Source organism: Citrus clementina, unplaced genomic scaffold (genome assembly GCF_000493195.1).
Source record: "Citrus clementina cultivar Clemenules unplaced genomic scaffold, Citrus_clementina_v1.0 scaffold_3, whole genome shotgun sequence".
Lineage (NCBI taxonomy): Eukaryota > Viridiplantae > Streptophyta > Magnoliopsida > Sapindales > Rutaceae > Citrus > Citrus x clementina.
The window spans coordinates 37476006-37548094 of record NW_006262339.1 but is presented as its reverse complement, the minus strand read 5'-3'; the positions used below and the strand labels follow the sequence as shown (position 1 = coordinate 37548094).

The 72089-nt window shown below is 34.6% G+C and overlaps 3 protein-coding genes across 7 annotated transcripts; 1 reads left to right on the top strand and 2 right to left on the bottom strand.

Moving 5' to 3' along the window:
- Window positions 1–39045: 39045 nt before the first annotated feature.
- Window positions 39046–43386, bottom strand: LOC18047974. Its single transcript, XM_006442867.2, has 4 exons — window positions 43224–43386; window positions 42028–42843; window positions 40424–40613; window positions 39046–39581 (listed from the first exon to the last, which is right to left on the bottom strand). The coding sequence occupies exons 2-4, from the start codon at window positions 42771–42773 to the stop codon at window positions 39363–39365; spliced, it is 1155 nt and encodes a 384-aa protein (XP_006442930.1). The 5' UTR covers window positions 42774–42843; window positions 43224–43386; the 3' UTR covers window positions 39046–39362.
- A 1922-nt stretch (window positions 43387–45308) lies between these two features.
- On the top strand, window positions 45309–50830 carry LOC18047973 (uncharacterized GPI-anchored protein At1g61900). Of its 2 annotated transcripts, none has more exons than XM_006442866.2 (8): window positions 45309–45513; window positions 46540–46662; window positions 46803–47657; window positions 48578–48823; window positions 48939–48953; window positions 49828–49968; window positions 50088–50135; window positions 50625–50830. In XM_006442866.2, the coding sequence occupies exons 2-8, from the start codon at window positions 46629–46631 to the stop codon at window positions 50696–50698; spliced, it is 1413 nt and encodes a 470-aa protein (XP_006442929.1). In that variant the 5' UTR covers window positions 45309–45513; window positions 46540–46628; the 3' UTR covers window positions 50699–50830. The 2 variants fall into 2 exon arrangements, with proteins under 2 accessions (XP_006442929.1, XP_024044474.1); XM_024188706.1 differs by lacking the exon at window positions 45309–45513 and adding an exon at window positions 45805–46050.
- Window positions 50831–56049: 5219 nt separating this feature from the next.
- Window positions 56050–58437, bottom strand: LOC18047972 (probable E3 ubiquitin-protein ligase RNF217). 4 transcript variants are annotated; one of them, XM_024189105.1, is made up of 5 exons: window positions 57987–58437; window positions 57602–57890; window positions 57357–57499; window positions 56925–56975; window positions 56050–56211 (listed from the first exon to the last, which is right to left on the bottom strand). In XM_024189105.1, the coding sequence occupies exons 1-5, from the start codon at window positions 58225–58227 to the stop codon at window positions 56123–56125; spliced, it is 813 nt and encodes a 270-aa protein (XP_024044873.1). In that variant the 5' UTR covers window positions 58228–58437; the 3' UTR covers window positions 56050–56122. The 4 variants fall into 4 exon arrangements, 3 of the variants coding, with proteins under 3 accessions (XP_024044873.1, XP_024044872.1, XP_006442926.1); XM_024189104.1 differs by having other exon boundaries at window positions 57602–58437; XR_002906556.1 differs by having other exon boundaries at window positions 56198–56211; window positions 56925–57178; window positions 57326–57499; window positions 57602–58437.
- Window positions 58438–72089: the final 13652 nt, after the last annotated feature.

The following is a 72089-nucleotide window of genomic DNA, read 5'->3' as shown; positions in this document are numbered from 1 at the left end:
ACAATATTGATGGTTTATTGACTGAATATATGTGTTGCTGCATGTTTACTGTAGCAGTTTGTTTTGATAGTATTTATTTTATTCATTATTTCGGTTGATCACCCATTTAATGATACTAGCTAATGAAGAGCCGCAAAAGGGCCTATCTTAGTGGAACAGATCATAACAATACTTGATCTTAAATTGAGTTTCCCGGATTGAGTTTTACTTGAGTTCCAAAAGGGCCATGCTTGATTTAAGATTAGTGATGAACTAGACATAAGGATTCACCTTGTAGGGTAAATAGAACCTAAGCGTGTAATGTTATATCTTATGTTGGCATAGCAACTGATCACTGTTAGGTTGCATATGCTTGATTTAAGATTAGTGATGAACTAGACATAAGGATTCACCTTGTAGGGTAAATAGAACCTAAGCGTGTAATATTTTATCTTATGTTGGCATAGCAACTGATCACTGTTAGGTTGCATATAGATATAAGATATCCAACATGCGACGGCTGAGGATATATAAGGATTCTGTCTAGTGCTGTAGCAGATATTGCAGCCACCGAGCCAACCGTTAGAAAATAGTCAAGACCATTAGGAGAGTTTATTCACTCAACTACTCTATATTCCCATTAATTTTATCCTTGAACTTGACGTGATAATTTACTTTGTTGCATTTTATTTATTGCATTTTTATTTTAATTAGTACATTAGTTTCATTAATTGTTTATTTTATTTTAGCACAAAATCTGCACTGGTAAGATTGTTGTAGCAAATCTGATAACATCAATCCATGTGGAGACGATCTTGAATACTCATCACTTTATTACTTGTTGTGTACACTTGCACATTGACACCAATAGCATTAGTATTTATAAACTAATACACGGTATTCCAGAAGTATTTAGGAGTGCTATAATTGATGAGGTTACAAGTGCTAGTGAGTTTCTTACCGAAATTCAAAAACGTTTTACAAAAAACAATAAGGCTGAAACAAGTACGCATTTAACAAGCTTGATTTCAATGAAGTATCAAGGCAAGGGAAACGTTCGGGAGTATATCATAGAGATGTCTCTTCTTGCTTCTAAGCTTAAGGCATTAGGCTCGACCTATCTGATGATTTGGTTGTGCATTTGGTCTTTATCTCTGTCTCAGCACAATTTAATCAGTTCAAAGCCAGTTACAACTGTCAGAAAGAGAAGTGGAATCTCAATGAACTGATTTCCTTTTGTGTGCAAGAATAAGAGAGACTGAAACAAGAGAAATCTGAATATGCACATATGGTAAGCACTTCTAAAGATAAGGGCACAAGAAAGAAAAAGGGTGAAGCTGCTGTTTCTAAGGGTCCAGAGCCAAAGAAACCAAAGGCCGAGCATGGCTGTTTCTTCTACGGCAAGCCTGGACATGTGAAGAAGGAATGTAAAAAATATCACGTATGGCGCGTAAAGAAAGGTATATTTCTTACTTTGGTTTGTTCTGAAACTAATTTAGCTTCAATACTAAGAAACACATGATTGATAGATTCGGGTGCTACTATTCACATTTGTGTTTCACTGCAGGGTTGCCTGAGCCACCAGCCGCCAAGTAATACAGAAAGATGCATTTATGTAGGAGGTGGCAAGACAGTAGAAGTTGAAGCAATTTGGCATTTTAGATTACTTATGAAAACTGGTTGTTATTTGGATTTGTTAGATACTTTTGTTGTTCCGTCTTTTAGACGGAATTTAATTTCAGTTTCTGTTTTGGATAAATCTGGTTATTCTTGTTTATTTGTAAACAGACAATTTAGTTTATCTATCAATTCTAATGTTATTGGAACCGGTTTTCTTAATGCTTATGATAATCTATATTTGCTAGAAATGTTTCAAGTTATAATGAAAACCTGCATTTTAGAATTGAACGATTAGTGTCTGATGAGATTTTAGGATTTCTTGATTTTACATACCTTGATGTTTGTATTGAGTGTATCAAGGGAAAACAAACTAAAAGTAAGAAATTAGGAGCCTACAGAACTTCAGCCGTCTTAGAATTAATTCATACAGACATCTGTGGACCATTCCCTACAGCTACTTGGAATGATCAACAATATTTCATTACATTCGTAGACGGCTATTCAAGATATGGCTATATATTTCTGATTCATGAAAAATCACAGTCTTTGGATGTGTTCAAAACGTTTAAAGCCGAAGTTGAGTTACAACTCAACAAAAGGATTAAAAATGTCAGATCTGACCGTGGTGGTGAATATTACGGTAGATATGATGGATCAGGTGAACAACGTCCAGGACCGTTTGCTAAATACCTAGAGGAATGTGGAATTGTCCCTCAATATACTATGCCAGGATCGCCTAGCATGAATAGTGTATCTGAGAGACGAAACCGCACTCTTAAGGATATTGTAAGGAGTATGATAAGTCATTTTACTTTACCAGAATCACTCTAGGGTGAAGCACTAAAAACAACAGCTTATATTCTAAATCGAGTGTCAACTAAAGCGGCTGCTAAAACACCTTATGAGCTTTGGACGGGTCGAAAACCAAGTCTAAATCATTTACATATTTGGGGATGTCTAGCTGAAGCGAGGCCTTATAGACCTCATGAAAGGAAATTAGATTCCAAAACTGTAAGCAGCTACTTTGTTGGCTATGCAAAGCGATCAAAGGGTTTTAAGTTTTATGATCCCAGTATAAGGTCAATTTTTGAGACAGAAACTGCTACATTCTTTGAGGATGTTGAGTTTGGGGGGAGAAATCTAATAAGAAACATTGTCTTTGAAGAGGAAGAGGGATCCACTGTTGCTTTTGACAATGTACAAGTTTTAATACCTGTTATTGATCATGAAGTAAATTCAGATCCTCAACCATCTGACAATGTTGTTCAACCCCAGAATCAACATGAGATGATTGTTCTTGAGGAACAAACTCAACAACCTCAAGAGCCTGTGTAATTAAGACGATCCACAAGAGAAAAGAGAAATGCTATTTCAGATGACTATATAGTATTTCATTAGGAACATGAGGATGAAACTGGAATGATGGAAGATGACCCAATCAACTTTCATTAAGCCATGCAAAGCTCCAATTCTCATAAATGGATCGAAGCCATGAATAAAGAGTACAAGTCAATGCAAGACAATAAAGTTTGGGAACTCATCTCATTATCTTCCGGTGCGAAGCCCATTGGTTGTAAATGGATATTTAAAACCAAAAGGGATTCGAATGGTAATGTGGAAAGGTATAAAGCACGTCTTGTAGCTAAAGGCTTTACTCAAAAGGAAGGAACTGACTATAAAGAGATTTTCTCTCCGGTTTCTACGAAAGACTTTTTTAGGACAATTATGACACTTGTTGCACATTTTGATCTTGAGTTACATTAGATGGATGTTAAGACTGCTTTCCTTAATGGTGACATTGAGGAAACAATTTATATGATACAACCAGAAAACTTTGTGTTAGGAGACCCAAAGAAAATGGTTTGTAAGCTAACCAAATCCATCTATGGGCTCAAATAAGCTTCTCGTCAGTGGTACTTTAAATTTCATCAAATAATTATCTCATATGGTTTTGAGGCAAATATTATTGATGAATGCGTGTATCACAAGTTCAGTGGGAGTAAACATATATTCCTAATTTTATATGTTGATGACATATTGCTTGCCACAAATGATATAGGCATACTGCACGACACCAAGAGTTTTCTATCAAAACATTTTGAGATGAAAGATCTTGGTGATGCCTCATTTGCTTTAGGAATCGAGATACATCGGGATCGTTCTCGGGGTATTCTGGGATTGTCACATAGGAACTATATCGATAAAGTTTTGAAGAGGTTTGGCATGCAAAACAGTAAACCAGGTGACACCCCTATCGCCAAAGGAGATAAATTCAGCCTTAGTCAATGCCCTAAGACCAATCTTGAAACCCAGGAAATGGAGAAGATTCCTTATTCTTCAGCTATAGGGAGTCTTATGTATGCTCAAGTATGTACGCGTCTAGATATTGCGTTCATAGTTGGCATGTTGGGCAGATATTTGAGCAATCCTGGGATGGATCATTGGAAAGCAGTGAAACGGGTTATAAGGTACTTACAGAGAACAAATGAGTACATGCTCACATATAGAAGGTCGGATCAGTTAGAGATCATTAGGTATTCCGACTCTGATTTTACTGGATGCCAAGACAGCAGAAAATCCACATCAGGCTATATTTACCTATTGGCTGGTGGAGCAATTTCTTGGAGATCTGCCAAGCAGACACTTGTAGCTTCATCGACTATGGCAGTAGAGTTTGTAGCATGTTATGAGGCATCCAATCAAAGAATATGGCTGCGTAATTTTGTCACTAGGCTGCGCATTCTAGAGGGTGTAGAAAGACTGCTCAAGATATTTTGTGACAATAAGTCAGCAGTTTTATATTCCAACAACAACAGAGGCTCTACAAAGTCAAAACACATTGACATCAAGTTCCTTGTTGTGAAGGAAAGAGTGCAGAGTGGACAAACCATTTTCTTTGGGTCTCCCAACACTGCTCGTATGGGTGTGATTTTACTTGAGGATATTCAGATTTAATGGGAGTTTGTATAATTACTAAGTGTGACTTTTAGATTTTGATTATATTATTCGGATTATTTTTTGCAGAAATAAAGTATTTCAGTTTCTTACACTCTGTTAGACTAACTTAAGTTTAGATCTCAATAAAGTAAATTAGGACCAGTTGGGAATAGACATGTTTAGATCACATTGCATGTAATTTCCATGCTATGCATCCACAATTGATCTATGTCATGTAACTATATTGATATATGTGACCATGGATGGTTGAGTTACGATTAATGTAACAAAGGCCGCTATAATCCTATACCGATGTGGTTATTGAACTAGATTGTTCAGATATACTCTAAGGACATAATAGCAATTTTATGAGCTCATTAAGTTAAACACATTTCAGTTTTCATTTGTGGCCCAGTGGGAGATTGTTAGATCAATTTTATATTAATCTAATATATTTGGGGCCACACATGAAATAAATAAAATGTGTGTGCTATTATTTAATAAGCCAAGAATTAAGTGATCTATTTGAAGTTAATTAAATGGCTAAGGGTATAATTGTTGTAGATTAAATGCATAGATACCAGAATTTAATCATCACTTTAATGAGGGGCTGAAGTGATAATTATTATCATAAATAACGTAACTGTTGGGTTTTCTAAAAGAAAACCAATAGTCACGATATTTATATAAAAGGGGTTATGGTCCCTAATCTCTCATTATCCTCTGTAATTCTCTAATCCCCTCAAAGAGAATTCTAAACTCAAGAGAAAAGAGAAGATTTGAAGTCCATCTCCTACACTCAAGAACCACTACGAATCACCATGGATTTAGGTACGCTTCCGTTTTCGTATTTCTCAGTAATTTAATCTGGATGTTATGAAGATTTAGGGGATAACATGAAATTCTTAAAACGAAAAATAAAAACGAGTTAATGTAAAAAAAAAACTCTAAATAAACTTTGTCTCAAACTCACTACTCGAACATGTCTGGACTCACTACTCGAACATGTCTGATAGAATAAGGGAAATTTTTTTCTTATTTGAAGATTTCTTGTATGAGATTGTTCATATAGATTGTAGATAAAATTGAATTGCTAATAGTACACTTTTAACTCTATCATCTGTCGGTTCAAGAAAATAAACACTTACCCCTCTTTTCTGTAAATGTTAATTAATTAGTATTTTTTTATGTGTACTTTTTATTTGGCCCCATATATTTATTGCTTTTATGTTATAGGAAAATCCAATTAATTTATGATTTCTCTATTATGGTTCTTATTAACATTGTTGGTCCTCAAACTAGGGGATAAATCGGATTTCACTCTAAACCTCAGATATATCATATATCCCTGGAAATTTCTCTTATAAGTAATAATTGTGACAACTTTGTAAGTTAAGTTGAATATTTAAACACTATTAGAATAGTAAGTATTGAATTCCAGTCCAACGTTTAAATCACCGGACTCAACTACCTTGCAACAGTTACAAGGTACCACTTGATTTTTTTTTTTGTGGTTGCAATTATTGGTCATTTGATTCAATGAAAAGGTAGATTTAAGGGTAGAGATTCATTTATTTGAATATTAACATTATGCTCCCTGCCATTTATCAAAAACACAAAAGAACTAAAGAATTAAAACTTTTAGCACATACGTCCAAATTGTTTAAAATTTTATGTTGTTTAATTAGTAGCGAGTCTTAAAAAATAAATTTTATTTTAATATTATATATTTTATTTAAAAATTAATTTTTCATATCATTTATTTATTAAAAAAATATTATTTAATATTATTTATTCTCATTTCATTTAATATTATTTAGTTACAGGCTTATTGTTGTATTTAAACTTTCAAAAAACTAAAAAATTTTAAATAAAATAAAATAATCACTAGCGAGCATTAAAAAATAAATATAATTTTTAATATTAATTATTTTTATTTTATTTAATATTATTTATAGTATTTTTTATTTAATGTTATTTAGTTATAGACTTATTATTATATTTATTCTTTAAAAATATAATTTTTAATTAATATTATTTATTTTATTCAAAAGGATAAATTTTTAATATTATTTATTTTATTAAAAATAAATATTTTTAATATTATTTATTTGATTTTATTTAACATTATATAGTCATAGACTTATTATTATATTTATTCTTTCATGAAACTAAATAATTTTTAATAAAATGAAATAATCAGTAACGAGTCTCAAAAAATTAATAGTATTTTTAATAATATTTATTTTATTTTATTTAATATTATTTAGTCATAGCTTGTTATTATATTTATTTTCAAAATTAAATAATATTAAATAAAATAGAATAAGCAATTGTGAGTCCTAAAAAATAAATATTATTTTTAATATTATTTATTTTATTTAAAAGAATAAATTTTTAATATTTTTATTTTATTAAAAATATTATTTAATATTATCTAGTCATAGGCTTATTGTTATATTTATTCTTTTAAAAAGTTAAATAATATTAAATGAAATAAAATTGTATTTTAGCATATCACCAGCCAAAGCACATAAACTTATAAATAAATTATAAATAAAAAAGTAAATAATATTAAATAAAATAAAATTACATTTGAAAAAGTCACTTGCTAAAATATATAATGTTATAAATAAACGATAAATAAAAAAAAAGATAAGGGGTTAAAAATAATTTGACATCACAAAAAGACAAAAATAAATGGTACCACTACAACTGTTGAAAGGTCGCTGGAACCTAAATCACCCGCTTCATAATGCAGTGAATTAAAATCCCTGGATAATAGCTGTGGCCATATATCAAATGTGAATGTACTTCACACGTCATGTCACTCACTTCTCATAAAATTTCATGGTCAATCCTTGTGCATTAATTTTTTTAATTGATGTTGGAAAATTATGGCCGTGCTGCGAAGGTTTCTTCTTGGCAGATTCGTTGAAGCTGAAAAGCTGATTTGACAAAGGAAATTATTTGCTTATTTTTAGTTGGAGTTTGCACGCAAACGGCAAGTTGGAAATTAGATATCTTTTTATTTTTATTTTTTTCAATATGTCGTTGATACGGTCTTCCAAACTAATTATAGATTTTTTTTTTAAATTCCTTTCATTAATTTTAATTGCTTTATCTCTTTAGTCACTGTCAAAGTGTATTTTAATCCAGTAAAATTAGTTGTTGTGTTTATATTATTTTAGGATTCATGGAGTCTAATTGTACTCCTAATCTTTGCTGGGTCCAAGCTCTGCATAAGCTTATATTTAAATTAGCACCAGCATCAATATAGGGAAGTCTTGAGTATGAGTTATGCTATGCTTATTCATAATAGAGTTCATCTATATTAGAACTGATCTGACATTAATATATATAATTTCACCGTTTAGATGAGAAATAATAAAATTTAATAAATAACTATCACTTGTGCCTATAAATGAAGATGGAAATTAAAATTTCCAAGTAATCAATAAATATAGTATTATTGCTTGAATGAAAGAGTAATACCATCATTTCTTAGTTAAGATAGTTTATATCTCAACTGATGTGACACTATTAGAATTTCACCATCTAGGAAAATGGTTATATAGACCAATAAGGGACACCAAGGCCCCCATTTGCCTATGATACTCGTTGACTCTATTAACTAAAAAAATTGATTCTAATATTTTATAATAAATAGAAATATAATATTAAAATAAATGTAAAAATATATACATTTTAAAATGATTTCATAATTTAAAAAATATTTTTTTAATTGAAATCCACCAATATGGTGAGGGGTTGGGCCGAACCACTACCTATAGAATAAATCAACTAATGAATGAACATAAGGAGGGGGACGTAAACCAAAACCTCCTAATAGAAACAAATGTTTTAGCTATTAATATACAAATAGTCGAAGTCAAGGTGATTAATGTTGAATATATGGAGCCTCGAAGGTGTCTAAATGAAGAATGCCAAATAAGCCAGCTGGAAGTTTCCTAGGATTGAAAATTTGCTGACAAGTTTGATGAGTACAAGCCCAGTCGCCCATAAAGTCAGCAGCAGATGTAGCTTTAAAACAAAAGTGCCTAATAGGAGGTCGATGACAATTACAACGAAGGGCTCAAGCACGCCTATCGGTGCATCATGGCTGTTCTTGAAAGGCAACACCCCGACTTGAAAATGGATGAGGTTGCTACCGGTATGACTGAATACATGAACGAGGAGGCGGCCAAAGAAGGTGGGGAGGACAAAGGGCCAAACGCAACTGAGGAGGCGACTTCTCCTCCTCCTCCTGCCCTTATTGATGTTGCCGAAGCAAGCACTCCCCCGGGCGCAACTGGCGAGACTCCTCATGCTCCCCTACTTGACAATCCAGCAAAAGCAGCTCTTCTCACAAATCCTCCATCCTCGTGAATGCACCACAAGTTTCTTTTGTGAACATTGTATGCCAAGCTTTGTGATTGCTAGCCATTGTCACTAGACTATTAACGAATAAACTTAGTTTGTTTACTTTACAATGTTTTTCATTATTTACTACTATTAGAGAACTTCAATCTCATGTCCTATATCAAGCATGATCAATAGTTTTGTCAGGGGAATACTTATTTGGCTTCGAAATTTGTTTTTTAATATCTGATCGCCAGTTCGCCGTCGCATGGTTGAGCATATTTTGGTAATCTGGGCTTCTGGTCTCACCCTCGAGCAGACTTCGAGACTCTGAAGCCTTCTTTGCCTTAGAAAATTTTTCGGCGTTTTGATTGTCTGCTCACCGTCGCATGGTCGAGCAGATTTCGGTAATCTTGGCTTCTGGTCTCACCATCGAGCATGCTTTGAGACTTTGAAGCCTTCGTTGCCTTAGGAAAATTTTCAGGTTTTTGGTCGTCTACTCGTCGTCGTGTGGTCAAGCAGATTTCAGTAATCTCGGCTTCTGGTCTGGCCATCAAGCAACTTTGAGACTTTGAAGCCTTTTTTGCCTTAGCCAATTTTTTGAATATTTCGTCATCTGCTCGTCGTCGCATAGTTGAGCAGATTTCGGCAATCTTGGCTTCTAGTCTCGCTATCGAGCAGGCTATGAGACTTTGAAGCCTTTGTTGCCTTAAGAAATTTTTTGGGTTTTTGCTTGTCTGTTCGCCGTAGCGTGGTCAAGCAGATTTCGACAATCTAGGCTTCTGGTCTGGCCATCAAGCAGGCTTTGAGACTTTGAAGCATTTTTTGCCTTAGATAATTTTTTGAATATTTTGTCGTATACTTGTTGTCGCGTGGTCGAGCAGATTTCGGCAATCTTGGCTTTTGGTCTCGCTATTGAGCAGGCTTTGAGACTTTGAAGCCCTTGTTGCATTAGGAATTTTTTTGGGTTTTTGCTTGTCTGCTCGTCGTCGCGTGGTCGAGCAGATTTCACTAATCTCGGCTTCTGGTCTGGCCATCAAGCAGGCTTTGAGACTTTGAATCCTTTTTTGCCTTAGACAATTTTTTGAATATTTTGTTGTTTTCTCGCCGTCGCGTGGTCGAGCAGATTTCGGCAATCTTGGCTTCTGGCTCACCCTCAAGCAGGCTTTGAGACTTTGAAGCTTTTTTTTTTCTTGAGATAATTTTTTGAATATTTCATCTTCTGCTTGTTGTTGCGTGGTCGAGCAGATTCTGGCAAACTTGGCTTCTGGTCTCGCCCTCTAGCAGGATTTAACACTTTGAAGCTTTTTTTACCTTAGAAAATTTTTCGTAAACTTTCTAGATGAACTTCCTCAAACCTTCATTAAGCATAATGTCTTAAATACAAAAATCAAATCCAAATACAAGAGCAAAACAAATATAAGATATTACTAGCTTGATTCATTATAAAGAGACCTTATTGAAAATATTTTTTGAGATGCTCGGCATTCTATGGCCTTTTCACCTCGTGAGCATCCGCACGGCAAGCCGATAGGCACCTGGTCCAGCAACTCGCAGGACTCTGTATGGCCTCTCCCAATTGGGACCAAGCACACCTTGAGCTGGATTTCTGGTGTTTTGGTTGACCTTTCTGAGTACCCAATTGCCTACCCTCAATTGCCTCACGCGTACTTTTTTATTGTAACAGCGAGCTACTTTCTGTTGGTAGGCGGCTACCTTTTTTATGCTAGCTCTCTCTTTTCGGCTAGAGAGTCCAAGTTCAAACACATCTGCTCGTTGTTTTCACTCTCTTCAAAGTGCTCAGTTCGGCATGTGGTTACCTCTATTTCTGCGGGCACGACTGCTTCTTGCCCAAAGGCTAGAGCAAATAGGGTTTCTTCGGTGGCAGTTTTTTGAGAAGTCCTGTACGCCCATAGTGAAATACAAGTGTGCAACCCAAGAGGGGGGGTGAATTGGATTTTTTAAAAATTATCCTAACAAATCCACACAACAAGCAATCTAATGTCTTAACAATAATTGAAAGCAATAAGTTCAATAATGGTACAATAATTAAAGAGTAAGGGAGAAGAGAAACAAACACACGAATTTTTACGTGATTCGGCAATCCCCGCCTACGTCCACGCCTCCAAGCGATCCAAGCTCGAAGATTTCACTATCCAAGCCTTTCCAAGGCTTCAACGATTACAATTGACTTTGAGGTGTCAATAAACCTTTATAACAAAGAGATTATCTCCCAATCTGTTCACTCAAGTGTCTCACACACTCAAACTCTTACAAATGAATTGAAGAAATGAAAGATACAATGAAACTCACTCAATGAGTAGATATTCAAAGATGAAGAACAATGAATGATTCAATGAATTGTGTTTTACAAGTTGAAGGCTCAAGATATCACGTGTGCTTTTTGTTCTTGCTTGTTGGAGAGCTTCAAAATGAGTTGGATTTGAGTTCTTATAGCTTGAGCTCGAAAACTAGCCGTTACTCACATTCTGGGCTATCCGATTTGCCGTTTTATGGAATCCGGTAAGCCGGATTTATGTTACCGTTAAGGCAAAATTCAAAATTTTGCCTAACCGGTTTGCCGGATTCATGAATTCGGTAAGCCGTTTTCGTTCTGGATGCTTACTGCCCCGAATCCGGATTTTTGATTTTCTGAATCCGGTAAGCCGCTTGCTACAGTAACCTACTACAGTGAAAATTTTCAATATTTTCAATTTGACCCCAAAACTTTATAAAACTATAGTATGGCCCAAAACGTTATAAACGTTTGCAAATAGGTCCAATTTCAGAATTTTAGATAATGCTTTCTCAATCCCACAACTTTCTGAAATTATGACTTCGCCCAAACTTTGTAAAATTACAAAATGACCTAAAAACATTTAAATAGTTTCAAATAGGTACAAATCCGAAATTTAAAATACTATCAAAGATTTTTAAAATTACTTTCATTTTAGTTCAAAAAGCTTTAATTCCATAACATCATTTTCTCATTATAAAAGCACAATTCATAAATCTTTACTCAATAAATACATGTGGTTTGTTATCATCAAAATCAATATTTATAGCCATATAGGCTAACAATCTCCCCCTTTTTGTGATGACAAAGCACATTCAAAACTCTAATCTTGTTATGAAAAAGCTCCCCCTTAATCAATGCAAGTTAAAAAAATGATTTGAAAATTGTTTAACAAAAAACTCCCCCTGCATACATGCTCCCCCTAGATACATGCATATTTTCATAACACTTATTAAATCATTCTCCCCCTTCATCATCAAAAAGAATAAAAGAATAAAAACTCCCCCTATTAATCATCAAAATAGCAACATAAGCTCATTAGTAAAAACAAAAATATCCATAAGCATAAGAAAATCCATATAATCCATAATAATCACTCAAAAAACAAATCCATAACATCCAACCTAAATAGTCACAACAAATCCATATAATCCAAAACAAATACATAAACCGAAAAGCATAATAACCATTTATAGAGTCGAAAATAAAAGAACACACAATGCAGTAAATGAAATGTAGGTGTGTCCAAGTACAAGCACAAGATACTACTCAGGTGGTGAGGATGGAGGTGAAGGGGGTGGAAGCGGATATGGAATGCCGAAGTGCTCAAAGAGGAGGCGCTGTCCATGAATGAGTTGCAGCTGCTCCTGCTGAAACTCGGTCTGCCGCACCAAAAGTGTCCGAACCTCATCCATAAGCTGCTGAAGAGTGACATCTCCAGAGGTAGGAGGCCGTGGAGGTGATGAAGCGGATGCAGATGCACTAGGAGCCGAAGCAACCGTAGAAGAAACTCGACGTTTACACTGCCCTCGAAATGAGAGTGAGAATACTGGAAGCTGATCAGCTGGAATCACAGCATTAAGTGGCCGATCATCACTTGGGGCTAAAAAGGTAAACTTGTTATCGCTGTATTTGACCCAAGTACCATCATTCCACTCAAAGCCTAACCCAACAATAACCTCATCCCCAATACCCTTGGACGGCCTACAAGAAGGTTCTAGAATTGGCACTTCAAAGAATTTAAGAATTCGGGTAATGAAGTGACCATAAGGAAGAGAGCGGGTAATCAAGGCAGGAATACTCAACATGGTGCGAACGATGGAATAGCCCAAGTCAACCGGGCGACCTCTAAGAATACAGTCAATCATGGCGACATCCATGTGAGACACCTCATCCAAATGTCCTGATCTAGGAAGTACAATGGACTGGATGATACGAAGCAAAAGACGAGTTTGAAGACAAAGACACTGAGTACGGAAATGAATGGTACAGTCTTCAATAGAAAGATCATTACGCCGACAAATATTACGACCAGCATCAACATGAACATAATCATCAATTTCAGGAGGTTTCCTAAGAGAAAAAATGTCCAAGCCATCATCGGAAGATCCTAGGATGTTGTCCAAGTCCGAATCATCAAACTCAATCAAAACTCCTCCAACTGTAGTGATTACTCGATTCTCTTTCTCCGCGGAACAATCCATATTCGAGTAAAATACTTTTACCAAGTCGGGATACACATTCTCCTCAATCAACAATGCATCAATCCAACCAACATCTTCCAACAATTGAAATAAAGTTCTATGACTAATCTGGAGAGAATGTAAAACATCCGGTAAAACAAAGAAAGTGTTGAGTACCTCACGAGTCCGAAAGTTTTGATGGAACCTTTTGATCAAGTGTTGCTTGTTCTGAAAATGAATGGACTCAAAGGTAGATTGATTGGAGGTTCCCCTTGCTTCCCGTGGTCGTGTGGATGTTTGAACCGGTTCCTTGCCTTTTCTACGAACCGGCCGAGAGCTTGACATATTGATTTTGATAGATTTGAAGATAAAATCACCAAAGAGAGTGAAGATGATGAAGATTGGAAGTGATTTGGTGAAACAAATTGGATCAAAAACGACTTGAGAGTGGGAAATCTAGAGAGAGAAAATTCGGCTCAAAACCTAGGTTGAAATCCGGATCTAGAGTTTTGGATTTTGAAAATGAAGTTTAAAGATGGTTTTGAGTGAATAAAGTGATGAGGAATGATTTTCTTGACTCAATTTGATGTGAAAATGGAAGAAAAGAATGGATTTTTGAGTGAAATCAAGAGCGGAGAAAACGAGTTTTAGAGAGAGACAAGAAACGGTTTGCCGAATGGAGGAGGAAGAAGATGAACAACAACATAACCACGAATCCAGCTTGCCGGATTTAATAACCGGCTTGCCGGTTAATGGGCAGCAAGTCACAATTTCACAAACGGCTTGCCGGTTCGCTTGGGAAACAAAAAATCTGGAAATCCGGTTCTTAGTCAGAGAGTTGAAAGTCGAAAACGGCTTGCCGGTTTTGGAGAACCGGTTTGCCGGATGTGAACCCGAGAGCCATAATGCGAAAACGGCTTGTCGGTTTTGGAGAACCGGTAGGCCGGTTGTGAGGCAGAGATGAAGCTAAGCAAAACCGGTTTACCGGATTGAAAATCCGGTTATCCGGAATGTGTTCCGAGAGAAATCAATAAGAAATAATGTTTGTCCGGATGAATAGAAAGGGAATGTTTGCTAGCTCCTATGCTTGTACTACTCACACCATTTTATTTATGGCCTTAAAATTTGATTAATTTTAAATCATTTTGAGATTTAAAACTTTTCAAAAAGCCATTTAATGCATGAAACACAAAATTGTAAAAACATAAATTCACAAGCATATCAAGTTATCTAACTCATGTAGCATAAAACCATATGATAACAAGCATATCAAGCCATGTAGTAAAACATGAATTAAGATTAAACATTCATCATTCCAAGCTCATGCCTTATCTTTATAAAATGCTCTTCACTAAGAGGTTTTGTAAAGATATCCGCAAGTTGATTTTCAGTAGAAACAAATTTAATTACAACATCCCCTTTTTGAACATGATCTCTAAGGAAATGATGTCTAATTTCTATATGCTTAGTCCTAGAATGTTGAATGGGATTCTTGGAAAGATTTATAGCACTAGTATTGTCACATAAGATAGGAATTTGATCAAGTATAATGCCATAGTCTCTAAGGGTTTGTTTCATCCAAAGAATTTGTGCACAACAACTACCTGCGGCAATATATTCTGCCTCGGTGGTTGAAAGCGCAACCGAGTTTTGTTTCTTACTAAACCAAGAGACAAGAGAATGGCCTAGGAAGTGACATGTTCCACTAGTACTTTTTCTATCAACCTTATACCCAGCAAAATCGGCATCCGAATAACAAGTTAAATCAATATGAGTTCCTCTAGGATACCAAAGGCCAAGATTAATAGTGCCAATTAAATATCGAAAAATGCGTTTGACAGCAAGCATGTGAGACTCTTTAGGGCAAGATTGAAATCTAGCACACAAGCAAACACTAAACATAATATCATGCCTACTAGCAGTCAAGTAGAGTAAGGATCCGATCATACCTCGATAAGTCTTTATATCAACTTCCTTACCTTTCTCATCTTTGTCCAGCTTGATGGTAGTACTTATAGGAGTGCTTTTTGCCGTTCCATTATCATAGCCAAATCTTTTGAGTAGATCTTTCACGTACTTGGCTTGGTTTATGAAAATTCCTTCCTCGTTTTGTTTGATTTGAAGGCCAAGGAAGTACTTCAACTCTCCCATCATACTCATCTCAAACTCTTGGCTCATACATGATGAAAAATCTTTACACAACAACTCATTAGTAGAACCAAAAATAATATCATCAACATATATTTGAACAATAAGTATGTCTTGGTTCTTATGCTTAATAAAAAGAGTTGTGTCCGCTTTTCCCATTGAAAAATCGTTATCCAACTAGAAATGTTTAAGCCTATCATACCAAGCTCTAGGTGCTTGTTTTAAACCATACAAAACCTTGGATAACTTGTACACATGATCTGGAAATTTTTCATTTTCAAAACCAAGAGGTTGTTTCACATAAACTTCCTCCATAATGTATCCATTTAAGAAAGCACTCTTGACATCCATTTGATACAAAATAAAATCCTTGTGACATGCATATGCTAACAACATCCTAATGGATTCTAGCCTTGCTACAGGTGCAAAAGTTTCATCAAAATCAATTCCTTCTTCTTGGTTGTAACCTTGAGCCACTAATCTAGCTTTGTTTCTTACAACCACACCGGATTCATCCATTTTGTTTCTAAATACCCATTTAGTACCTATAATGGATTGATGTTCCGGATTGGGAACTAACTCCCACACATTGTTTCTCTCAAATTGATTCAACTCCTCTTGCATTGCCATAATCCAAGATTCATCATTTTCCGCATCCGCAAAGGATTTTGGTTCAATTTGAGAAATGAATGCAGCATGCTCACATGTGTTCCTAAGAGATGATCTAGTGGTAACACCTCGAGAGGGATCTCCTAAAATTACATCCTTAGGGTGAGAGGATACATACCTCCACTCCTTGGGGAGTGTTTGTGAAGTACCTTCATTTTGCTCTGTATTTGGTTCTTCATGATGTTCCTCTTGAATTCCAGGTGGTGCGTCTTCTTGGTTGTCATTTGATGCTTCTTCTTGTTGTTCTTCTTCTGCATTATCATCAACAATGATTTTCTCCGTAGAGGAGGGGTTAGTCTCATCAAATGTAACATGCATAGATTCTTCCACAACTAAAGTTCTTTTATTATAAACTCTATAAGCTTTGCTTGAATTTGAATAACCAAGAAAGATACCAACATCAGATTTTGGATCAAATTTACCAAGATTATCTTTTGTATTCAAAACAAAACATTTGCATCCAAAAACTTTAAAATAGCCAATGTTGGGTTTTCTATCTTTCCAAAGCTCATATGGAGTTTTATTAAGATTATGTCTAATCAACACCCGATTTAAAACATAACAAGCGGTGTTGACGGCTTCGGCCCAAAAATACTTAGGCAAAGAATTTTCATTCAACATGGTCCTAGCCATTTCTTGAATAGACTTATTCTTTCTCTCTACTACTCCATTTTGTTGTGGAGTCCTAGGTGATGAAAATTGATGTTCAATGCCAAAGTCATTACAAAAATTTTCAAATGCATGATTTTCAAATTCTCCACCATGATCACTTCTAATACAAGTAATAGAATAACCTTTTTCATTTTGAACCTTTTTAAAGAAAATTCGAAATGCATCAATGGCATCATCCTTATTAGCTAAGAACAATACCCATGTGTATCTAGAATAATCATCCACAATTACAAATGCATAATATTTGCCACTTAAACTAGCATATCTAGAAGGTCCAAACAAATCTATATGAAGTAATTGAAGTGGTTTTGAAGTAGAGACATGATTCTTGCTTTTGAAAGAAGTTTTGATTTGTTTTCCAAATTGGCATGCTTCACAAATTCTATCTTTTTGAAAACTGATTTTTGGAAGACCTTTAACTAAATCATTTTTCATGATTTTTGAAATCAAATCCATGCTTGCATGACCTAATCTTCTATGCCATAACCAACCATCATCATGCAATGCGGAGAGACATTTTTCATGTATAGATGCACAATCTATATTAATGGTATAGACATTAATACATCTATTTCCTACAAACAAGACTTTCCCATCACATGCATTTTCAATAACACATTTTGATTCATCAAAGATAACTCTATATCCTTTATCACATAATTGACTAATACTAAGCAAATTGTGTTTCAAGTTTTCAACCAAACACACATTCTCAATGAGAGTAGAGGATACATTACCGACATTTCCAATCCCAATGATTTTTCCTTTTGAATTATCTCCAAATGATACATCTCCACCATTTTCGATCTTGGTAAAGCTTGAAAACCAAGAATAATTCCCTGTCATGTGTCTTGAACAACCGCTGTCCAAGTACCACTTATTCTTCTTCTTCTTTGAGCCCTGTAGAAAAAAATATCAAGTTTTAGGTACCCAAAAGTTTTTTGGGTCCTTGAGAGTTAGCAATGGTTCCTTTCGGAACCCAAACACATTTCATACCATAATATGCATTTCTCTTCACTGCACATCTATTTTTCATATGGCCATCTTGATTGCAATAATGACATACAATTTTATTGTTAATTGATGTATTCTTCACAAAATAACTCTTGTAAAATTTTTGTTTCAAATTCGGTTTATAACCTATGCCACTTTTGTCAAATACACATTTTTGTGAGTTTAGCAAATTGTCCAACATCTTTTGCCCATTTGTGAATTTTAGCACAATTTCATTTAGTTCATTACTCTTCTTTCTAAGCATTTCATTCTCATTTTTCAAGTCATTCATGTGTGACTCTAAGTGCTCATGTGAAGTGCTAGAGTTCTCAAATAATGCAATACTATCATGTAATGTTTTGTTTTCTAATTCTAGGCATGTGATCTTTGCACTAAATGATTCATTTTCATTCTTAAGCTCCATCATCTTCTTTTTAAGACATATATTCTTTTTACCAATCTTCATTAACTCATCATGCAAATCATTAAAAGCATCATGCAATTCATCATAAGTAGGAAGATCATTTACCTCATCAAGTTCATCACATGATTCTTCCCCAACAGCCATGAGAGCTAAGTTTGTCATTTCTTGTTGCTCATCATCGTCACTTGTTTCCTCATCACTATCATCCCATGTGGCCACCATAGCCTTCTTCTTGAATTTGTTGAGAAGATGACATTCCTGTCGTATGTGTCCGGGCTTCTTGCATTCATAACAAGTGATTGGCTCCTTCTTCTCCTTCTTATTCTTGTAGCCTCTGAACTTTCTCTGCTCATTATTCTTCTTGTAAAATTTTCTGAATCTTCTAGCTAACATAGCCAACTCCTCATCATCCATTTCGCTTTCCTCATCACTCTCACGTTTTGAAGCCTTGAGAGCAATGTTCTTCTTCTTTTCCTCATGCCCTTTTTCAGCTGCCAAATCTTCTTCATACGAAATAAGAGAGCCAATTAAATCATCAATAGGTAACACATTTAAATCTTTGGCTTCCTCAATGGCAGTCCTTTTTGGTCTCCATTCCTTAGGTAGAGACCTAATGATTTTCTTGACTTTTTCGCTATTTGAAAAAGTCTTTCCTAGGGCTCCTAGAGTGTTCACTATGTCCGTGAATCTAGTATACATAGAGTACACATTTTCATTTTGTTCCATTTGAAACAATTCATATTGTTGAGTGTACCTACTTATTTTAGATTCTTTCACTTGGTTCGTGCCTTCATAGACAACCTCAAGTTTGTGTCAAATCTCATTAGCACTTTCGCAACTAGACACTCTATGAAACTCTTTCTTATCTAGTGCACAAAACAAGGCATTCATGGCCTTGGAATTTAGAGAAGCTTTTCTCTTTTCGAATTCATTCCAATCCCGTGAAGGTTTTGGAATATCTTCTCCGACTTCATTTTTAGTCAAGGGCATAAAAGGACCATCATTAATGATTTCCCAAATCTCATAATCTAAAGCTTGCAAGTAAATTTTCATCCTAGTTTTCCAATATGGGTAATCGTTTCCATCAAAGTAAGGTGGTCTAGTGGTGGACTGCCCTTCCCTAAATGTGGAATCATTTTGAGTTGCCATTGATCTTTAGCTCTAGATGGTTAAATCTAAATAAGAGCACCTCGCTCTGATACCAAATGAAATACAAGTGTGCAACCCAAGAGGGGGGGTGAATTGGATTTTTAAAAAATTATCCTAACAAATCCACACAACAAGCAATCTAATGTCTTAATAATAATTGAAAGCAATAAGTTCAATAATGGTACAATAATTAAAGAGTAAGGGAGAAGAGAAACAAACACACGAATTTTTACGTGGTTCGGCAATCCCCGCCTACGTCCACGCCTCCAAGCGATCCAAGCTCGAGGATTTCACTATCCAAGCCTTTCTAAGGCTTCAACGATTACAATTGACTTTGAGGTGTCAATAAACCTTTACAACAAAGAGATTATCTCCCAATCTGTTCACTCAAGTGTCTCACACACTCAAACTCTTACAAATGAATTGAAGAAATGAAAGATACAATGAAACTCACTCAATGAGTAGATATTCAAAGATGAAGAACAATGAATGATTCAATGAATTGTGTTTTACAAGTTGAAGGCTCAAGATATCACGTGTGTTTTTTGTTCTTGCTTGTTGGAGAGCTTCAAAATGAGTTGGATTTGAGTTCTTATAGTTTGAGCTCGAAAACTAGCCGTTACTCACATTCTGGGCTATCCGGTTTGCCATTTTATGGAATTCGGTAAGCCGGATTTATGTTACCGTTAAGGCAAAATTCAAAATTTTGCCTAACCAGTTTGCCGGATTCATGAATCCAGTAAGTCATTTTCGTTCTGGATGCTTACTGCCCCGAATCCGGATTTCTGATTTTCTGAATCCGGTAAGCCGCTTGCTACAGTAACCTGCTACAGTGAAAATTTTCAATATTTTCAAATTGACCCCAAAACTTTAAAAAACTGTAGTATGGCACAAAACATTATAAACGTTTGCAAATAGGTCCAATTTCAGAATTTTAGATAATGCTTTCTCAATCCCACAACTTTCTGAAATTATGACTTCGCCCAAACTTTGTAAAATTACAAAATGACCTAAAAACATTTAAATAGTTTCAAATAGGTACAAATCCGAAATTTAAAATACTATCAAAGATTTTTAAAATTACTTTCATTTTAGTTCAAAAAGCTTTAATTCCATAACATCATTTTCTCATTATAAAAGCACAATTCATAAATCTTTACTCAATAAATACATGTGGTTTGTTATCATCAAAATCAATATTTATAGCCATATAGGCTAACACATAGCACTTCTGGTAGCTCATCAACCCATACACTATTTTTCTCTCCCAGTCTGATCTTCAGAAGCTTCTTTATAACTTTGTTGGCCGCTTCCACTTGCCCATTGGCCTGAGGGTGTGCAGACGAGCAAAATTTTAGTTCTATTCCGAGGTTCTGACAAACCTCCCTGAAGTTATGATTGTCAAATTATTTATCATTGTCTGCTATCAAGGCGTATGGAATTCCACAACGGTAAACCAAATTCATCCACACAAAGTCAGTTATCATTTTCTTCGTAATCCTGCTAAAACTTCCACTTTGACCCACTTCATGAAATAGTCTATGGCCATAATAGCATGTGTGGCAGCTCCCCGTCCTTTCGGCAAGGGCCCGATCAGGTTGATTCCCCATTGAGCAAATGGCCATGGTGAAGTCATAGTAGTGAGTTTTTCAGGTTACTGAGTCAGGAAGTTGGCGAAGCTTTGGCAGCTTTTGCAACTTTTGGTTTTCTCTTGGGCATCTTAGTGCATCGTCGGCCAGAAGTACCCTTGCCTTAAAGCCTTGTAGGCAAGAGATCTAGCTCCAGAGTAATTTCCACAAACCACTTCATGAACTTCCTTTAGTACGTAGTCTGCGTCGTCTTCATCTAGACACCGCAGGAATGGCAGGGTGTACTCTCGTCAGTATAGCACCCTATCAATTAGTGTGTACCTAGATGCCTGGTACTTGATTTTTCGTGATCACATCTTGTCTGCTGGTAACACTCCATCCCGTATGTACTAGACTATTGGGTCCATCTACGAGCCTTTCTTATCTATTCGCATCACATTTAGATTCTGCTCGATGCTGGGGAAGTACTCGACTTCCATGGGGACCGACTTTGGTATTTTTTGGTCCGTTTTAGCAGCTATTCTGGCCAAGATATGTGCGTGGTAATTTTTGCTCCTTGGTATCTACACTATGTCCACCGACTTGAACTTCTCGATTATTTGTCTGACCTTTCTTAGGTACTGTTCCATTTTATCGTCTTTAGGCAAGAACTTTTCACTGATATGATCGGCGACTAGCTGTGAGTTTGTCTGGATTTTCACCTTATTTGTCCGTACTGCCTGAGCCATCAGCCCTGCAATTAAAGCTTCATATTCGGCTTGATTATTTGTGGTCTTGAACTCCAATCTAACAGCGTATGAGATTTCTTCCCCGTCTGGACTCTCCAAGACCACCCTCGCTCCAGCACCCTGCTCGCCTGATGATCTATCCACTGTCACCTTCCAAACTTGACCATCGTTGCTGCTTGTAGCAATATCAGTGTGGCTGGGTCCACTTTGGGTTCCGTAAATTCTACCACGAAATCTGCCATTGCTTGGGCTTTGATCGCTGCTCGAGGTTTGTAGGTTATATCGAACTCGCTCAGCTCTATTGCCTATTTCACTAGCCAACCCAAGGTTTCTGGTTTGTACAATGTTTGTCGTAACGGTTGATCTGTCACTACAACAACTGGAAATGCCTGGAAATATGGCCTCAGTTTTCGAGCAGCCACAACTAAGGCGAGTGCCCATTTCTCCAGCGTCGGGTACCTAGTCTCGGCATCGAGCATGGCCTTATTGGTGTAGTACACTGGGTGTTGGACTCTGTTGTAATGAATTCAAATGCTATTGGTGGCAATATACAAGTGTACACAACAAGTAATATAATGATGAATATTCAAGATCGTCTCCACAAGGATTGATGTTATCAGACTTGTTACAACAATCTTAACAGTGCAGATTTTGTTCTAAATTAAAATAAAACAATTAATGAAACTAATATACTAATTAAAATAAAAATGTAATAAATAAAATGCAAGAAAGTAAATTATCATGTCAAACTCAAAGATAAAACCAATGGGAATATAGAGTAGTTGCGTGAATAAATTCTCTTAATAGTTTTGACTTTTTTTCTAATGTTTGGCTCGGTTGGTATAACATCTGCTACAACAGTGGACTGAATCCTTATGTATCATCAGTTGTCGCATGTTAGATATCCTATATCTATATGCAACCTAACAGTGATCAGTTGTGATGCCAACATCAGATATAACATTACACGCTTAGGTTCTACTTACCCTACAAGGTGAATCTCTATGTCTAGTTCATCATTAATTTTAGATTAAGCATGGCCCTTTTGGAATCAAGTAAAACTCAATCTAGGAAACTCAATCTAAAACTAAGTATTGTTTTGATAAGTTCCACTAAGATAGGCCATTTTGTGGCTCTTTCTTAGATAGTATCATTAAATGGGTGATCAGCCGAAATAATGAATAGAAATAAATACTATCAAAACAAAATGCTATAACAAACATGCAACAACACATATATTCAGTCAGTAAACTATCAAGATTGTTTATCAATCAACCACAAATAAAGTTAGTTCATGGTTTGCAAAAGAAAAATAAAGAACAAAGTTTCAGCCATCAAACACATCCTCGTGACTAAAAGTAAACAAGAAAACAAGAGAAGAATAAGAATGGTTGAGTTCTCAATTGATTTCTAAAAATTCTCCTTTGATGCCGCCTTAAATTTTCCTCTTGAATTCTGTTTTGCTCTTGTTTCTTTTCGAATTTTGTTCTTGGTTGACGGCCCCTATTTTCTTTTGCGTGTGTGCTTCTTTTATAGATAAAAAATAGGGTAAACAGAAGTCTAGGTGCCTATCTTCCAGATTAGGAAACTGCTGATCTCAATAGTCTGAGTATCTCGCACAAAATTTTCTTTGTCGTTGTTCCCGGATTACTACAACATTGGTTGTTATAGCAACAAATGCTACAGTAATGACTACAACAACTGTACTGTTCCAGATTTGTTTCAATTCTTCTGTCGCCAAGTTCTTTTCCATCTTTTGTAAGACTATTGCAGCAGCAGGAGCAACGTTCCTTCTTTGAAATTTGAGCTTCCAATTACATACAACTATGCACACAATCTAAGCACACAAAATTATTCTAAAATAACGCAATTTATTAAAAATAAACTAAAATAGATATTAATGCAAAATAAAACTAAAATGTAATAAAAACATGTCATTTACTTTCTAAGTAATAATAATTTAAGTCTAAAAGTACTATGATTACTTTCATTTCATAGAGTTATCATACTCATTCTTCTTCTCGTACCAAAATTGAGCTCGTTACGTGATCTGATATAGTTATCACACATCCCCCTCTCGTGGTATGGACAATAAGGGTGCTTGGTGTATGTACTATTTCAACTTCTGAAAGGCCTTCTCGCACTCGGGGGTCCATTATATTTTTCTTCCCTTCCGCATCTCTGAGAATAAAGCGTAGCATTTATCTGTTGCCTTGGATATGAATCGGGTCAGCGCTGCCAACTTCCCTGTGAGGCTTTTAATCTCTTTTAGGTTACGAGGAGATTTCATTCCCACAATCGCTTGAATCTTTTCTAGATCCACCTTAATTATCTGATGACTAACCATGAATCCAAGGAATTTTTCCGAACTAACGCTAAAAACACACTTCTCCAGGTTGAGCTTCATCTTATATTTCCTCAAAAGCCCGAATGTCTCCTCGAGGTGCTTGGTGTGCTCAACTGGGTTTTTTTGACTTGGTTATCATATCGTCAACATAAACCTCCATCATGGGCCCAATTAACGGCTTAAAAATCTTGTTCACCAACCTCTGATACGTCGCACCTGTATTTTTAAGGCCGAAAACTGTTACCCTGTAACAGAAAAAACCCTAGTTAGTGATAAACGTCGTGTTCTCTTCGTTCTGCTCGTACATTAGAATTTGGTTGAATCACGAGAATGTGTCCAAGAAGCTGAGTAGATTATACCCGGCTGTTAAGTCAACTAACTGATCGATTTTAGGCAATGGAAAGATGTCCTTTAGACATGCATTGTTGAGGTCAGTAAACTCAACGCACATTCTCTATTTACCGTTAGCGTTCCTTACTAGGACGATATTTGATATCCATTTGGGGTAACTCACTTCCCTAATGAACCCCGCCTTCAAGAGTTTCTCCACCTCGTTGTTTATGGCCTCATATCTCTTTTGGTTGAAGCATCTCTTCTTTTGCCTTGCAGGTCAGGCACCATTCTTTATCGCCAGCCTATGGCAGGCTATCTCGGGATCGATTCCTGCCATTTCATCATGCATCCAAGCGAACACATCGGAGTGAGTTTGCAAGCAATGCACTAGCTCTCGCTTCAGCTCTTTTTTCAACTTCAATCCAATCTTGATTGTTCCCCCCGAGCCGCCTTGTTCTAGGTTGCCTGTTTCCAGCTCCTCAACTAGCTTCTGTCTTCCCCTCCTAAGTTTTGCTCGGGCATCAAGTGAGGTAATTTGCATTGCCTCCTTTTCTATTGTAGAATAACAGCCTCGAACGATTCTCTGGTCGCCCCGTACCACCCCAACTACCCCATTCACCCGGTACTTAAGGGCCAAGTAATGATTGGATATTACCGCCTTACTCACTTTTAAAAAAGATCGACCTAAAATCATCTGGTATGAGCTCTCTTCATCGACTACGACGAAATCTATAATCATCATGTTTTCAAATGGTGCAAAGACTATTGTGATTGGCAACTTGACCACACAAAGGGGAGCTAGCATTCCTCCACTGAATCGCTTTTAAGGATGTGTTAGTATGCTCCATCCTCAGATCTGCTATTCCAATTTCATCCAGAGTTGACTTGAACAGGACGTCGACTGAACTTTCTGTATCCACAAAGATTCGGTCAAATTTCTTGCTGGCGATAGTGGCCTTAATGATGAGGGCATGTGTTGAGTGTTAGAAAATGCATATTTATAAAGGAGAAAACCGTCATTTTACATTTCAAGTCTTACTAACAACCCTTACTTTTATGTATTTAACCTTCTTGTGATGTAATTACGTGTGTGTTATTTTAATTAAGTATTTTATGTATTTTAGGGGTATTATAGTCATTTCACAATAAAGGAGAGATCAGACGGCAAAACGGACATCACTTTTGAACTCAGGACGGTCGAAAACCTTAGGAGGAGCATAAAAGGAAAAATGGCACTATTCACATGTACGGTATTATTCACGTATACGGTACTGTCTACGTTACTGTTCACGACACTGTTCACATAGACGGATCGATGACGTGGCATTGACCGATGATGTGGCATTGACTGATGAGATGTCACGATCCTGTTGGACTAAAATTCTTATGTACTGTTGATGGTGACGTGGCAGCATATCAGTGGACGAAAAATCTCGCGTACGGTGCATGCATCACACAGGATTATTTTCAACCAAACTGCGTTACTATTCATCCGGGTCAAACCGTGTTACTGTTCATCCGCGTGGTCAAACCGTGGACTGTTGACGATGACGTGGCGCAATCCTGAGCGTCCAAACTGTTTTTAATCCGATGGCCATGATTTACTCCATGTATCTATAAAAAGGGGGCCTCCCCCCCCTAATTTGATAGCTCTGAATCCATTTTTGGGATCCATTTTCTGTAATTCCTTCTCCATCTTGTATTTTCTTTGTATTTTAATAAATTCCCATTTTGCCCCTTGTTCAATTATGAGTAGCTAATTTCCTTTCAAGCTTGGGTTGAAGGTGAAGTCTCAACATGTGTCATGGGCTTTATTTGGTAAATTTATTTTCTTTTCCCCTCTAGTTTTTGTGGATGATTTGACTTATCGTCGACAAATAATACTGATCTTGTCTAGATACCGCCTTGGTTACACTGGCTCTCTAGTATAAGGTTATTATTATTTGGCACGATAAGCCCTTAGCACCATATTGATTAGAGCGTGGTTCGTGAGGTGTGGATTCCCCCCTCATGATTTAATTGACATTAATACGGATTATTTAGCCCATGATGCATGTTGATACGGATCCAGATACCCAAGTACGTCAATTTAATCGATTTTCTCTACAATTTATTCTCGCCATTGCAATTCCAATTTTAGCATATTTATTATCGTCATTTCAATTCCAATTTTAGCATATTTTAAATCACTTCCACCACAATTCCAACCACCCATTTACAGAATTAATTCTACACACAATTAAAAATCCACCTCCTCGTGGGATCGACACTCGTCACCATTGATCTATACTACAATAGATTCGTGCACTTGCGAGTACATTAAAATTTGCACAACAGCATCTTCATGTGGATACAACACTCATTCTTCATCTTCATCTGTCCTTATGATGGGTACTTGCCTTGTGTTTGCTCGTTTGGCCGTCGGGGTATTGAAGAATACTTCTTTACTAGTCACAGCATACCTTGTATACTTCTTCATTCATCTGTTAGAATCCCCAACTATCGTTGGGCCTCTGACTATAACTCTAACAATGGGCTGCTCGTGACCCACATTTCTAGCATTCTAGTCTGCTCCACATGGTAATTCTGCAATCGGGAGGGCTCCTTCAATGAACTCATCCAAATAACGATTCCTCACTAAGTTTTCCACCTGATTTTTGAGATCTTGGCATTAGGCCGTGGTGTGACTACGGGTGCCATGAAACTCGCAGAATCAGCCCATATCTCGCCTGCTGGGTGCTTTTACTATTGGGATGGGGGATACAACAGACCACGATTCTTTATCGTGTGATACAATTCGTCCAAGGATACCTTCAAATGAGTATACCGCTCATAGCTCTAGCTCTGGTCAATCATACGCATTGCTCTTTCTTTGGGGATATTATTTTGCACAGGAGCGGAGATTGATGGATCTGGCCTGCCGGCTTTCATATTCTGCGAGTGATGTGTCACGGGGCATGGTGATAAGTAGGGGTGGGCAAACTGTTCAATTTTTTCCGAACCGAACTAAAAAAATTTGGTTCGGTTCTGTTCTATGAGCAAAACCTGAATGGTTTTAAAACTAAGGAACCGATTGGTTTTTGTTTGGTTCGGTTTTACGAACCAAAAAACTGATTGGTTTGGTTTGATTTAATTATAAATAATTTATTTAATTGAAAATATATAAACAAAAAACAAATCTCTCAAATCCCTAACTTTCAATTTGCAACCCATCGCCTCCCTCTCCTCTCCCACTCCTCTCCCACGCCTCCCTCCGTCGCCTCCTGCCGCGTGTTTCTCCCTCTCCACACGGTGCAGAACTTCAACTCAGCCCCTCTCGGCTTCTTCCTCGTGAGCGTCTCTCCCTTGCGTCAACTCACCCCTCTCTTCCTCGCGTGCACAGCGCCTAACACAGCCCCTCTCTTCCTTGCGTGCACGGCTTCCTAGCACAGACCCTTAGCAGCGACACAGCCCCTCCCCTCAAGCAAGGTGATGTCATCATTAGCCCCTCACACGTGGTCATCTTTGGTGCTGCAGCCTAGAGGTGTTTTTTTTATTTTAATTTATGCCATGGCCCGTACAAAGTGTGTATACTCTTTAGTTTCTGCTAGTGTGATTGTGTTAGGGATTGATTATTTGATTTTGTGGATTGCTGATGTATATAATATACTTGTTGGTGGAGTTAAAAATGGTGGGCAGATATAGTGGTTGTGGAGGCTTGTGAGTTGTGGCAATGAAATGGTTGTAATGTTGTATTGTATATTGCGGCCGAGAATTGAAAAATTGAAAATAGACAAATGTATAATGCTTCTATCAATGAAAAATTGAAAATAATATTTGTTATTTAACTTATTTGGCATAATGATTAATGACTTAATTAGCTTCGTGAGGTTGCAATTTGATATTGGCAATTTAGCATGGACATTTTAAATTAAATTAATAATTATTGGAAGCAAATTATGATATGTTGGCCTAATTTGTTAAATTAAAATATGATTTGTTAGCTAGTAGTTAATTTAAATTTAATTGATCTTTTTGGCATGGATGTTTTAAATTAAATCAACAATTATTGGAAGTAAATTATGATACGTTGGTTTAATTTGTTAAATTAAATTAAATTAAATTATGATATGTTAGCTAGTAGTTAAATTAAATTTAATTGATCTTTTTGGCACGGACATTTTAAATTAAATTAACAATTATTAGAATTGAATTGTGATATGTTGGCTTAATTTGTTAAATTAAATTAAAATTAAATTAAATTATGATATATTGGCTGGTTGTTAAATTAAATTTAATTGATCTTTTTGGGGTGGACATTTTAAATTAAATTAACAATTATTGGAAGTGAATTGTGATATGTTGGCTTAATTTGTTAAATTAAATTAAAATTAAATTATGATATGTTGGCTGGTAGTTAAATTAAATTTAATTGATCTTTTTGGCATTGACATTTTAAATTAAATTAACAACTATTGGAAGTAAATTAACAATTATGATATGTTGGCCTAATTTATTAAATTAAATTATGATTTGTTGGCTAGTAGCTAATTTAAATTTAATTGATCTTTTTGGCGTGGATGTTTTAAATTTAAATCAACAATTATTGGAAGTAAATTACGATACGTTGGCTTAATTTGTTGAATTAAATTAAATAATGATATGTTATCTAGTAGTTAAGTTAAATTTAATTGACCTTTTTCATTTCAATAACTTGTTAATAAAACAATATTACTTATTTATTTTTATTTTAGTCATTGTAGATGTCTAATTATTCAAGAGTTCAAGACAACCTCAATTGTGTAGCCGATGATCTTGAGCGTGAAGTTGAAGTTGATGATAGTGAAAATGATTCGCCAACAATTGTCACCAGCGGAAACAAGAGGAAAAAGTCGTCGTCATCCAAACCGCCACTACCAAGGAAAAAAATGCTCCAAGATCAACAGTGTGGCAACATTTCACTAGACTTCCAAATAATGATAAGAAGTGCAAATGCAACTACTACGGTAATGAATTTGAATGTAGCTTAGTAGGGTACGGGACTAACACTTTGAGAACTCGTTGCCAACAAAGGTGTCAAAAGTACAAGGACCTTCAGAAAGACTAAACGACTTTAACTCAAGATGTCGGTAGTGATGAAATTGTAGCAAGAGGTTTTAGTCAGGATGCTTGCAGACGAGCAACTGTGAAGATGATTGTTCTTAATGAATTGCCTTTTTCTATTGTGGAGAATCCTAGTTTTAAGCATTTTTACAGCGTGGCGGCTCCTAGATATCTTCTTCCATCACGAAGAACCATTACTAGGGATAATCTTGATATGTATGTCGAGAAAAAGGTTAAGTTGAAGAGCTTATTGGTTGGGAATAAGCAGAGAGTATCTTTGACCACTAATATTTGGACTTCCATTATGACAGTTAGCTATATGGTCATCACAACTCACTTTATTGACAAGGATTAAATTTTACATTAAAAGATTATTAGCTTCAACACAGTTAATGATCATTCAACGGAGACAATTGGTAAGCAAATTGAAAAATGTTTGATTGACTGTGACATAAAGCGAGTGTGTGTTGCAACGGTTGACATGCAAGTCCAAATGAGGGTGCTCTTAGGTACTTAATTGATCAACTAAAGACTTAGAGGGATAATGCCTTAGTGTTGAATGGGGATTATTTGCATGTTCGTTCTTGTGTGCACATATTGAATTTGATTGTTACTGAAGGGTTGAAGGAATTGGAGCCGAGTATAGTTAGTGTTCATAATGATGTGAAGTATGTGAGGTCTTCCACCGCCAAGATGCAAGCATTTCAAATTCGTGTGCAACAAGAGAAGATTAATTCCCGAGGAAGTGTGATTTTGTATTGTCCTACTCGGTGAAATTCTACATATTCCATGTTGAGTACAACATTTAAATTTAAGCCGACATTTGATCGGATGGCACTTGAAGATAAGCTTTATGATGCTTATTTCAATGAAAAAGAGGGGCGGGAAGAAGAAAATGGAGGGGCCACCGCATTACAGTGATTGGGAGAGTGCTCATCGCATAGTTACATTTCTGAAGACTTTTTATGATGCGACTTTGCAATTTTCTTTTTCTTTGAAGGTAATGTCACATCTTTATTATGCTTTTGAATTTTGATATATGATATGGAATTTATTTTAGCTTTATTAACATTATTTTTTTTCTTTTAGGTGACATCGAACACTTGTTACAATTTGATATGTCAAATTGAACAATCTTTGGAATTGTTATCTGCTAGTAATGATAGCCTTTTGAGTTTGATGGCTATTAAAATGAACGAGAAATTTGATAAGTATTGGGAGGGCTGTTTTAAGATAAATAAAATGTTGATTGTTGCTTCTGTACTTGATCCATGGGGAAAAATTAAATTCACAACGCATTCCTTTGAGAAATTATATGGCAATGATAGTGCCAAATGTGTTGAGATGAAGGAAATGGTGAAAGATTTGTTGACTAAGCTTTATGAGTTTTACAATGCACAATATAAACTGGGTGGTAGTGGGAGTGCAAGTAGAAGTGCAAGTGGAAGCCAAACTTTAGCTATTGGAAGTGGAACTAGTTCGAATTTTTAGGATTTGGGTGGTGATGATAATGTTATGATTAAGGACCCTTTCCCAGAATTTAGTAAGGCGGTATGCAGTTAGTGAAGGTAGCCCGGAATTGTCAAATGAGTTAGATATTTACTTGATAGAGAAGATGAAAAAAATTACAAAAGGAAATTTGGGCACTAAATTTGATATTTTGTTATGGTGGAGGGTGAATAGTGCCAATTATCCAATTTTGTGACGTATAACAAGGGATGTTCTTACTATTCTAGTGTCTACTGTTGCCTTCGAGTTCGCCTTTAGTACTGGAAGTCGTATTCTAGATGAATATCAAAGTTCTTTGACTCCGGACATGGTTGAGGCACTGGTATTATTACAGAATTGGTTGCGGTCTTCTCTTTTTGGGGATTCAACAGCGGACTTAAATAAGTTAGTTGAAGACAACGAGTTTATGGATCAACTTGCAAAAGGTATATTTTGTTTAATTTTAATTTAAGTTTACTTTTAAAGAATTATGACCTTATGCAATTTGTTTAATTTTAATTTATTTTTTAAGTAATATGAACCTTATTCAATTTGTTAATTTTTTTTTAATGTAGAACTTCGTAAATCAACAACGGCCAACCAACTTGGAAGATCAACATAAATAATTTTTAGGTAATAAATTGATATGCATTTATTTGTTATTACATATCACTTCATTTTAGTTAATTTAATTATTCGCTTTTGCTCACTTTAAATTTTGATTTAGGTGATATGAATGGTGGATGTAGTTGTGGCTTGTTTGTTGTGGTGGATGCAGCTGTGGCTTGTATGTTATGGTGGAAGTAGCTATGACTCTTGTTATGGTGGAGTTTTATCGAATATTGATGCACTATTATGGACTTATTTTTTTTTTTGGTTGCCATGGACTTATAATTTGTAGTAAACTTTTAAGTTTAAGCGTGTTTATTAATTGTGAATATTTTGTATTGGAAATTTTATTATTTTGCTTTTGATCTAACGGTTTTATACTTGTTTATTCATATATAGTATTATTAATATTATGTGTGTACAGGGTAGTTTGGTATTTGGTAGTTAATAGGAGTGCAAACTGCAAAATTAAGTAAAATTAGGTGGAAAGTATAAAATCTGATAATATTAGGGTAAATCTGTAAAATCAAGAAAATGAAAAATCTTAACCGAACAGTTCGATTCCAATCTTAAGAACCGATCGATTTTGGTTCGGTTCGGGACTTGAACCTAACCGAACCGACTATTGCCCACCCCTAGTGATAAGGATGATTGTACATCTGGTCAGCCCCCCCCCCCATGAGTCTTTAGTCGGAGAACGAGGAGGCTGCATTCTGCTTCATTAAAATTGGGGTGGCCTCTGATGAGGTTGGTAAGAGGTGATTTGGTTTCCTGCACCGATACCCTGAGCATGGTGATTGATAACTCTATGAAATAAAAGTTTTAGTACATTTTAATGATAATTTGCATTAACATTTAATTATGTGGGCAATTATAATAGACAACATCAGAGCAACCCATACTCAAACACCTATAATCCAGGATGGAGGCAACACCCAAATTTCTCATGGAGCAACCAGCATCAATCTGCTGCCGCATCCACTGGACAGAATAGAGTTGCACAACCACCAGGATTTCAACAGCAAAATCAAGGACAAAGTACCACCAACAATGATCAAATTAGTTCTCTTGAAGCTTTGCTTAAGGAGTACATCATGAAAAATAAAGCAATTTTCCAAAGCCAAGCTGGAACTTTGAGGAATCTAGAAAATCAGATTGGACAACTTGCTACAGCATTAAGTAACAAACCTCAGAGCAGTCTACCTAGCAATACAGAATATCCAAGAAGGGAAGGCAAATAACATTGCAAGGTGATGGAGCTGAGAAAAATGATGGAGCCTAACTCAACCCAAGAAAAAACTCAAGTTGAAAGAGAGCCACAACAACTCATTTTCTAACATACTAGTGAAAGTAGTCATGCTGCAGCAACTGCAGAAAAAAGTAATTCAGAGCTTATCGAAGAAGAAGCTGCAACACTAATAATAACACACCAGACTAGATCATAAGAACAGCAACCTGCACCATCTGCTACAACACAGCAGTTTTAATACCCACCACCTTTCTCACAAAGATTTCAGAAACAAAAACAAGATAAGCAATTCTACAAAATTCTGGAAGTGCTAAAATAATTGCATATTAACATCCCTTTTGTGGAAACATTGGAACAAATGTCCAATTATGTGAAGTTTTTTAAAGATATTTTAGCAAGGAAAAGAAGGCTTGAAGAGTTTAAAAATGTCGTTCTAACACAAGAATGCAGCCACATGCTTAAAAATAAGATTCCCCAAAAATTTGAGGATCTAAGGAGCTTTACAATTCCATGTTATATTGGAACTAAATATAATGGTAGAGCACTTTGTGATCTGGGGGCAAGCATCAATCTCATTCCTTTATCAGTGTTCAAGCAATTGGGAGTAAGAGAATGCAGACCAACAATAGTGACTTTACAATGTTGTAGCAACTGAACTAAATTTTGCAAGAGATAGTCAAGTTCCATTAAGAAAGTTTAGTCACTCAACTACTTCATTCCTATTGATTATATCCTTGTATTTGACTTGAAAGTTTACTTTTCTGCATATTTACTTATTGCATTTTTTTAGGTAGTTTATTAGTTTAATTGTTCAATCTACTTTCCATTCAGGTAAAATTGTTAAGGTTGCTATAGCAATTTCCGTAACATCAACTCCCGTGGAGACAATCTTGAATATTCATCATTATATTACTTGTTGTCTACACTTACACATTGTCACCCATAACAATTAAATTTAAACTCAACATTGATCCTTTTACTTAACTAGCCTGCTTCCTTCTGGAACTTTCTTTTCCTTCTTTCTTAGTCCTTCCAACTGCTCGCTCTTAATGCTCGCCGCTTTTTCTTCCTCAATTTCTATGTCCCTCTTGGCCTACTCGTAGGCTACGGAATATAATTGTACTGTATAACTTCTCAAGTTGTACCACAAGCGCTCTATTCTCACTTATTCCTTCAGCCTCCTTAAAGCTTGAGGATGGTGGAAAGCTCCAAGGTCAAGGACAACGTGATGGTACCTTTTAACGAACGCCCGGAGAGTCTTGTTTTCTCCTAACTTCATACTCATTAGCTCCATCATGTCATCTTCTGGTGCCATTGCTCCCCTAAACTGCTCTACAAACTTCTGGCACATCTGCTCGAATGCCCTAATGCTTCCTCGAGGCAGCCTCCGGTACCACTCACGTGCTCGTCCCTCTAAAGTTAACGGAAACACCTTGCATCTTTAGGCTTGGAACAACCAATGTACTCCGGTTATGTCATTGAAGCGATCTATGTGCACCAAGGGATCGGTTCGTCCAGCATATTTGAGGTTGGGGAAACGGAAGTCCAACAGCACTCATGATCTTTGGTGAGAAGGGGGATTCGTTATCTAACATTATTCTCCAACCTGGCGCTCTATTACGCCCCTGCATATCGTCTATGATTTGTGCTAATCTTCACACTTCTCCCTCCAACTTCATGGCTCGACCAAGATCACATGCAACAACATGATCTCGCTCTTGCTCGACATCATGTAAGTGCTTTCAGAGCTCCCTTTCTTCGGCGTTTGCCGCTCTGTCATTATTACCCGTATTTTACTTGTCCTGAGGTTGATCTTCTACTTCATGACTTTCCCCCTTAAGGATTGGTCACCGGCACCATCATCAGACCTCCCGGTAGTTCAACCTCTCATCGGGGCGATCGCTTCATCATGGCTCCTCCTGTTAACAAGCCTTAGTGTAATTTCGTCGCTTCTCATTCCTCCTACGTGAATTCCTCTCTGCTCATTTCTTAGCTCGTGCAAGATGGTTGTTAAAGTCTCTATTTGTTTCTCCATTTGTTCTATCTGTTCATGCATTGCCCTCTCTCGTGCTTCATTCGCTATCTCCCTTAGTGTCACAGACTCACTTAGCCCCGGCTCCCCCGCGTGAGCACTACTCCCCCTACGTCCATAATCACCTCATTTCTCCTTCTTTTTCTTCTTTCCATTGACGGCAGCTTTTTGTTCAGCTCCACACAGACGGCCCTAAAATATTGATACAAAATTTTGGGTCTGCTCCATCGTGACCAGAATCTCTCCTCAACACTTGAATTTGTAGTTAGTCGTGGATAACTTCACGCTACTCCTTTTTAACGAGAAAGACTTTAAGGCTCGCTGCTTCTCCTCTGTGAAATCCTGCACGCACAAAAATAAGTCAGAGAACGCTGGGAGTTTTACCGGCGTAAACCCTTCGACCCTCAAGTTAGCAATACGGGTTTACTTTGGAAAAACTTTGCCACTGGTCTCGTGTCTTTTTTACTGTAATATTTGTCCCTTAAATTCCCGATAATTCTCCTTACCAAGAACCTAGAGAAAGGATTAAAATGAATTTTCTTCGTAATCCGTTTAATCTATAAAAAATCCAATCCTTTTACCTTTTTTGGAGGCCCCTTTTATAGCCCTCCTGAGAATTTGGTCTCCACGACCCACGTTCACCACTTTACCTAGTCCCCGGTTGTGGATGCTCGAACGTTGTGATTGTGGCTGAGTGGACCTCATGCCTGGACTCTTGGAAAGTAGCACAAGTTCTGACAACTGCCATTGACTGGGTCTTCCGGCCTTGGCCCCAGCAGAAGATATCCTCGGTGTCCAGCAGAAAACTCCTGCTCATACCTTGGCCCCAGCAAAGGATCTCCTCAGTGTCAAACAGAAGACTCCTGCTCGTGGACACTATATTGCTCCTCGCTGGCGAGAAGGAAATCCTTGTTTGAGTACAGTTGGCCACGTCATTATATACCCCAAACATTATGCAAGCATAATATATTCATTCTAACTCCAAGTTACGTGTAAGTGACTGCCAATAAAAGTTTCTAAAGAAAAAAAAAAGACCTAATGCAATTTACAAAATCTGGTAATTTTTACAATGCATTAATTATTGTCAAATTAGCTAAACTGAAAATTTTCCAAGTCCAAATAGAAAAGAATAATAATAATAACAAGGGTTCCAAAATATAGATACTAGCAAGAAGCATAAGAGGAAAGTAATTCTACCATTAGAGGTTGAAAGGATTTGGTCGTATATCTATTACTCTCTCGGGCCATTTTACAGTTCTATTTCCTTTCTTGTTTCACTAGTTGTGCATTTACTTTCCGTATTAGGGAATCAGAATCCGAAATCAAATTCATTGACGGCGTTTACTTCACAAAACGGAGGAAGAAATTAGAATAAAAATCATAGGACCCACCCGAATTTTGAAATGGGGAATGGGAGATTGATTCCCAATCAATCTCTCATTTCCATAACTAACCATTTTGTCCCCTATAAAATTAAAAATACCCATTTTGTTCTCACTTAAAAATTATTATGATTAATTAATATAATTATAATTAATTAATTAATATAATTATATTAATTAATTTATATATTTTAAATTTTTTTATTATTACTACTATGATGATGATCATCATCATCATCATCATCATTATTATTGTTAATGATAATGATGATGATGATGATGATGATGATGATGATGATAGTAATTAATATGTTATTATAATTGATTAATATAATTATTCTAATTATTAATATATTTTTAATTTTTTATTACTATTGTTATTAGTGGTAAAAATAATAATTATTAATTAATATACTAATGTCAATTATTACTATTATTATTAAATAATTAATTATTCTAATTATTCTAATTAATTAATATATTAATATATTACTAATAATAATTATTAGTAATAATTATTTTTTAATAAATAATTACAATAATTAAAATACAAAATAATAATTATTGACAATATTTCATTAAACACATTTTAATAATTTGTTATAATTTAATTCATTCTGATTTTGATTTCAAGACAAAGATAACACATTAATGGCAATCCAATTCACTCCAATTCCTATTCCTCCAGTTCAAATAAATAATTTATTTTTCTCCATTCCATTTTCTTGAAGAGTTGGACGTAATTGTGAGTGATCATCTTGTAATATCTCTAGTCTTTCTTTGATGTCGAAAATGGCATACCAATCAATCTCTCCGGTAGGTGTCTTCCGTTTTGCGTTACGTTTCCAGGTACCGGTCGAGCGATGGCTAAAACAGATCGACGCTCTTGGCAGAGATTGCCCACTTGCATGCAACTGTGTACTGTGTAATTGCGATTTTTATACTCTTCTTCCGTAGTTTCTATCATTATTTCAGTCATGATGATGATTAAAAGAGAACCAACAAACAAGAAACCTAAAAACAAAAAAAAACAAAAAAAAAACTAAGAAACAAAATAGCACTATAATATCTTTTAATTTTTCCCTTGATAAGCAAGGAATCCTATTTGCATAAGGTGTAATGAAAACGCGGGAAACTAACGGGTATATATATATATATATATATATTCTTTATATTTGTTTGGGAAGGAAATATGAGGCCAATGATGAAGCGCCACGTGTCGATATTTAAGATATTAATTTGTTTCGGGTACCTCGGATACCCTAGATATCCCGGCTACCCTAAGCACTCCGGGGGTACCTCGGATACACTATGAAAGGATACAAAAGTCTTCGTAAATATGTGAAGGGATATGTGGGCCCCGAGTCTCAAAAAGATCAGTTTGATATGTGTCAAAAAATAAGGAAATATCGTGCCACAAAAGAGGAGACAGCCGCCTGTCACGCCAGCGAATCCGCCAAAAGTGTGATATTGTGACAGCTGGGACCACCAGCTTTTCCTGCTGCGCCTGGAAAATTACAACGGAATTGCAGAGGTACGCGGGACCACTCCACTACGCCCAGCACGTGAATACGCCACAAACTTGTTCTCCACACATATTTTTGAAACGCCTAAGCCTCCATACGCATGAAAGTAAGAATATTCCTGACATGACAGCAGGGAACGCCACTAAAATAGCGCCAGGTGGCACGGCGACCGGGGTACACCATATAAATACTCAGGTTTGATTTTTATCAAGTAAGTAAACACACTCACCACAAAAAACTAAGGTTTCTTCAACCTCAAAATCTCCATTACCGAGAGCTTGCAAGCTCTCTAACATGAGATAACCCAACTCTGACTTGAGCGTCGGAGTGTGGTCGTCGGCCACCCCCGGCTCCACCTTTGACCTCTTTTTGGTTGTTTCGCAGGTTTAAGGCGAGTTTCACCAGCCCTCCACACCTGAAGTCAGATTCCCTCCATAACCACCGTCATCTCAATTCTCCTTCACTCCACAAAAAGCCTAAACAACCCGCACGTGCCGAACAAGCGAGGTACCCCGCTCCCCGACAAAAATATAAATTTATTGATCTTGGGTTGGTTTTGTGGTTTTTTATTCATTGACCCAAAATCAGCCGCAAACAATATTCTTTGTACTTTCTCTAACAACAGTCAACATAAATTCTTATGTCGACCACTCGATTGTAACGGCTCTAAGAATATGTAAAATCCACCAAGATAATATTTTATTTATTTAATTAATTAAATTATATTTCTTATCATGATATCTTACCAAACATAACGTGAAAATTATTGACTCTCTTCAGTAACTTTACATTTTATAAGGTTATTTAATTATTAATCTTGAATTAAATTACATTTCTTCTAATTTTATCTCATAAAATATACTGATAAAAATTATTGAGTTTCTTCAATGACTTCCTATTTTATATAAGTTAGTGAATATTTATTTCTATCAAAGTATTTTATATAAACTAGTGAGTACCCATTTCTATCAAAATATTCAAATGAAAAGTCAAACAACCAATAAAGCATGGAAGATATTCTAGTGAGCATCACTAACCACTATATGGTGAATGTCTTGAAAATGTGATGAAATTTTATAAATCCCTATAAATAGCGTTAAAGCTGTGAATTAATCAGATAACACCACATGACATTGTGGCTTATCATAAGTTGAGCGCTGTCGCCCGCTAGATCATTATTAAGCATAATCATAAATAAACTTACTTTGTGTATTCAAGATACAAAATACTGTAATTTATTTATCCACGTAAATAGAATAATTATTGAATTAAATTTGTTCTCTAACTGGATCATTGAAATCCCTTATAAAGAGAATTATTCTTCCAGAATAGGTAAAAACTAAGCATGATACAAAATTGCAAATTCAATGCAACAAGGAAATAAGGACAGAGCAGGCACGGTAACAAAAAGGCTCATTTACCCAAGATTCAGACTAATTCAATGGGCTTGTGGCCTTGCATTAACTCGAGCAGAAAATGGAAATGAACTACAATGTTGTTTCTGGAAGATGACTGCATGAAGAGCTACAACAAAGTTTCGGTTTTTGATTCTTCCTTCAAATGCATCAAGGGAATATCTTGCGTCGATGACGAGGTGTCTCTCGTTTCACGTACATTTTTTCCATTTCATCCAATTGCCGGCTGGAACCATCTGGCATGCTAACAAACTTCCAGCCGCCACCCTTTCCACGCTTGCCTCGTGATCCGAGTTTCTCCACTGTGAACTTCCAACCGTCATTAGGACGACGCCTACTATACCTGTGGCATTGCACCTTACCTGCCATCTGTGGAAAGAAAACCACATCATTGATATGATACAACAGAGGGACAAAATATGCATTTATACGAAACTGAACAGTTGATCAGCTCCATATTGAGCCGAGAAAAGATAAAGAAGATAACAGTCCCATGCATAGCCAACAATTAAAAAACTTCAATTCCAATTTCTAGTTTTGAGAAGTCATTTATGATGCTTGCCAAACTCCTTTCTTGCACTAGAAACAATTCCCCCAATCATCCTGAATAAACCATTTCCCTTCAGCCTTCTCAAATTATTCTGAATTTGTTTATATCCACCACCTAATTTTCAGTTCCTAGTCACCGGATATCTGATTATTTGAGTCACTTGATGAATCAGAGGCAGGGCAGAAGAATATTTTCAAGCAAATCAGCAAAAGAATGAAAACTATCAGTCTCAACCAGTTCAACATGAGATGTAACACTAAAATTTAGTCATATAATTTGTTGACATATCCATCTGCAAATCACCCATAAATAATAGAATAAACAGGGAACCATTTCACTCCAGTCTCATCTCGTCCATCCAATTCCTATACATTTTCTGCCCATAAAAACTCTTTCTTGAATACAAAGTAAAATTCACCCAAAAGTACATGCAAACATGTGTGAGAGAACACCAACAAGATAGCCCTGACAAAAGCAGTAACCGCAACAATAACCACAGGAAGGATACTAAAAAATATAAATCCCAACACAAATGATTAATGTAAAAATATCCTAACAAAAAATTAGTATTATAGATTATTGGAATCAAAAGAAAACATCATCAATGCTAATTATCACTTCCCCTTTCAGAAACCAAAGGCAGAGAGGACTTAATACTTACTTTCATTTTGTTGAAATTCATCCTCTGAACAAATTCTTGATAAAGCATTTCATCCTCTTTCTTTGAGATCTCGTAATGAACTTCATCCAGATCTTTGATAGTACCATCCCAACCTTCAGGCATAACTTTGAAGTCAGGTTTGTATGGAAGGGATGCCACGTGAAATTCTCGGTCATGGGAATTAAAGAATCTGCATAAAAAAAGATTTTAAGATACCATAGGAAATATAAGGTTGATCTTTAGAGACAAGTAAGCTAATGCCAGTTTCTCAGTGTTGGGTTAAAATTTAATCCAGAAAGATCTCCTTTACATTTTACAATTGCAACACCTAAACATAAGTTTATGCATCTACGTCTGCTTTTTTGTAAACACGTATGTACAAGAAATGCAATCACATACACAGATGTAGGTCAGCGCATCAATAACTTTATGTACTATTTATGTAAACATATGAATACAAGAGCACATCCACATAAACAGATGTTTGCCATAGTGTACAGGCACAATGGCAGTTTGATACTTTAAGATTGGCATTTCCATGCAAAAAATATGCAAAAACTCTATACTACAATTTTTTGCATGTCACCTATAACATAGACACCAAAACCCTATCACCATATGAACACAATATTCAACAAGTTCTCAGAAATCAAAATGAATTTTAAGCAACTACCACCAACACAACTTACAACATATTGATCACTCAGTACCTATATTTTCTATTATCTTGATCACTGGCACTCCCCATTCACCCTTCACAAACCACTAAGCCAAGGTTATAAATCCATTTAGTTAGGCACTATATAATCTTAACATTGAACATGGATCATCACCACACTCTGTTTTAGAAAAGGCAGGCAATATATGAAATACATACATACAAATAATATAAGAGATTGAACTTAAAGTGGGATTATGATGAACTTGATATGAACTTAACGTGGGCTTATGATTGAAATATATATATATATATATATATCAAACAGAAGTTCTACAACATTAAGCAGACATTCATGACCAGTAGCAAGAATTAATATAAGATCTTCTACCACTTGTCCTGTCACAGGAGATATTATAGGAGTCCCATTTCAGTTTGAAATGACAGATGAAACAGCTATATACCTATTATGAGAGTTGTCTTTTGTCCATGGAACAGGAAAAAAATAAAAATAAAAATTCCCCATTTAGAAGAGATAACCCATAAAAAAAAAAGAGAATAAAAAACAATTTATATTGTGGACCCTTATAAAAGCTAGCCAGGACAATCATGATTCAAATACATAACAGAAATCATCATGAACTACATTCACAAACATAAAACTCACACATAACAGTACAATTTTCCATATATACATGGGTTGGTTCCTCTATCCGAATGGGAAATGTCAGTAGAATTATAGTAGAAGAAACTACTTCTGAAACAAATGTGATCCAATATTAATAGTAAATTCCTAGCCGTGATCCAACAAGCAATAGCTCAAGAAACATGCTCTGCTCAATGTATGTGTAGGATAATCACATACCAAAATAAGTTTCAAGACCATAGTAGAATAATATAACACTTAGCTATTAAAAATAAACAAAGATCAGTTGTAAAATCTCACTCTGGACAGGTATCAAGAAGGAGCTCAACAGAGTCATCCAATGGATGGCCAAGCTTTTTCTCCTCTTCCTCCTCAAGCTCCTTAAGCCACAGAATTGCATGCACCCTCTGCCTCATAATCCTATAATCTTTAGCAAGCCTCTCCACTGTATAAACCTCAGGATTCTGCTTGCGAAGACGATACATCTCCGCCTTCTCTGAGTCCTTGAGATAAGATCCTCGTGCACCAGGCTCCCGTACTTGCTTCAACAACGTGCATATTTCACGCATCCTATCACCCCATCCATCGACAAAAGCCTTGCTCTTACGGTTTTCCATCTCCAGTTCCTTTATCTTATCTTCAATTTCCTGCATATTAGCCACTAACGAAGCTTTATAATATGTATCTTCTCCACTATCACTAGAAGCAGTTCGATGTCCCACAGCCTCTCCATCAAAATGCTCCTTGGTCATTCCAGTTGACCACAATGAACTTGAGTCCCAACCCAAATCATCAGAATCATTACGGACAAACGATCCACCCCAGTCATTACTCCCTTCAGTTCTAGCACCATTGCCACCACCAGATTTCGCTGAAAATGCTCGGGAGCCAGTAAGCCAGTTAATCTCTAATCCAGTCTTTGATGCAATTATCGTGTCATTTCCAAAGGAGGGTCTGGTTTTTTCCTTTAAAACTCTTGTTGCACTAGTGGCAGTACTAAGGGAAGTAGATGACAGGCGAGATAATATACGGCTAAGATTTTGCATATTTGCAGTACTATCCACAGATGCAAAAACAATCTCTTTCTACAATACCACAGTACAAGCACAAAAATTCCTGAAACCAAAATAATTTCACTTTTAGCAACTAGAACTCATGTCTCATGTCACTCCTTAAATCAATCTATTCATTCAACCGGGTTTCATTAATTTTCTCGGAAACAAACAGAACAAAAAATATGTGCCCGAAGATACATAAAATTTGTATGTCTCTTGTTAGCACTGATGGCTTAAAAAACCCAAACTGAAATAAATAGAAATAATTAAAAAAGCCCCAACAATCCTCTAATCAAAGGAAACAACCCATTACTTGAAGCTAATTTTAAAACACAATATATATAGATTCGATTCTGGGGTCTAATTAAATGAAAGAGAAATCACAAGAAATATGAAAATGTTTTCATTTGTATAAAATAATGAACTCAAAATCTCACAAACCTTAACAAAGCGTGGTTCACTTCATTCGGTTCAGCTGAAAACAGCCACTCGAATCATTTCATAGGGATTCTAAATCAAGGAAGAAGAGCTTTGGGTTATGAAAAGAGAGCAGGGTTTCGGAGTTTAGGCCAAAACCCCAGACCGAAACCCAACTACTGAAGCGACGTCGTTTTCGCAGGCCAAAAGCAACTTCTTTTTTTTTTTTTTTTTTTTCACTGGGTGAATAACCAGCGGTAAATGCAATGATGTCTCGTAATTTTACCCGAAAATATAGATAAAGCCACTAGTTTTAACTTTGAACAGATGAGTTTTAGTAAATTTTGAGAGAGATCTACAATAATTCCTAAAATTATGAAGAATAAGAATGAAAATTTATAAAATGTAGTTCAAAGTTTTCGATATACAAATTTTTTAAATTATGGAGTTATTTAGATAACTTTCAAAGTGCAAAGTACAAGAAATAGTTCAAGTGCAAACCTAATTTTTTTTTTTTAAATGGAATCTAAGTCAAAATTTTTGTTGACTCTTACTCTTTGATTATTTACCTACCGAAAAGTATTTTTGACTCTTAAAAAAAGTAAATATTCATACATATATCTTTGAAAAAAGTTTACAATAAAGTCAAAAAGAAAAAAAATGGATTAAGGGCCCGTTTGGGATTGCGGTTGAAATTCAATAAGCTGCTTATTTCATAATTTTTTATGAAAATAGTATTTGGTAAATTTTGTAAAAGCGGCTTATTTCATAATTTTCTCCATTTTGTCAGCAGCTTTTAAAAACAGGTAGGAAGTTGCTTTTCATAAGCAGCTTATTTAATAAGCTACCATACCTTTTTAAAATTCCTATTATAACCCTATATTTTAATAAAAATATAATTATATCTCATTTATCCATAAACCTTAATATATAAATCATACCTTTATCTTTATCATATTTTATGTAACAGATTATAAAGTTCTTTAGATTTTTTTAATTGAGTTTTTAATGTAATTTTACATATTTTAGAAAAAAGATATGTCTAAACAATTTTATTAAACATACTCTAAAAATAAAAAGTAATATAAACGTATGTCTATTTTGGTCATTATATAATAAAATAGCACTTTCGTAATAAATTTTACCAAACACATATACTTTACTTTTCAAACTCACAACAATTGCAACAACACAGTTTACCAAACGCTAAGCTATTTTTTTAATCAGCAGCTTATTTTATCTGCACAGCACAAGCAGCTTATTTCATCAGCCTCCGCAATCCCAAATTGGCCCTCAGTATGAAACTTGTGAAATTGTGAATGAAGAATAATAATGATGATAACACATGTTTATAAATGTAAATAGACAAAAAAAAAAATATTTTTTTTCTTTAAGTTAAGAATTATAGGTAGATTAATCTCATAAGTCATAACACACTTAAATGACACATATTGTACCTTAAGTCCTTCTTACAAAATTTCATGTACCACATTCTAATTTGATCTATTATCTTTGTAATTTTGTAACTTTTTAAATTTCACTTTCTGAAATTTTTTGTATTAAGGGTGCGTTTGGGATTGAAGTTGGGCAGCTGTAGCTTAAAAGCTACAGCACTAAAGTGTTTGGTAAACACTAACTGTTGTAGTTTTTAAGATATGTTGATATGATTTTTCACTTGTATAATATAAAATCTATTATATCTTTAATAATTTTATCAAAATTATTATTTAAAATTTATATTTACTATATATTATTAACTTTTGTTTTATAATTACAGTTTTTTTTCACAGCAGTTGTAGCTTAAAAGCTACAACACCTCAATCCCAAACACACCCTAAATCATTTAACATAATATCATTTTCATCGCACGCAAAGGTACTAAATCCAACTCCCGCAATTTTAGATGAAATACAGTGAAGTTTCCCGTAATTTATCTAATCATAAGGGATGTTGATGATATTTGACATTGTAATATTTTTATTAGGTGCGGGCCCAAAAAGCAAACGGGCCATCCACCCAGAACAAGTAAAAGGAAGAAGAACCAAATCCGGAAGATTCCGGGTCAAGTCTACAAAAAAGGTAAAGTTAACAGTACTCCTCCTTTCTTCACTTTATCCACCACGCCTTTATAACATCACCATAACACACTTTCACTCACTGAGCTGCAGCTCCCAAATTAGGGTTTCTGATCATTCATCATCCTCCGATCGACCCCTAAAAGGAGGCGGTTATGTGCATCTGAGCTTCAGAGCTTGAAATTTCACTCTATCTTTGTGAAACGTGGAAGGTTATATGGGTGCAATATCATCTTTGGGTATATTCTATCTTCTTTTTTTTTTTTTATCATGTTTTGCTTGGTGGCTGAGAAAAAAGTGGGAAAATGAAGGAAATTTTAAATTTTTTGAGGTAAAGGATAAATTTTTTTAGGGTATTTTGCTTGATTGTGTTCAGTTGAGTTTGGCGTTTTGGTCTTGATTTACTTCAGGAAATGTTTGTTTACTTGTTTGGTAGCCGAGAGATTGTGGGCAAATGAAGAGAAAGTTGTAGCTTTGAGTGTTAAACTAGCGATTTTGGGGAAAATTTTGCTTGATTAAACTCAATTTGATTATTTGGCTTAGTTGAGTTAGCTATTTTATTCCCACTTCTTGTAGGAAAAATGTTTCTGTACTAGATGGGTAGCTGAGAAATAGTGTGAAAATGAGGAGAAAATATTATTATTACGGAAAATTTTTGCTTTGTTGAGATATTATGCTTCACTAAAGAAGCTAAAGTAAAGATCAGTCATTTCCTTTATCCACCGCCTGACCATGTGACATCAATATCTACAAGATAGTTCACTAAATCCGTTAAGGTCAGCTTGAGTTGCCATAAAATCTGCTTTTTCCCTTGATTGGTTTTTGCAAGAGTGATTAGATTTGAAACTATTCTGAGATCAGAGGTTCTATTGATTTCATCTCAGTGATCTATTGTATCTTGTGGTATATTTTGTGCGTGTTTTTGTAATTGTAAACATGAGTTTTAGTTTCTCATGGTGTGGGTTGGCTCTGAATATTTTATGAAATGATCCAGAGAATGATTTCTTTTCACCCTTGTATAGCTCCCTTGTTAATATCAACTTGATAGATCTTGGGGTTGTTTGTCTGCAAAGCTCAGGGCATAAAATTCTGTATAGTTTGATAAAGCTGTGAGGGCAGCAGCTACTTTGATATGTCTTGTTTATTTTAGATTCTTTAACTTGAAGAATTTTTTTTTTCAATTGTTTTCCTTATTATTCATTGTTTCCCTATATTGTAGTTATGTTTTCTTTTGACATTAGTCCTAATCCTTGAAGATGGTACAGGTGTTGCTGTGAACGAATATTGCACAGATAATCAACTACGGTAGGATTATCTTTTGTAAACTAAATGGTGCCAGAGGGCTAGTGGGGCTATGGACTGTTTTCAGACTGTTAGTCAGCTAAAGGGTAAGATATTAGAAGTTTTTTATTTACTTGCCATCTGTTGGTTGTGGTTATTTATTGTCTTTTATAGTCTTTGCATTACTTTTATAACACAGTGGATTACATTGGTGGATGCTGATTGAATGTCTTGTATCTGATTGTAGGTTCCACGTGCCATGCATTTTTGTTATTCATCGCCTGGTTGTTTAGTTTCCAAGATGTAGTGGCACTACATAATGTGCTTGAGCCTAGTCATGTTTCTTCCACTTCTGAGCTTGCCAATCCACCTAGTACTGGGCTTTTTGAACCTATAGAAATATCCCCAGCTGTAATTCCACCTTACCCGTATGCTGGCGAACCATTGCCTCCAATGTATCCAACTTTTCCTACAACATACGAACCAAATTTAACTGGGAGATGCCCGGTAAATTTCTCTGCCATGTCAAGCATCATGCAAAAAACAGCATCGGATTGTTCCCAACCTTTGGCCCCACTTGTAGGAAACGTAATATGTTGTCCGCAGCTTGGTAGTTTACTCCACATATTCCAAGGTTTCTACAGTATGAAATCTGATAAGTTGGTATTGCAAAACACAGTTGCTAATGATTGTTTTTCAGATATCCTTAGCATATTAGCTAGCAGAGGGGCCAACCATACAATTCCTACACTTTGCTCGGTAACATCATTGAATCTCACGGGTGGGTCTTGTCCAGTGAAGGATGTTGTTAGCTTTGAGAAAATAGTAAACACGAGCAAATTACTTGATGCCTGCAGCACTGTTGATCCCCTTAAAGAGTGTTGCAGACCAATTTGCCAACCTGCAATCATGGAGGCTGCTCTTCAGATTTCAGGAACTCAAATGACATTTACTGAGAATAAAAATTTTGTCGGAGGCTCAGATCAAGTTGATGCACTTAATGATTGTAAAGGGGTTGTTTACTCGTATCTTTCCAGTAAATTGTCAGCAGAAGCCGCCAATAGTGCATTTCGAATATTATCTGCCTGCAAAGTTAACAAGGGTACAGTGCTTAATTATCTTGCATGCTTTTTGCTTGCTTAATTATCTTGCATGCTTTTTGCCAAATGTAGTATTGATATTGAATTATTGAAGTTGCTTGTTGCATCTAATTTTTTCTTCTTCATTAAGTTGCCTCTATTAGGAAATAATTTGGTTCATGCCAAATAATTTAATTTAGAAATGTAGCGAACGTATATTGCCTTACATACTTGGGCTTCTGTTCGCTCTTTACTTCTCCCTACTTGGGTCTTGACATCTTCATTTTCGAGCTTGATGTTGAGATCCACCTTTATTGCCAATGTCATGTCATAAACATATTTCTAAAAGATCACAATTTTAGGTTTCATTCTTTTTGCATTATTATGATGTTAACATTTGTTGGTGGTTGGTTTTGTTAGCCATGGGTTTCAAAAAAGTGGTAGCCATGCCTAAAGCTTGTTTAAGTGTCTTCATTTCCATGATGTAATGATTTGCAAATTGAAACAAAGCTGAATGAGGTGTTCTCTACAAATAGTTAAGCAAATATCAGGCGAAGTAAAAGTTAAATTCTGCTGGCCATGATCTTAGATGTCTTTCATCTGTTTTTATGATTAAAAGATGCATGATAGTCATTTTTGCTTTCATGTGATGTAATATATTAATTTATAACAACTAAAGCAAGGCATATAATTTTAGTTGTCAAGTCTACGAACACAGTGGATGGTAAATGCATCTAATCATGAATATAATTGGATTTCCGATATCAGCCAAGAACTAGCTATGTTAACACCAAAGTTCCATGCTGGGAAATAATAAAATGCTTGCGTGTCAGTCAATTGTGCTATCACATTGTCTTTTGTGTGAGATGGGTTTGCTAGTTACTGTGAACTATTTGTTTATCTCAATTATGATGCTTATGTTGAAGCAAATATTGTGGTGCAGTTTGCCCTTTGGATTTTAAGCAGCCCTCGGAAGTAATTGAAGCATGCCGTAACGTTGCTGCTCCCAGTCCTTCATGCTGTAGCTCATTGAATGCCTACATTGCTGGTGTACAGAAGCAAATGCTAATTACAAATAAACAAGCTATAATCTGTGCTGCGGTGTTTGGGTCTATGTTGCGAAAAGAAGGGGTCATGACGAATATCTATGAGCTTTGTGATGTTGACTTGAAAGACTTTAGCATCCAAGGTAAAATATTCATGTAAAGGTGTTGTTCATTAATTTTTCTCTTGATTATTCTTTTAATTATCTAAGATGCTTTTTTCTCTCTGTTTTGTCAATATGTGACTGGATGGCAAAGCAGCTTATGGACAACAAGGTTTGTCCTTTTTCTCGTATCTCCCTTAGTTTTGTACTCTTAGCTTCAGGAAATGAATACTACAGTTGTAATTGGTTGTTTCAGAATAGTAGGAAATAATTTTTTATGGAAACTAATATTTCTGTGCATTTCAAGGAAGCAGCATTTTATAATGGATATTTAATTAATGGATACTCCATAGAAAAATATCGAGGAAATTTTTTGACATTGGATCCAGGTTTGAATTTAATATGTTTTTGAATTAGAGTAGAATTTTCTTTTTTAATTACAGGGTGAATTTAAACCCGAAACATTTTTTTATTATAACATATGTATACAATATAATACAAATTAGTTCTCAGAGCTACCTAGTTAGACTCTTGTTATTAACGTGTCAATAGACTTTAAAAGACAACGAGTGTGATGCTGGCATGCTGTCATTACTAACATCTGAGATTAATTGATTTTAGTTAAGCATGAGATGACGATTATCCCATTTTTACTACTTAAGCAAATGGAGACTGAACACGTGCCTTGTATGTATGCAAACTTATTACTGACCTACCCCATCATTTCATTTTTGTTCTAAGTACCGTAAAGCATTCCGATTTTGATTTGATTAACATGGATTTAAAGTTTGCTCTAGAGGATGAGGGTTGGTATTGCTTTCCTATATGCATTTTTGGATGGAAATAAATATAGTTGCTTTCTGTGCTCCTGGAGATGAAACTAGTATATTATTTTGTTTATAAATTTTTATTTTATTGTTGTACAAGTGTTCTGTATTTTTAAAATTGGCTGCTGGTTTACTTGTGCTATAATCCTCACTTAATTATCAATGATCTCCATTTTCCTATAAAATGAAAAAGTAAAATGTGGGTTTTTATGAATATAGGATGTCTTCTTCGAAGCTTACCGGCAGATGTGGTACTTGACAATATTACGGGTTACAGCTTCACGTGTGACTTGACAGATAACATTGCTGCTCCATGGCCTGCATCGTCCTCAGCGTCATCTTTGTCTCTTTGTGCTCCTGGTAACTATCTGGAGAGGATGTTTTTCCCCCTTAATTTTAACTTAGAAGTAGAGATTCTGTAGAAAAAATATTTGCTTGCTTTTACGTTGGAGACCTAATGCCTACTTCTAATCTTGCAGAGATGTCATTGCCTGCCTTACCAACATCAGAGACATTAAAGAATCCCGGTATATGCAATTGCCTCTGCTTTTTCTTATATGAGCTTTTTCTATTTTGTTTTCATAACTCATGGTAAACGAATCATTAAGTCTATCATAAAATAATGATGTATATAAAAGCATAAATTAAAGACTTTCTTACCTGATAAGCAAACTGTTTATAGGAGAAAAAAGAAATGCAATTTTGTTCAGAAGAGAATTACGCCCAACAAATTTATGTGCTGATTTAAAAAAATAAAACCATAAATACAACCCAGGCATTGCTACACACGAGGAAATGTTGATCATGCTCCTGTCCAGTTAGAATTTAACCTGCTTCCCTGACAAGTTAAAACTAGTAATATACAATGAAATGCTAAGACATTATTCTGCTAGTGAAATTTTCTAGCCAGTTAAGAAACATTGTACTGACTGTTGACATAAGCTATTCACTTGGCGGATTCCACTTTGTTCTTCTGGATGCCATGTATGACATCTTCGTGTAATTCTGTAATGCAGGTTGTCGCGGTTGCGTGTTGGAAGTGCTGGTTCCCATTTTTTCAATTTTTGCTGTCAGTGCACTATTGTACTGAAGAGTTTTAGTTGAGGGTTGAGTCAGTTCGGAAAAGGGGGGCTTTTGGTAATCTAGTGTTTGGGGAATTTGCATGTGTATTTTGTGTAAGCCTTCTTCATGTATAGCAGCAGATGTTTCCGCTTTTGTTTTTTATGCTTATTTTTCTTTTTATTTTATCCAGCTTTTTGTTATCTCACTTTTTCCTTGAGTTTTTGGGTTTTGTTAAGCTGTTTGGAAGACTTGTGTTGTGTCTGCTGTTTCCAACTACCTTGGGTGTAAAAAAGTTAGTATATTGAAGTTGCATGAAAACTTCTGAGATATGTTTATAGAGGCAGCCGTAGGCGCCCTTAACATGTCCTGGAGATGCTCGTTTGCTTTCAATCCAAAAACAAGAGGATTGGAAAAGCACTTTTGTTAGTGGTCCATTGACTGCTTTAAAGGTGAAGGCAAAAGGTATTCTTCAAGCAGAAAGTAAAAATTTATCATTTTGAACAAAAGAATGGAGGAGTGGAAAGTGCTTTTTTGGGTAAAGCTCTGGTAGAAAAGAAACTTTTTTAAGCTTAATGGGACAAAACTACGTTACAGATTCTGTATGTAACAGCTCAGTGTAAATTAGTCTTGTATCAACTAAGTTTCAACTACTTTTTCTCTCTTCTGCAACGCGTGGATGCTCCCCATTTGCTACGTTACATACAGAGTCTGTAACGTAGCAAGGTCCATGATGCTCATCAGAAATATGAATTTGTGTAGCAGCAGTTTTTGGCACAAGTAATAATATTTGTCAAAATTTTTATACTAATTCGTGTAATGATTTACTGGCATCATCATTTTTCAAGTAGTCAAGTAGTCAAGTTTACTTATCAATAACACTTTATTTTATATCATTATATTACCGGTGAACGTGTTGCACATCACATACACTATTATACTTTATTTAACTTCTTAAACGTTTTAGTAAATTGTTGCTGAATGAATGTTCGTTTTATTGATTTTTCAATCAGGTTTATACCTGATAAAGATTTCAAAAATTATTGTACTAAACCACCACAAAATTTAGAACAATTAATCACTAAACATCTTAGAATGTGTTAAAGATTTCAAAAATTACTGTCCGGCGAATTTTGCCATAGACTTTAAAGAGACAGTTGTATGGGCCAATGAAATTCCTCAGGCCGTTTTGGATGTATTCACAAATTTGAAGCAATGAAAGTGTTACTTTCCTTCTTAATAAAAAAAAAAAAACATCTTAGAATGTGATTCTCAAATGATAGTTTATTTTGTTGTAGTCAAAATAAGAGTTCAATTAATTAAGTGCGTGCGTTTGATTTGAGGGTGAGAAATGTGATTCTTATAACAACAATGCTGTGATTATTTAGCTTGGATATACGGTTGGGATATTTAGTAATATGTCATTAATTATTTAAAGTTATGTGTATGATGTTAATCGATTTTATTATTATTAATCAATTGATTCATTCTACTATCTTAATTAAGGAGTGATGATACATCCACAAACTTATCTTGTACAAATTGATGTGACATTAATTAATTGGTTGAATGAAAATATAAAATAATAGAAATAAATCATGTGGGCCAAGAGATATTTAATTCAACTAATTTTATCATGTCACATCAGTTTGTACAAAATAAATTTATACAAGAGTTTGTGGTTGTATCATTACTCATTAATTAAGTATCTAAAATGACCAATCATATTATTCTTTTTATAACTGTAATCATTTTTTTCCATTAATTTTATCCCTATACATTTCTACAAGAAAATTTAATATGAACAAAGCTATAAGGTAATGAGAGAAAGAAAGCTTAAACAAGTTAATACCTAGCAACAAACATTTTGATCCATGGCAAATTGGCAATATAGAATTAGTAACTAATTGTTTTACAGTACAATTTCTTTTGTCCACCTTCAGAGTTAAGTTGTTGATTTTTCAAATTTTAAATGAATTGATTTTCCAAATTCTAAATAAAGAAAGAATAGCTATTGCACTACATTTTATTAAAATAATTAAAAAAATATTAGTAATATAAAACTCGCCAAGTAGTATCTAATTTTTATAATTTCCTGAGTGATCTGACATTTATTCATTAGATAGTAGAATGGATTAATAATGATTTTAATAAAAATGGCAAGCAATTGATTTTTTTTTTCCTTTTAGGAAGCATTTGAAGTTAAAGCTTAAATTTTTTTTAAAAAAAACTAATTTTTTCTTTTACCAAAATAATCACATTTAGTTTTCCACATTTGGATTACGTGAATCCTACATAAATAGAAATTCCTTGTCCACAACAAAAGGCTAAAAAAAAAAATTTCTTTACTTTCTAAAAATTATCTTTCTTTCTTAGTTTTTGCTTCTATTTCTTGTTTTCTAGTTTATGTCAGTGGTAAACAATCATTCACGATAATTGAAATATACAAATAACTAAAAAACAAACAGCGGAAGAATAAATTTTAAGTAACAATTTAAAAACAAAACACGATGGCCATGATCACAGATCCCTAATCGATGTCAAAATTATTTCTAAACTTGTAAGCAGTTGTATTAGTTTCTTCCAATATTTCAAAATTATTGTAAAGACTTAATTGTAATTAATAGAAATTTCAAGAGTTGTACAACTTATTGTTAACAATAAAATCTATAAAAAAGTGGCCAGAAGAAGTTTAGAAAAAATAATTTTTATATTTATACTATATGTTTAATGACATAAAAGCAATGAAATTTATGTGAGTGATAAAGTTTCCCACAAATTTTGTGATCGACAAGATGAAAATTAGCAATGGATGACTAAATATAATGTGTATAATACATTTTGCATTTTTTTTTGGTTCAAATAAGTTTCTCCAAAAACAATTTATATTGACATTCAAAATTGAAAGTAATATTGTGAAGATGTAAACGCTAATAGCGACGGCTAATCAAGTTTATAACATAGAGTAAATATGAGATTAAAAATTGGAAGAAAGAAACAATTAATAGTTTGAGTCTTGTCATTGAGAAAAAACTGGTATTAGAACTTTAATTTCCCTTCTATTGTTAGGTAGGGATAAATAATTATATTAAAAAGAAAAGGCTTAAAGTCAAAATATTAAGACAAAAACTTAAATTAAAAGAAATATTATTTTTTTGGGTAATTTTTAGTGGAGTCCAAATTATTTGTAGGGAAAAATTATGAGACCAAAAATTTATACCATGGAATCAATTAAATACTTTCAAATTATAATTTATGTCATCCTAAATCCTTAATTTAATTTATCTAATGAAAGAGTTAACCATACTGAGGGTATTCTAGTCAAAAATAATTGAGCCACCTCCTTATTCTTTATTTTTTTATGATCAATTAGTATCTTTATATTCGTAAGAATGCATTCAGTACATTTGCTTCTCTATTAATGTAAAATTGAAGTGTATGTATTGTTCTGAATAGTAATATTCATATGTATTAAGCTGAATTCACTATAGTTGCTACTTTCTTCTATTTTGTTTGATTTATTTTTTCCTTTTTAGTTTCTATATTTATATGTATTACGCTGAACTTGTTATAATAATTTTTTTAACCGAATATATGTATAATTTTTTTTTTAATGCAATACTTTCTGTTTAAAATTTAAGTTGAGTTTTTCATATCACCAATACTATATACAGGGGTATAGTTGTCCTTTTGAGGATAATATTTTGACCCTCTTTTAATTATAATTAAATTAAGGGTTTGAGTGGCATAAATTTGTATTACAAAGGACTTAAATTGATTTAGTTTACAAATCCTCCGAACTCTTCACTAAAAATAATACGGACTCAGCTAAGAATTTCTTTTTTTTTTCTTTTTCTTTTAATAAGTTACCGTTATTTTCTTCCCGCGGTTTCGACAGGACCATTCCCTATTCGAGCCGGATTCCTTGTGCGTCAAGGAATTTTCGTAATCCAGTTTTGTTCCCTAGTTTACTCAGTTACTGAGAAGTATCTTTCTCGCTTCTCTTTCGCCATGACTGAAATAATGATCGAAACTGCGGAAGAAGAGTTTGCAAATCGCAGTTATACAGCGGCCTACAAGTGGGCAGTCTCTGCCAAGATCGTCGACCCGTTTTACCCGTCGCTCGAACGGTACCTGGAAGCGTACCGGGTTCATTGGGCCGCCGCCAAGCGGAAGACACCCACCGGAGAGATTGATTGGTATGCCGTCTTGGACATCAAAGAGAGACTCTGGAGATCTTACAAGATGATCACCCACACTTACGTCCAACTCGCCAAGAAAATCCACCCCGACATTCACTGCTCTGCCGCCGCTCCAGGAGCGTACGGCCTCATCACCACCGCCTGGGAGATTCTCAGCGAGCCCAAGTCCCGTATTGCTTATCACGCACGTGCCGGTTTCCCTCCCCCCACGTGCTCCTCCCCCGAAGAAGAAGATGAACAAGTACGGGTACAGCCCCAATTTCGTATCAAGAAACCTGAACCTGACGTTGCTGTCGAGAAGGTGGTCAGTTGCGCCCCTAAACGACGTCGGGAGGAGCGGCCTGATCACATTCCCGTGACGAAGGTCGGTTATCGTTCTCCAAAACGACGTCGGGAGGAATGCTCGGGTATTGCAGTGAAGAAGGTCCGTTATGCGCCCACACGACACCGTGTTGGTTGCCACTAGTACTAGACTCTGGAAGAGTTTCAAGTTTTCAAGAAAGGTGTTAACCCTAGTTTCTTATTTGGGTATTTCATGCTTTTCGCTTCAGGGTCTTTTGGGGAGAAGAAAATTTGAATTTATTAAGTAATCTTTCACGGTAATTTCGGCCTGCTGATTAGTTTGTGTAGATATGGCGTTTTGTTGCGGCTAATTTTTTTCAACTGTATTTAGTAGAAATCTAGGGTTTTATGTTAGTTTCTATTTTTGTATCTGGTATTCAAATTTTGGAATTGAATACGCCAAATTCATATGTACACGATAGCTTATTAACTTCAAATTGATTGATTCGTTAGATTTCTCAATATTGCCGATTTGTGGATCAGTTCAGTGTTGGACAAAATGACCGTCTCATGGAAAACAGAGGACTTGTTCTGTTTATACCTTATTTGCTCCAGCTAAAAGCTTTACCTCTGTAAGATTTATGCTGTTATCCTTTAATTTGAGAGACTCTTAAGCAAGTTACTCCGTTTTCCGTTCAACTAATGGGCACAACAAAACCAGAAGAATATAGAAACTGGCCCCTGGGTTTAAAAATATAATGGAAAAAGGAGAAACTGTGAAATAAATTAAAAAAACTCACGATCAAGGCTCAAGGGCATGATCCATTTCCTTCTTGCACAAGCTTCTAATCACCTGCTAAGCCAGTAGACTCATGATCATTTCTTTATTAAAGCTGATTTTATGGTCTAATTTTGAGTTAAAGCTAGGGGTTCACTCCATTTGGATCAAGGTATCACAACTGTACATGTACTTAGAAAGTTGACAAGTGGTTATTTGGATAGATTATGTTCATGAGAACATAGCGTGGCTGAATCTCACAATAAGTACCGTAATGATTGCCTGCAAAAGAGGAACAAGAAAACTGAGAAAAATGAGTACGATATATAACTCCGTGAGTGGATTCTTAACATTATTTCATAAAATATTTTCCAGATCAATCTATCAGTAGTAGGAAAGAAAGGAAAAAGGAAATATAGCGATGAAGAAAGAGAATAAAATCTATAATGCTTTCAATTAGAATCTCAATGCATAAGTAGAGCATAGAAAGTCCGCTGTACAAGATGAGTATTTGAGTATGCATGGAACTAAAAAAGAACAGTTTCAGCCAGTCGTAAACAACAAAAATAATCAATGACTCTGTAAAACGATATTATATGCTGCTCATATGTAAGTTGAATGTGCTCATACCCACACACCAAACAGATATAGCTACCACAGATGATTTTGATACTCAAGCTAGTTATACATAAGAGTGGGTTAAGCAGATACTCAAGCAAAGTGAATTCATACACAGCAGAAATAATCAACATACGCCTGCAGAGCACTATAAGCTAATTGTAATATTATAATTAAAGTTTATATCTGTTTATAGTTCAACAACATTTTCCAACATAATATGGAAATCCTGCCAAATCTTGAGAGAAAAGCATATAAACACATTGAATATCGTAATTCAGCACATGAATAGAAACTCTGATTGACAGACTAAGCTTTGTAGTCGAATAATGGAACAATCAGTTACTAAACTTTGTGTGCATAGTTCATTTACTCACAACAATAAGAAGCTCCGCTTTGATCTGGATGAGTCTTGTTATGCTGTCTACCTGCAATAAAATGAAACACATTATATACTTACATATGGTTGTTGAACTTAAAGTCTGCAAGTTTGTTGTTAATCTTTGTTGTTAGAAGGCATGATAAGTTCCCACTCTTGCTGACATGGCAATATGAGCTGGTCTTCTAGAAGCCACTATTGTTCCAGTTTGGCAGATTTCTTTTCAGCTTCATAACAGATTTACATTTGAGCCTTACAGAGAGTATGATTAATAATGATTAAAATTCTGATATGATCAAACATTCATGTAGCCACTATGGCCCTATTCTCCAATCTCAAACACTAGCAATCACCCCAAAAAAAAAAAAAAATTGAAGCAAAGAACTTTTTCATACTTACCCAGTAATATCATCTTCTTTTCCATACTTACCCAGTAATATCATCCCTACAAGACCTACTACAGTCCCTACAATGATTAAAATTGTTATCCTGCAGTCATATGAAGATCCTCTTTGGCAAGAACATCCAATCGGAAGCTTTCTCCCACATCTATAGCAAAATCTAGTCTTACATCTGAAAAAAACAACAAAAAAAAAAAAGCAATTTTGATCCCGAAAAATTTAGATTCTCAAATTGTACATCAATAACAAGGAGAAGAAGGGGAAATAAACAAGCCTGCACAGGACAGAAGAACATCCGTTCACTCGTTCAACACAGTGGCCGCAACCAGGACACCTAGCCCAATTCATCCTCTCCACAAGCTGGCAAAACATAATATCACTGCGATCCCGCGAGTTTCTACTTTCTTCACATCGGTACCCAGCGTGCCATTTCAACTTGCACTGGAAACAGAACCATTGCTTACAGCTGGGGCACTGAGCTTTCGTCAACGTTCCATTCGTCTCACACTCATTTACCACCAAAGCCTTGCAATTTGAGTTGGGGCAGTAGCATCTCTCAAACCCTAGAACATAATCCTCACAGAGAACATCACACCATTTTGAAAAGAAACTCGCCGGGATTATGGGTATGCAAGAAATTGTGTCTAAATTATGCTTACAGTATAATCCAGGGCATTCAATCTTGGCTGTGTTGTCGTCTTGGACCTTCACTTGGATGTATTTAGCTATGCATTCTTGACAGAAAGGGTGAGTACAGAGGTTTTTGTTCTTGAACTTCTTGTTTGCTGCCACTGGTTCTATGAAAATCTCACAAGTGAAGCTGCTTCCATTGCCTTCTTCTTCTTCTTCTCCTTCTTTCTTTTCTAGGCTTTCATTTGGCTTTTGCAGAGTGTTTCCCATCTCTTTTGCAATTCTCCTTTCACACAAATCTTTTTACTTATTAGCTGTCTCATTTTAGATTACATGAGAGAAGTTATACATACATTATACATGATCGAAACATGGTGGTTGAGTCATTTTATTGTCAGTTTTCTCAATGTAGTATGGCCTTGTTGCTTTCCTTACATGCCTATGGGTGAAGAAGCCATACGATGATACGAATGTCGTCGTGGGATGGATTCTCCATATACTAAGGGTGGCAACTGCAAAGAAAAGGGAAAGGAGAACTATCACAAGGGTACAAATCAAGCCCAGACCCGTTAAAGTTCAATGCAGAACATAATGGCCCAAGCATCATATAGGACAAGTGTCCAAGGGAAATCTTCTGGGCTTCTTTTCTTCTTGCCCCACCTAATTTTTTTCAGATTTAAAGATATGTGGCACTACTTATTTTGTAGCACGGCTGAGATCAAATCTTATATTAAAAAAAAAAATCAAATGTAAACCTAAGGCTCTTGGTCCATTGGCACAACCAATGAGCTCTAGCTGGGTTCTAGTGCCAGTCATTAGAAACTGTCAGCCGCGTCGTTGGCTAGTAATCAACAATTCGAAGAACTAAATTAGTGTTGCCGTTACCGTTTCACTTCTTGCACTAACTATTGTTGCTGCTGAGGCATATAATTATAATCTTGTGAAGGTAGAGAAGGCAAGGAGAAGTCTAGAAGAGGATCTTTGCTCCATGTCCAAGAGGACTTGTCATGAAGAAATATTGATACACATTGATATGTGTCTTCAAACTTCATCCATGAATCTTGTTGCCACTGGTCACTAGGAGAATGCCATATGTTAAGATAATCATCCAACTCAAGTCTAAAGTTGCGGGCCATGCTTCATCCATTTGAAGGGAATATCAAAAAAGGTACAAAAATATGGTCCATTTTATTTTAGAAATTGAACTAAAATGATTGATTTGATTGTCGGAAGGTTATCACTACAATACCGACACCTTTTGACGACTGATTTTTTTTACAAAATTATTGATTACAAAGAAACATGTGATTTGAGATCCTCATCTCAAGGAGAAAATGACTATAAAGACCGAAATACAAAATCAATTTCTTTATGATAAATTAATTTTTACGTCAACAACTATAGTTGCTACATGACGAGAATATTATCATATTGTCGCTAGTCCATTGGTATAAACCAAATATAACATATTCTTATGAAATTGAATATTTCACGGCATTGGCGTATAGTTCGTCAAGAGTAACTTTATTTCCTGGAGCTTTGATACTAGTTCAAAACATGCCGTACTGTGTGATCTCTAAGTACTTGTGAATTTGGTGCCCGCAGGAACTTAATTGAATACTTTCAAACAACTTTTTTTTTAAAGAAAAAGAAAAATTAGCCATCCGAATTTAAAATTTTAAAAAATAAGAGTAAAAATTTTAACTAGACTTTATCTACTCCTATTTTTTTATTTTAAAAAAAAATACATGTAGAGTTCGAGTATTTTGTTTAGGTAAGAAGTCATTTTCTTGTGACAGTGCAAAATATTATTTGTCTTCCAAATTCTTATAAAAGTATATTATAAACTACAATAAAATGGTCGTGTTTGCAACACTTGTGATGTCGTGACTAATGAGTACAGGATCCAGAATCCTTATCTTAAGAAGTTACTTAAAAGTTCAAATGGTTCATAAAAATGTTAAAAGTCTAATATTAATAAATATACATTAATTGATGTGATAGATAGCTTGGTTTCATCATAAAATATTCTTGTCCAAATGGTTATTTATCTCATTATTTCACCATCAAACAATAATCTGTATGAGGGCTGCGTTTTTGTCACATTCTACTTAGTAATTAATTAAGTTACATGACTTTATAGAATTCATCATTGACCAAGATTCTCTCTTTGAATATTTATAGTGAGGAAGAAAAATCGAGAAGTTAATCTTGACCATTTATTCATTAATAAGATATACATTTTAATTTTTAAATGTTATGTAGAAAGAAAATAAAATAAGATCCGAATATCATATTAGAGGAGAATCTTTATCCTAAGAGCGAAGCTATGAGGGGGCTAATTTGGGCTATAGCTCTGGTTAGTTTTTTGAAAAAAATTAATTAATTATAAATTTATTTTTTAAAAACTTATAGTAAAATATAAAAATATAACTAGTAGTTATAGTCAATATCTATTATCTCTAAATCGAAAAACTCAAGCAAATTTCTTACTAATTGATCCAATTATCCAAAGTCTAAATTTCCCAAAATTTAGTTGTTCAAGTCATCAAGTTACCACCTCATGAATGACGGCCAGCCTCTGCCGTACCCCATGCTCATACTATTTTTGAATTAGTTATTAGCTTATACTTTTGTCAAATTTTTTAATCAAATAATTAATAATTCTCTAATATATTATTATCACAGACAATATAATTCAGATACGATAATATATGAGTTTTTTTTTTTGAAGAATCGGACAAAATTTATCGACAGTGTTTTTTAGTTACATTGTATTTTTATTATTTTTTTTTGGTTATCTAGTGTATTTTAATAATTTCATTTGTATAGAATAAATTTTTTGAGAAATATTTAAATTTTTTAAAAAAAAATCTAACCCACCCCAAAAAATAGTGCTAGCTTCGCCACTGCTTTATCCCATTTTCAAAACCCGGCTGTAGGCGTCTCCGCTTAAGCTTCGGAGATTCAGACGACGCCGATGAGGACGAAGAAGAAGGCTTTTTATTATTATTCGAAACCCTAATAGCCTCAATATTAGAGCCAACTAGGTGAGGAAAATAAAGCTTGGCTTTCCGGCCGTGAAGCCTGAAAGCTGCTCGATCATAAGCTAATGCAGCATCCTCAGGCGTATCATACGTCCCCAGCCAAACTCGTGCCCCATTCTTGTTCTTGCGGTCCCTTATCTCGGCTGCGAACTTTCTCCACGGCCTCCTCCTCACACCTCTAAATAAACATCTTTGCACGTGATGACGAGTCTCGGGCGTCTGAGGTGTCGTGGTATCGGTTACGGCCACGTGATTCGAGTCCCTCGAAGTAGGGATGTGGAAGTCAATCTCGTCATCCTCAAGAAGTTACAGGCGGATTGACTCCAGGGTAACAAATTCTGACTCTGAGATTTTTTCCGTGTACATTTTTCGGAAAGATTTTAACAAGGCTTTGTATTAGATCTGCGATGGTTTTGTGTTTTGAATGCCTTATTCCCTAGTTTATATATACAACTAGCTATAGTTGCATGCACTTATCTGCATCTGAAGGGATCACACTGCTAGTGTCCAAACTGGGTTATTTGTTAAATCCCATACAGCTATCTAATCATAGCTGAGTTATATAATTATAGTTCGTTTACTTCCCGAATTGAGGAATCGAAATCCGCAATTAGAATGATTAACGACATTTACTTCACAAATATGGAGCAGGAATCGTAATCGGAATGGTGGGGCTCACCACTATTTGGGAATGTGGAATGAGGAATGGGAGATTGATTCCCATGGAAGAGGTGGGAATGAGTCTCCCATTCCCGCAATTGACCATTTTACCATTCTCAAATTAAAAATGTCCAATTTGTCTTATTTTATAATTAATTAATATAATATTATATTAATAATTATTATAATATTATTATGATTAATTAATATATAAATATATTATTAACTATAATTATTAAAAATTATAGTTATTTTAATTAATTAATATACTATTATAATAATTATTAATATAATTAATTTATAAATTATTATTAATGAATTAATATAATTATTACTATTAATTAATATATTAATATATTATTAACAACAATATATTAATAATTATTGTTCCTGAATAAATAATCACAATAATTAATAATATTATTAATTAATTAATATACTATTATAATAATTAATTCATATATTATTATTAATTAAATAATATATTTATTACTAATAATTAATATATTAATATATTATTAACAATAATTATTAATGACTATAATTTTTGAATAAATAATCACAATAATTAATATATTATTATTGTAATTAATTAATTAATATACTATTAATATAATTATTATACTTAATTCATATATTATTATTAATTAATTAATATTATTAAATAAATAATACAATTATTACTACTAATTAATATATTAATATATTATTAACAATAATTATTAATAATTATAATTTTTGAATAAATAATCACAATAATTAATATATTATTTTAATTAAGTAATTAATATTAATATTATTAGTTAATATATTTTTATAATAATTGTTAATATAGTTATTATAATTAATTAATTAAATTTTTTACGATTAATTAATATATTAGCTAATAATAATTATGACAATAATCCATTAAGTATTTTTTAGTAATTTGTTACAATCTAACTCATTTCGATTCCGATTCCGATTTCAAGACAAAGTAAACATATTAATGACAATTTAGCTCATTCCGATTTCGATTCCTACAGTTCAAGTAAACAACTTATTTTGATTCTTATTCCTACCCATTCTCATTCCAATTCATTCTTATTCCAGTTTAATAAACGCAGTATTAGTTCATTAGGAATCTTGGTAATGGCTTCGGCATTATTAATTTAGGAGTTTTTATCTAGTGCATATCTCATTGTGAGGAGCTAGGGGTGTCAAAAAAGCCCGTCCGGACCGGACCCGGCCAATCCGGTCCGGGCAAAACCCGGACCGCATGCACATAAAAACCGGACCCGGGTTTGAAATTCTCAAACCCGGACATTTCCGGGCCCTGTCCGGGTTCAACACCAAAAACCTGAAACCTGGACTGGACCCGATTTTTTAATAAATTAAAAAAAATATATAAATATATTATATATAAATATATAATTATAAATTTATGATATGTTGGATGTTATTTAAATTTATTGTGTGATTATTGTGCTGTTGAATTTAATTTATTTATTTTATATATAGATTGAATGAGTTTAAGTTAGAAATTAGATGAATTTAGGTATTAGAAAGTAGATTGAAATAATTTTAATTTATCATTTGTGCAAAACTTGCATTGTTAGTGTGTTATATATTTGTATTTGACTATTTTCTTTTTTAAAGTTTGAGATTGAATGAGTTTATTTGATTATTTTCTTTTTTAAAATTTGCATTGTTAGATAAATGAAAGAAAAAATTAAAGAAAAAAAATTTGAAGTTATCACATGCAGGTTTAGAAAGCCCGAATCAAAACCCGGATCTGGAAGGTGCCGGGCTCAAACCCGGACCGCACCTAAAAAAATCAAATTTTAACCTAAGTTCGGTCTTATATTTCTCTCATTCGGTCCGGTCCTGAGCAACACCAGAACTCAGACCAGATCCAAATTTTACCAAGCCTATGAGGAGCTCTGTTATGGGGCCCACGACTCTTAGTGAGAGCTTGCCATGGGCGCAGTTACACTTACTAGATCAGATTTCATTAATGCGTTTGTGCTTTGATAGGTGGAGAAAGTGATTCATGTCCTTTGTTTAGTGCAGAGGCGGCTTAGATTTTTGCGGTTGCATAGGGACCCATCCCAATATATATTAAAAGAATAAATAAGAAAATAACTATTTAAGGACTATTATATTGCAATCTAAGACAACTTGTTGAATGTATTATTTCTGTTTATTTAAAAAAATAAAAAAAAATGGTCCCCTTTTGACGTTATCGATGGTATTACTTTTTGTTTGTGTTTATAAAACTCAATCGATTGGAATCTAAAGATGGTCATCACCCTGTACCTTCCTTAAAGGGCAACAACATGATTGCACAAATTTTAAAATCTTTGTTTAATTTTGTAAGTTGCATTTAATTAATGTATCGAGGTTGTCTAAATCCATTAATTATGTTCTTTTCTTCACTCATTCTAAAAAATTAACACAATTATTAAAATTTTAAAATATTAAATTCTCCATCTCACAGTTGCCTTTCATTGAATTAATTTGTTTTCTTCTCCATCTCAGTTGTGTTGTTCTTTCTCTACTATCACTTCTTACAAACTAGCTCTCATTTTTTTATCTTTTGTCTATGGATTCTTAATCTTTGTAAATTCCAATTCTTTCTCTACTATCACTTCTTACAAACCAGCTCTGATTTTTTTTCTCTTTTATCTATGGATTCTTAATCTTTGTAAATTCCAATACATCTTGTTTGTGGCATTTGAATTGGGATACTTGTTGATTGGATTTTCAAATTGGCATGCGTTTTATATCTTTACAGAGATTAGAACAAAAAGAAAAAGAATTTAATTGTTAGCTTTTCATGATTGTGGGTGCCATATTCCAAAGACACTAAACCATACTATGTGTCCATCCTCTCTAATAAAAAAAAAAATTCTAAAAAAATGACACCTAAATTATTCTGGACGAATAATATTTAGGAAAAAGTTGCCCCGAAACTCATAAAGATGGCAAGATGGGAAATTTATTCCACAATCCATTGGTCTAGGAAAATCACCTCCAAAAGTCATTATGACATAAAAATATACTCGTGCAGAATAATTCCCTATAATCAAATTCGCCTCGACGTATACAGAAATGAAGAGGGTTCTACTTCTAGGGTGTGCAGCGAGTGGCGAGCTTCCATTTTGGGAGCTCTACTGTGAGGCGCACAGCCGTCAATGGGAGCTCGCTGTGCATGAAGTTGCGCTCTAAAACAACTTGCTTAAAATGATAAAGCATTGATATGTAAACCAAAGGCCAACAAAAAATAAAAAACAAAACAACACAAAACGACGTAGTTTTAGTTGAGTTATTATTTTATTTGGAACGAAGTCAAAACAACGTCATTTTGAATGGGCTTTTTATCAGTCTTTTATTAGGCTTTGGTTCTTCGATCATTTTTCGAAATCACATCAGATGATAGGAGAATCTTTATCCAATTTGGAAACCTGGCTGCTTCATTAATTAGCCCTCTCCGCTTAAGCTTCAGAGATTCAGAAGACGTCGACGACGACGAAGACGAAGAAGAAGAAGGCTCCGGAGATAGATGCTTCTTATTATTATCTGTAACACTAACATCCTCAATATTAGTGTCGGTAACGAAGCGAGGGAAATTAAGCTTTGCTTTCTTGCCGTGAAGTCTGAAAGCTGCTCGATCATAAGCCAATGCAGCATCCTCAGGCGTATAAAACGTCCCCAGCCAAACTCGTTCCCCATTATTGTCCTTACCGTCCCTTATCTCCGCTCCGAACTTTCCCCACGGCCGCCTCCTCACTCCCCGGAAACTCCTTGGAGCGTGGCTCTCACGTGTCCGAATCGTCGCGGTTGCGGACGCGGCGTCGTTGGAGTTAGAGTCGCTCCAAGTAGCTGTTTCTGAAGGAAAGGAAGCAGAGATGTCGGTAAAGTCGAACTCGTCATCCTCGAGAAGATACTGGCGGATTGACCCCAAGATAGCAAATTCTGACTCTGAGATATTTTCTGCGTTCATTTTTTTTTATTTTCTTTTTTTAGAGTCAGAACTACTTTTGGAAGGCTTTGTTAGATCCGCAGGGCTTTTGTGTTGAACCTGTTGCCTTATTTATGCATCTAGTAGTAGCCGCATGCACTTATTAAATTACCACATGCCTGTATGCATGTGGGGGTGTCACAGGAGTGCCAGTATTGTGTTTTTTTTTTTTTTTTTTTAAATCCCATACATGCATCTAGCTAATCTCGGCTGTGTTACGTAATTAATTCACGAGGAATCTTTTTGATAATGACTCGTGCGTATGCGTTAATGTAGCTGTTTTTTTTTTAAAAAAAGACAAAAAAAAAAAAAACATATATTTAAGGTCTATTGCAATCTAGCACTAACAAACTTGTTGGGTATATTATATGTAGAATATGAGCATTTTCCCTTTTAATGTTAGCAATGGTATTATTTTATGTCCTTTTTTTTTTCCCAAAATCGAAATAGAGGAATCCAAGGTAGGTCAACTATTACCTTCGTTACGCGACAACGGAATGAGTAAAAAATTTGAAAATATTTATTTATTTATTTTAATTAGTTACAGTTTATTAATTGATGCTATGAATATGACATGATGGTTTTTTTTTTTTTTTTAAAAGGACACTTTTCATTACTCATAAAGAGAATAAATGTAACACTTCAACTGGAAATTCATCCGGCCACACAAAAGAGTCTAACTTTCTTAAGGCTAATTTTGCCAAAGAATGTGCTGAGACATTACAATTTCTAGGTACATGTTGGGCTTTGAAATTTTGAAAACTCTTTTTGATTTCCAAAATGTCGAAGATCACCCAAAAAATCTCTGATGGTTATAACACTACAAACGATGATCTCTTTCATACGAGAAAACATTTTACATTTTGGAAATTGCAGGAATAGTATTCTCTCTCAATCGAAACTTTATTATTATTGTTTTTTGAATTTTTAAAAATTGTGCCACATGTTTTTTTAATCATAATCATGAGTAGAATTTTTTTTTTTTAAATTTATTTATCGACAACCTATCATCAAGAAAGTTTTTGCTCAAGAAAAATTTAGGTCAAAGAGTGGTTTTTAATCTTAAATTGCATGCATGTGCGGGAGCCATCTATTCTCTCCTATCCCCACCTCTTTTCATGTCATAATCTTTAGTATTCAATTATTTATTACTTACTGCCTTTACTAAATGATAAAACTGAATCTAGTTTATTAACAGTCACAAGTGTTACTTCGGGGGGGTGGCTGAAAGATTTGTAGAGGCCATTGAATACTATAAAATAAGATGAGATTAAAGGAGGATTATCTTTTAAATCTTTATTCTACCTGGAAATCCGACTGTTTAATTAATTAGCGTTTGGAGATATGACGAAATCGGTAAATTAGGCACATAGTGCTACATCGCATGTGAGGGTCACAGTGCTAGTCTCCAAATGTGTTGTTTGTTTTATCCCTCTATAAATGAATCTACTGCTCTATAAATGAATCTACTGCTAACTGAGTTTTATAAATTAACTAGAAAATAGAACCGCGTTTCACGCGACTTTGAAAAAAAAATTAGTATTATCCTTTTTTCTTATTTTTCAATGGATGAAACTGATAAAAAATACAAATTGATTTTTTTTCAGATGAGACAACCTTATAAAAAATAAAAAAAGCTATTAATCAGCAATACAAATAAAGAAGCAACGCAAGATAAAGAATAAAATGAGAGAATATATTATAGAGTGGTTTTATTCATTCCAATTGTGTGTGTACAAAACAAAAATATGAGCTCTCCTTTTATAGTTACATAATCACTCCATGAAATTAATGAAAAATTATGGATTATAATTCCTTGTGAGATAGTGGGAGTTATAGGGAAGCTAAAGGTTGTTAATGGGAGATAGTGGGGAGACTAAGAGATATATGTTATGAACATCTATATTTATTTTAATAAATTCATAACACTCCCCCTTGAATGTTCATTACAAAGAATATGTCTCATTAAAATCTTTACATAATTGTTATTGTGTAATAACAATCAAATTAATTTTGAGAAGGTGAAAAGTCAAATTTAAAAGAAATTTTTTTTCTATTTATTAGATAATAGAGAATATATAAAGATGAGAAATGGTGATGTCACATCATCTCCTCAAGTCCCAACTTTATATATATACTAGAAAATAGAACCGCGTTTCACGCGGCTTTAAAAAGAAAATAGTATTATCCTTTTTTTTACTTTACACTTGATGAAACTAATAAAAAATATGAATTATTTTTTTTTAAGATGAGGCAGCCTTATAAAAAATAAAAAAAAGCTATTAGCCAGCAATACAAATAAAGAAGCAATTCAAGATAAAAAATAAAATGAGAGAATATATAATAGAGTGATTTTATTCATTCTAATTTTGTGTGTACAAAATAAAAAGATGAGCTCTCATTTTATAGTTACATAATCACTCCATGAAATTAATGAAAAATTATGGATCATAATTCCTTGTGAGATAGTGAGAGTTATAGGGAAGCTAAAGGTTGCTAATGAGAGATAGTGGAGAGACTAAGAGATATATGTTATGAACATCTATATTTATTTTAATAAATTCATAACACTCCTCCTTGAATGTTCATTACAAAGAATATTCATCATTAAAATCTTTACATAATTGTTATTGTGTAATAACAATTAAATTAATTATGAGAAGATGAAAAGTCAAATCTAAAATAAAATTTCTCTATTTATTAGATAATAGAAAATATACAAAGATAAGAAATGGTGATGTCACATCACCTTCTCAAGTCCCAACTTTATATATATATATATATATATATATATATAGATTGACTAAGAAACTCTTTAATGAACTCATATTTTAAAAATGTCTTGTCCTCATCTGTTGGACTTAAGAACTTAATGCCCTTGATAGATTTAGTGCATAGGCGGCTCATGCAAATTTTTGTGTCGTTGCCTGGGAACCCTTCCTGTTCAAATAAAGAAGTAAAATAGAAAGAAATATTAATTTGAGGTCCTACTGCATTTTGTTATTAACGAACTTGTTAAAGAATGGTGATATTTGAATCCTCAAATTTTGTATATCGACCCCGTTTTTAAAAAAAAATTATAAAAAATTCACATTATTTTTAATAATTTTAAATGAAGAAGAAATTTGAACAATTAATCAATTAAATTGTCATTAATTATATAAAATTATGTGTAAAATGTTAGGAAATTGAGCTTCCTCCTAATATTACTCCAAACAATTTGTTAAGCAATAAATTAACATAAAAAATTAAATGAAGAATACACCAATCACACAACATAAGATTTCCGTGGAAAACTCTAAATCCGGAGAAAAATCACCGTCGTTGTCAAAAGACAACTAGAGAAAAATATTCACTATGTGAAAAATTTTTACAACCACATTTTCAAAAATAATTTTCTCTCACCCAATCCCCAAATACATGATCTTGAAAAATATTCTTTAACAAAACAAACTCATAATACCTATTTTGAGGAGTCAAATGCTTCTTCAATATATTTACATGCTTAAGAATATTTCTCTCCTCTCATTTTGGATTGCTTATTTAGGATGATCAAAACTTATAAAATGCTCTCCTATTTATAACCAAACTATAGTACTATTCAAACCGTGTTACTATTCATACCGCGTTACTGCTCATGCCAAACTATAGTACTATTCAAACCGTGTTACTATTCATACCGCGTTACTGCTCATGCCGTGTTACTATTTAAGCCATGTAGTCAAATAGTGTTACTGTTCACCACGTGGTCAAACCGTATTACTGTTTACCATGTGGGCAAATCGTGTTACTGTTCACTATCCTTTTTTTAAAAATCAATTTTCAACAATCTTTACCTTGATTAAAAAAAAATTCATAGCTAATGCTAAAAAGCACTGTCTTTACCAATAGTCATAATTCTCAATATAAAAAATTATCATACTCCACCATAAAGAGTATACTCACTTAAAATCAATCATTCTAAGTTTTTTTTTCTCGACACATGTTGAATATATCTGCTGAAAATTATGGTGCAATTCTCATTCTTGGCTTCTCTGAGAATTCTTCAGTCATGACATAACTTTTCCACCACACACCTTATATTTATACCAAGCCAATGCCCGCGTACAAATTTGTGGACCCTGTTGATAATAACATTTTCTCTTTTATGGTAACTTGGAGATTTACATGCTAAAAGAACTAACCCAGGCTTTTATAAAAAAGAAACTCACCATCTGCGAGAATATCAATATCTCCTTTACTGATTCTGAAACAATTTGTCAAGCCCACTCCACCTTCTCGACAGTTTCCTTGAGGTACCAAATTGTCACACCTTCAAATCATTGTGCATACTAGATTGGATACACCTTTAACTTGAATTCTCTACAAGCCAACAAAAAATCATTCTCCCATTAATTTTTCAACAATATCAAACTCCACCAAATTTGAAAAACACCAGTTGCTGACATATTTGCTTTATAGATCAGTCTATTCTCTTCACTACAAATTATTTGGATTTGCTCCCACTGCTTCACGTGAACAATAACATATACGTGAACAATACCGTGTACGTGAACAGTGCCCCAACACCAAAACTTCAATCAATGGCTCTGATACCATTGTTAGGAAATTGAGCTTCCTCCCAAGATCACTCCAAGCAATTTGTCAAGCAACAAATTAATATAAAAAATTAAATGGAGAATACATCAATCACACAACACAAGATTTATGTAGAAAACTCTAAATTTGGAGAAAAATCACGTCGTTGTCAAAATATAACCAGAGAAAAATATTCACTATGTGGAAAACTTTTACAACCATATTATTTTTTTATATTTTTTTTCTTTTTAAATAAGGGATGGACAAAACTCAAATAGGTTTTTATTTGTCTCCCTTGCTATCTCCAAAACTCAAATTCGAGCGTTAGCTGCTACAAATTTGATGTTATTGCCAATCCAACCAGCTGCTACAAATTTGATGTATTTACCAATCCGACCATGGGGTGGTCATTTATTCATTTAAAAAGTGATCATGCCGTGAAAGGAATCAAAGGCCGTGTCGACCAGAGCAATCGAAGAGTAGAAGAGATAAGAGAGGAAAAAGGAAGAAGGAGAGCTGCAGCAGCAAATGAGCAAAGGGACACCGCCTTATCTCTTCTATAAATCAAGTTCCCTTTATAGAAGAGAAAGAGAGGACTCTGCTTAAAAATGTAAACTCAGCTGGAAACTTGGAAGGGAAAAGGTGAAAAAGAAAAAAACTGTCACTTTAAGAACATCTCAATTATCTCTGCTTAAAAGAAGTATCTCGTGGCTGGGGTATTTATATTTTCAAGTGCGCTGATGCCGGGAGTTGAAACTGAGGCCGCGAGTCCGCGACTTGCCGGTAAGTGGGTTTCGCAGAAAGTTAGCAGAGTCCTTTTTTGTAAGAGAGGACTCTGTTAACATTTTGGAACTTAGCAAAAAAGGGTATGTAAGAGAAAAGGGTATGTCGCGGACTCGCGGCCTCAGTTTTTAAAGGACTTGGTATATCGTTCTCACATTTTGTTTTTTCCCTTTCCGAAAACTTGTAATGTTTTGGTAATAATAACTCAAGGTCTGTCTAATATTACTCATCAAAATTATGCAAATAAATTATAAGTCAAGGTCGACGGATTAAAAAATAATAATAATACATAATTTGCACTGTGTATTACTAAAAAGTTCTCTCCACATCAGCTTTCCCCATTCATTTAAAAAGTGGTCATTTATTCATTTATTCAACTTGGAGGACTTTGGCCCATAAGATCATGCCGTGGAATATCTAGTGGAGCACCAATAGCTATAAAAAATCCATAAGAGACTAAATACTGCCCAATTAATGCAAGCCTATAACTGAGTTTGCAGTAGGATTAGTTCTTTGATCCAGTGGCTCACTTTAGTTTAAGCCTACAAAAGCTTCTAGATGACCCATGACCTCTCTTCTCATATCATATGTATCACTGTATTCATCTCATATTATTTATATTTTTATATCTGAAGGGAAATAATACTATTCAATGATTTTTCAAATAATATTTTATACACATATACATAAACATGTAATCACATCTGAAATCTCATTTCTTTTGTGTTCAACATATCTCAAATCCACTCAATTCTAATATCATGCATTTACTAAAAAAATGATAATAAAATCATTAATCAAACTCATTTTCAATAATAATAAAATATCAGCACGTAGAATAAAAATTAATTTTCTAAAAAATCATTAAATCAAAACATCAAATACTTATTATCAAAACATGTCGTACCGTATGGTAAAATCAAAATATACTATGAAAATAAATTTTGTATATTCCACTCACTGTGTTGATGTCCAGACTCGGTATCACTAACGTCCGCGAGTTGATTCTCGCTCACAGGTCCTCCTAATTAAATAAACAACATAATTATTATTCGTATCAT

Bases quoted from the DNA above. Each gene is read 5' to 3' on its own strand.
- LOC18047973 (XM_006442866.2), top strand. From the start codon at position 46,629: ATGGACTGTTTTCAGACTGTTAGTCAGCTAAAGG. The intron at 46,663-46,802 runs GTAAGATATTAG...ATCTGATTGTAG, and splicing joins GACTGTTAGTCAGCTAAAGG to GTTCCACGTGCCATGCATTT. The intron at 50,136-50,624 runs GTATATGCAATT...TCTGTAATGCAG, and splicing joins AGAGACATTAAAGAATCCCG to GTTGTCGCGGTTGCGTGTTG.
- LOC18047974 (XM_006442867.2), bottom strand. From the start codon at position 42,773: ATGCAAAATCTTAGCCGTATATTATCTCGCCTGTCATCTACTTCCCTT. The intron at 40,614-42,027 runs GTGAGATTTTAC...TTTTTTATGCAG, and splicing joins CTTCTTGATACCTGTCCAGA to ATTCTTTAATTCCCATGACC. The intron at 39,582-40,423 runs GTAAGTATTAAG...TTCTTTCCACAG, and splicing joins TGAATTTCAACAAAATGAAA to ATGGCAGGTAAGGTGCAATG.
- LOC18047972 (XM_024189104.1), bottom strand. From the start codon at position 58,227: ATGGGAAACACTCTGCAAAAGCCAAATGAAAGCCTAGAAAAGAAAGAA. The intron at 57,500-57,601 runs GCTTGTTTATTT...TGTTTTTTTCAG, and splicing joins TGTTCTTCTGTCCTGTGCAG to ATGTAAGACTAGATTTTGCT. The intron at 56,212-56,924 runs GTGAGTAAATGA...CCTCTTTTGCAG, and splicing joins AAGCGGAGCTTCTTATTGTT to GCAATCATTACGGTACTTAT.